This window comes from Cynocephalus volans, chromosome 5 (assembly GCF_027409185.1).
Source record: "Cynocephalus volans isolate mCynVol1 chromosome 5, mCynVol1.pri, whole genome shotgun sequence".
Classification (NCBI taxonomy): Eukaryota; Metazoa; Chordata; class Mammalia; order Dermoptera; family Cynocephalidae; genus Cynocephalus; species Cynocephalus volans.
This window is the reverse complement of record NC_084464.1, coordinates 31,124,580-31,196,668: the sequence shown is the minus strand read 5'-3', so window position 1 is coordinate 31,196,668 and position 72,089 is coordinate 31,124,580. Positions and strand designations below refer to the sequence as shown.

At 36.4% G+C, this 72,089-nt stretch overlaps 1 non-coding gene across 1 annotated transcript; it reads right to left on the bottom strand.

Annotated features, from left to right (window-relative positions):
* Positions 1-41,844: 41,844 nt before the first annotated feature.
* Positions 41,845-41,951, bottom strand: LOC134379329 (U6 spliceosomal RNA). The gene has a single exon (XR_010023733.1). It is a non-coding gene; the product is annotated as a U6 spliceosomal RNA (small nuclear RNA).
* Between the last annotated feature and the right edge of the window lie 30,138 nt (positions 41,952-72,089).

Below are 72,089 nucleotides of genomic sequence, written 5' to 3'. Positions count from 1 at the left end.
AGACATAAAGATTAGGGAGAAAAAAATCAAGTGAGAACATCCTTTTGTTTCTATGAACCTGAGGTGGTGAACTGGGGTGGGCAGCTTTGGTTTAACACATTTTAGATTCTGGATACAGGTGGTAGAGTCAGCGCTCAACTGTTCCCAGTGGGCAAAGCTAAGCTAAAGGAGTAGACTCCTGCATGACAAGAGCCTGGAGTCTGTAGAGGATTATCAGGATAATGACTGGCCATCTCCTCCTATCATTTCAATTCTACTTGGGCTTTGTACTAAAAAAATGACCCATGCAAATAACATCTCACAGTGGTGCTTCAATCCGATGTGAGTTAAGAGAGACTATACTAAGGCATAAAAAGGACCTTATGTTTAGGGTTTTATTTTCATTTGCTATTGGTGTTGTTGTATATTTGCTGTTCCTTTGACTCTCAACCCCTTATGCATTATATCAGCATCACCTCAAATCTCAATTGAGATCTTCCCCACTGTCTGTGAGGCTAGGGCTATGTCTACTGATGGTCTTGTAAGTTCCAGTAAGGCTGTTATCCTTTCAAAGGAAAAAAGTTAAAGCAAAAGTATGAAACAAATTTTTTATTTTTCACCTACTAACTTTCCCCCTAATTTTACTACTGGAACACTATGGTTTTTTTTTTTTTTTTTAAGTTTAAAGGAATGTTCTGTATAGAAATATAAAATCCCAGTGAAGGATATGCTGAAAATGCTTTAACACTTTTAATTTGTCTTGCTTTGCTTTCTAAATGCTGAAGAGTAGGCTTTGATCAATTGGAAAAGAGAAGAGAAATAAGATATTCAGGTCTACTGAGAAAGAACTAGAAGAGGGCAGTCAGAGTGGGGAATAGCAATGAAAATCTATCTTTTATGACCCAATCAGAATGAAAATATAGATATCTAAGAGGAACGCTACACCCCAATCTCTAATATATGAGATAGGATATTACCCCCAGGAAAACAGATCTGCCTGGGATTATTCTCAAAGTCAAGTCATCAATACCATTATAAATTCTGTTTTATTTTGTTTTAAATCATTGTACATAATCTTTCAGATCTATTAAAACATAGAATAATATCCCTAATAATGAATGCAGTAAGCTAGTTTCTTCTAGTAAGTTACCTCCTCAGAATAGGTCCATATACCCTGTGAATTCTCATGAATTATTTTAGACCATGAGGGTCTCATTAAATGGATTACTAACTCAATGCACAGATGACTTTACAAAATACTCAACTACTCACACCAGGCAGTTCATGTCCTAGAAGAATCTGTCATTGATAATTTAGCTTGTGTCATATGTTATCTCAAAACTGGCATTACGTAATTTTACATGCCTGTATCATGTTAAACTCTCATAACCTAATTAAAATATAAAATACACACATGTACTCACATGTGCACTTGTGCACATGCGTGCACACACACACCACAGTACTCACATTCCAGTCACTTTTATCATATTCCTTTAAACATCATCTCCATATATAAACAAAGCATGAACCTGCATTTAAAGCTGTTCATAATTCTAAACCATATGAAGATCCAAACAATTCTCATTTCTTCATCCTCACATTCTTCCATTCCAGCACATTTTTGAACCAAATCATTTAAGCCTTGCACCTTAACTGGAAATCACTTTTTTGTGGAAGCACCTACACAGCCTGCACTCTCCTTTTCTTTGAGGCTCACACAATAACCCTAGCATCATTTTCTGTTGGTATTTTTTGCTCAGCTATTCCAGTATGTAGCACATGCACAGTAACAGAAGAATACAGTAGAGAAAATTCCTGCCCAGAAAACCTCACTTCTTTGTGAGTGTCGGACCTACTACACATGCTCCTTGCACTGCACAACCCTGCATAGCATTCACTGCTGTCATTTACTCCAAAATCTACCCTTTAAATCTTTTCTGTAATGCATTTTTCTCTCCATTTTCTCGTTCTCTTTCATTTTTCTCATTCTCATTTTCCACTCTCAGGTGAGTTTGCTTTTATGTAATCTTTTTTCCATCTTTCCACTCTCTCTCTCTTGCAAATGTGGTTCTTTTTTTTTCTTTTTCTTTCTCTTTCTTTCTTTTTTTTTGTTTTTTTGGCTGTGAAATATAATTACCAAATAGCATACAAATATATGGTCATGTATATTCTAAAGGAACAGCTGCAAAATTGCTAATATTAGGTCTAATTTGGCTACAATAAATTAGCAAATGTGTGGAAGCACAATGATGACAGCATAATTATAACAAAAGTCGATGTGTTGAAGTATATGGATGACAATACATACTAATTTTAGAGAGAAAAAAAGAACCCATACAGAATGAAATGCATGCGATGAACAGACGGGACTAATAGCTCAGACACATACACTTAATGTGCCCAGTCACTGTAAAAACAAAAAGATAGATGAAGCTGTTCAAAACTCCAGCACTAACAAGCAATGTAGTCTGAAACCATTAACTGTCAGGGGTAATAACACTCAAAGTGCTGAAGTGCAGTAAAACAGCAGCACTTTCCTGGGCTGGTGGCTGTTGGACGAGTGCACACCTGTGAAGAGGGCGCTAAATCTATCCTTGCATTCATTATAACAGAGAGAGGAAAAACAACACTAATAATGTAAAGTATAAACGGAAATAGCAGACAGCAGAGAGTGACATTTGCATGGTCCCAGTCAGCTTGTTAGCTGAAGTGGGTTTTAATTAGCTATTTTCCAGCAAGCAAATGAGCAAATTAGTGGCAGCTATAAACAAGAAGAGACAATCAGACCCAAGGAAAAGGAGACATGATCAGGGTGCCTTTACAGGGGATGAGAAGGGGAGGGCGAGGAAATATAAAGCTTTTAGATAAAACTTTTCTCAATCATAGAATTAAAGAACATTTTATCTTGAGAGCACCTTAGAGATGATCCGGTCCTCCCTTCTCTCACACATGAGAATACTAAAGTCCACAGAGGTTAGCTGATTTGTCCCTGGTTATACCTCTGAACACAGCTATTACCACCCCTCCAAAAAAGAGCTGGGGGAGCATCTCCAAGTCTTGGTTTTCCAAAACAATTTATTTTTGAGATATTATGAATGTAGCCACCCCTTAAGAATACAAAGATAAACAAAATTTGCATGGTAATTTAGAGATCAACTGGTTATAATTTTGAGTTCAACTATGCTGAGAAATAAAATAAAATGAGAAAGCACAGTAAACAGACTTTACACAACAATGGGATGCATGTCTCCTGATGCAGCCGGACAGAGTGCTGAGGAGCCCACTGGAGATTCTGCTAAGCCCAAGGTGGGGAGTCACGCTAAGCATTTGAAAGAAAGGGTTATCAGATCAGGACCTGAAGGATGCCCGAGAGAAGCCAACTTCCTCATAACTCCACAGCAAGCAAGCACCTACGTATTTAAGGCAGTCATCACTGTAAAAAGAAAATTCAAGAAACTGTTTCTCCCCCTGGACTAGATAAGGACCCCAAAAATGCATAAAAAACAAAGAAATGCATTACATAGTTTTTATTTAATCTGATTTACAGCCTAAAATGTGCTATTAAAAAACAATAAAATGGTTGGAAAATAGGGAAAATAAGTCAATTGACATATTCCCTTATGTCATAAATGTGACCACATATATTAAGAAAATATGAACATGTCGAATGAAGCATGAGAAAAACCCAAATAGGGAAAGCGTGACAGCCTGGACAAAAGACTGAAGCAATTGTCACCACAAACGTTTGCCGCTGCTGTAGATAATAAACTCAAGGACAGTTCATCTGAAAGGGATTAAGAAACTGGGGACTGTGTTTACCAAGAGGCATCAACCTCACAATCATTACAGTTTGCATGAATAAAATCACAATGATATAGGATATATTGCATAGGACAGAAAATTGGTCCTGCACCAGGACTTCACCATCAAATGAATAGCTTCAAGTATGAGACAGATGAAAAGATGGATAGACACAAGAAAATGAAAAGAGTATGTGTCGTGTCTCAGTTGCACAATTGAGATAAATATGCAACATCATTAATTCTTCATTCATTCAACAAACATTTATTGAGCTCCTACAACATGCAAGGCATGGATTAGACACTGGGAATACAGACATGAAGGACTCTAAAGATCATTCAGGAAAGTCTAATTTCTTTCCCACAGGTCAGATATTTAAACAGAAAACAGTTATTATCTTCTCTGATCCCTCTTTTCTTGATGCTAAGCAGCCATATTTTCTTTATCCTTTTCCATCTCATATTTCCAAGTGCCTTCAAACTCCATTCTCTAATATTAAAGAGATTGCTTCTAGCCTCTTAAAAGCATGATGTTCAGACAGCATTGTCTGTTTATTGCAAAATTAAACATAGTTATCACTTCCTTTGATCTGAATATTACTTCATTAATCTAACCCAAAATCACATTTGCTTTTCCAGCAGCCGCACACAATGTTAACTAACTTTAAGTTTACTGTTAACGAATACCTCTAAAATTTTATCACATAATAATAATATTCCACGTTCAAGGAGATTCAATTGCAGTGTCTTAACCCACTGATGTAATTTTGTTAGATTTATTCATTTTCTAGTGCATTAAAAACTTGTGTGGATTCTGATTCTGTCATCTAATATATTCATTACATCTCCTCCTACACCAATACTATTTCATCTCCAAATTCATTAAGAAACTCTTTACATCTTTATTCAAATATTGATAAAATTGAGAAAAATAAGGGAAAAGTATCCTCACAGGGTATCATTAGAAAGATCCTTTGTGACTGACATAAACCAATTAGCTATCATTGGTTTATGAAACAATTTACTTATCTTAGAATCTAGTCCATAATTCCCCAGGTGTTTGGTTGCGTTTATCCAAGAAGCAGACCCTAAGACTAGGATTTGAGGAAAGGTAGTTGATTTGAGATGTTTTTCTCAGAAAGTGCTGATGGAGTAGGATGGGAAATGAGGCAGGCAGGAAGGGAAAGAAACCAGCGCAGAATTCTCTGTGGAGGAATAAGGAAGCCGGGGTATAGACTCCCTGACTTTCTTCTCCCACTGATTGAGTACTATTCAAAGGGACATTGGCCCCCTGGCCTGTACATGGGCCAAGCACACTGCTGGGGACAGAGAAGTCTTCAGGCAGAAAGTGGCAGGTGCTTGCAGTAATGAGCTATGCTGAGGGGATATGGACAGGACACCATCATCTGCTACATACACTGCAGCTCATCCAGTAAGATTGCACGAGACTTTTTTGCAAAAGCCTTGCTCAAATTGCGACACATAATACCAATCCCATCACCCATATTCATTCATTGCTTTAAATTTTTTGAACTCTCTCTTCCTTGCTAAATACTATAGATACAGTGTTTATTGTCAGGTGCTCTATCAAATGAATGACCTTGCCTAAAAATGAAATCATCTTATAACTTGTTTTAATCAGTTAATTCTGAACCTTAAAGACTTCTGCTTAAGTATTATCTATGAATCTTTAATAGTTACAATACTCTGTAGAACTAGCACAGGTTAATGTATTGGAAATCTTTGGAATACCTTTTTCTTTGTTTCTTTATTATTTTTTATAAATCAGGCATCCCTATTATTAAATATTTCTTTGATCTCTAAACTTTTCAAGACCCCCAGCAGCATTTTTATTTTCCGACTTTTGACAGACTAGATATTTCCCCATGCCAAACAAAGAAATTAGAATTTCTGGGGGAATGAGCATAACAAATATTTTTATAAATATGCAGCTGAACTTTTAGGAACCAGGATGCTAAAAACCTGTAAAACTGTAAAGCTTTGAATTCCTTGGGGGTATTTGTTAATCTCAGTAGTCAGTAGACTTGTATTTTAATGGCCTGTGGTAGTAAGATTTGGGCTCATGCAACTTGACAATTTGAAACCACCCCCTACCAGAATAAAGCCAAATCTCCAGGAGGCTACATCCTTAGCCAAAATTTGGCTGGAGATAAAGCCTCCTGTTAGCAAAAAAAAAAAAAAAAAATGTGAAAAGAACTGTTCCGTCTCATTATAGAATCTATGCAAGATAAAACATTCTTCTCTGATTATTTGAATGATGCATGTTTGGGGCTAAAGGATACACTATCAGCAGGATCCCCAAAACCCTTAAGCGGGGGACTAATTTAATTGTCTTAGATTGGTAGCACCCCAGGGTCTGGCAGAAGCAAATATACATCCTTTCTGAAGAAATGTACCATTTGACCAAAGCTCATAGGATTCCCACAGATAATCTGTGGGATATATTGCATAGGACAGAAAATTGGTCCTGCCCCACATTCAAAACATACAAACCACCATGTACAAAGGAGAGTAGAAACAAGAAAAGTATTAGATCCCCTAAAGCCTCCATTAATATGGAATTATTAACTTTGAGACTTACGATTAATATTATTAAAATTAAAATGTGAATTTTAAAAGGAAGTGGCAAGTAAGTACTTCAAAAGAGATTTGAAAATGTATCAAATTTAACTAGAATTAAGTTAATTACATATTTGAAATAATTTAATAGACGAATTAGCACATTAGATCCAGCTGAAGAAATCATTTGTGAACTGGAAGGCACAGATGGAGAAATTGCTCAGGTGGTAGTTTAGAGAGATAAAGAGATGGACAATATAAAAGTTAATAAACATGGTGCATAGAACAAGATGGTCCAACATAAATTAAACAAATGTAATAGAAAGAGGATATACAGAGAATGAGGGAGAGGAAATACAGAGACAATCAGTGAAATTTTTGAAGAACTGACAAAAGGCAGAAATTCTCATATTTAGAAGCATGACAGATCTTAAACAAGGTATGTAAGAACAAATTCATACCTACAAACATCGTAGAGAATATACAAAACATAAAACAAAGGGAGTCTTAATAGCAATAAGAAAGAGTTTACTGTCAAAGAAATAGCAAAAACACACACTAGTTTTAAGTGTGTTAGTAACATACTTTTTAAAAAATTTTTATTGGTTATATATGTTCATGGGGAACAAGCTGACTATCACCACTCATGCCCAAGATGTGATGACCATATCAATACTACCAGCATGCCCATTACCACAAAATGAGATTATACCTGTGTCCCCCACCCAATTAATCTCATGCCTCTCTCCCCCTCCTCCCTCCCACCTCTCCATTCCACAACTCAAGGTATGTTCTCTCCCTCTGCAAGTCCAACACATCACTGTGGTCTTTCTTTCCTTCCTTCTTCTTCTCTTAGCTCCCACTTATAAGTGAGGACATTTGGTATATTTCCCTCTGTGCCTGTCTTATTTCACTCAACATAATTTTCTCCAAGCTCAACCATGTTGCTGCAAATGGCAGAATTTCATTCTTTTTTATGGCACAGTATTATTCCATGGTATGTATATACCACCTTGTCTTTAATGGATATTTAGGCTGGTTCCATAACTTGGCTGTAGTAAATAGAGCTGTGATGAACATGGAAGTGCAGGTATCCCTTCAGCTTGATGATTTCCATTCCTTTGGGTGTATACCTAGCAGCGGGATTGCTGGATCATATGGTCGATCTATCGTACTTGTTTGAGAAATCTCCATACTTTTTTCCATAGTGGTTGTACTACTAATATACAGTCCCACCAACAGGGCAGGAACATTCCCTTTTCTCCACATCCCTGTCAGCATTTGTTAGTCTCCATCTTTTTTATTATAGCCAGTCTAACTGGGGTGGGGTGATATCTCAATGTGGTTTTAATTTGCATTTCCCTGATCATTAGTAATATTGAGCATTTTTTAAGGGCCTGTTGGCTATTTGTATGGCTTCCTTAGAAAAATGTCTGTTGAGCTCCTTTGCCTATTTTTTAATTGGGTTATTCCTTTTTTTATACTGTGTAATTGCTTGAATTCCTTGTATATTATGGATATTAATCCTTTGTCAGATGTACAGTTTGCAAATATTTTCTCCCACCCTATATGTTGGCATCTCACTCTGTTGATTGTTTCCTTTGCTGTGCAGAAGCTTTTTAGTTTGATATAGTCCCATTTGTTTATTTTTTTCTTTTGTTGCTTATGCTTTGGGGCACTTATTCATAAAGTCTGTGTCCAGTCCTAGTTCCTGAAGTATTTCCCCTATATTTTGCCTTAGTAGTTTTAGTTTCAGGTCTCATACTTAAGTTTGCATATGCATGTCCAATTTTCCCAGCACCATTTATTGAAGAGGTAGTATTCCCCAATGTATGTTTTTATTGCCTTTGTCAAATATTAATTGGCTGTAAGTCTGTGGATTGATTTCTGTTTTCTCTATTCTGCTCCATTGGTCTGTCTATCTTTATGCCAGTGCCATGCTGTTTTTGTTACTATAGCTTTTAGTATAACTTGAAGTCAAGTAGTGTTGTCCATCCAGTTTCCCCACCCCCCTCAGGATTGTCTTGGCAATTCAGGGTGTTTTGTTGTTCTAAATAAATGTTAGGATTTTTTTTCTATTTCTATGAATGATGTCATTGGCATTTTGATGGAGATTGCATTGAATCTGTAGATCACTTTGGTCAGTGGAGACATTTTCGCAATGTTAATTCTTCCAATCCAAGAACATGGAATGTCGTTCCATCTATTTGTGTCTTTAATTTCTTCCAGGAGTGGTTTATACTTTTCATTGTAGAGATCTTTCACCTCCTTGATTAAATTGATTCCTGGGTTTGTTTTTTTATGTTTATTTGTTTGTTTGTTTGTTTGTTTGGTGTCTATTGTAAATGGGCTAGCTTTCTTGATTTCTCTTTCTGTTAGCTCATTATGGAGAATATAAACGCAACTGATTTGGGGGCATCAATCTGTATCCTGCAACATTACTGAAACTATTAATAAGCTCTAAGAGTTTTTTTGACAGTCTTCAGGTTTTTCTATATATAGGATCATGTCATCTGCAAATAGGGACAGCTTGACTCTGTCTTTTCCAATCTGGATGCCCTTTATTTCTTTCTCTTGCTTGAGTGCTCTGGCTAGTACTTCCAATGCTGTGTTAAATAGGAATGGTGAGAGTGGGAATCCTTGTCTTTTTCTGTTCTTGAGGGAAAAGCCTTCAATTTTTCCCCATTCTGGATGATATTGGCAGTGGGCTTGTCATAGATGGCTTTCAGTGGGCTGAGATATTTTCCTTCTATACCTAATTTGTTAAGTCTTTATCATGAAGGGATGTTAAATTTGGTCACATGCTTTTTCTGTATCTATTGAGATAATCATATGGCTTTTGTGCTTGATTTTGTTGATGTGATGTATCACATTTATTGACTTCCATATGTTAAACCACCCTTGCATTTCTGAGATGAATCCCTCTTGATCGTGGTGTATCATTTTTTGATGTGTTGCTGTATTCTGATTGCTAGTATTTTATTGAAGATTTTCACATCTATGTTCATCAGAGATATTGGCCTGTAGTTTCCTCTTTTTGTTGTATCTTTGCCTGGTTTTGGTATCAAGGTGATGCTACCCTCATAGAATGAATTTGAGTGAGTGGCCTCTGTTTCAATTTTTTGGAATAGTTTGAGGAGAATTGGTATCGACTCTTCTTTAAAGGTTTGGTAGAATTCAGTAGTAAAGGCATCCGGTCCTGGGCTTTTTGTTGTTGTGAGATTGATGATTTCTTTTTCAATCTCAATGCTTGTTATTGGTCTGTTCAGGTTTTCTATGTCTTCTTGATTCAGACTTGGTAGTTTGTACGTGTTCAAAAATTTATGCATTTTCTCCAGGTTTTCAAATTTGTTCAATATAGTTGTTTATAATAGTCTCTAATGACTTTTTGTATTTCTGTGGAATCAGTTGTAGTGTCTACTTTTTAATTTCTGGTTTCTATTATTCAGATCTTTTCTCTTCTTTTTTTTTTTTTTTTTGTTAACCTAGCTAATGGTGTGTCTATTTTGTTTATCTTCTCAATAAACCAACTTTTTGTTTCATTGATCTTTTATATTGTTTTGGGGGTCTCTATATTATTTATTTCTGCTCTAATCTTAATTATTTCTTTCCATCTACTAGCTTTGGGATTGGATTGTTCTTGTTTTTCTAGTTCTTTTAGTTGTAGAGTTAGATTTTTACTTGAAATCTTTCCCTTTTTTAAATATAAGCATTCACTGCTATGTACTTCCCGACTATTACTGCCTTTTTCAGTATCTCACTAATTTTGATATGATGTGTCTTTATTTTCATCGTTTTCTAGAAATTTTTTGATTTCCAGTTTAATTTCTTCTTGAGCACATAGGTTATTCAGGAGCCTGTTGTTTAATCTCCATGTATTTGTATAGAGTCCTGAGTTTCACTTGTTATTAATTTCTAGTTTTAATCCACTGTGGTCTGAAAAGATAGTCGAAATGATTTCAATTTTTTTAAGTTCTTGAGAATTAACTTGTAACCTAACATGTGGTCTATCTTGGAGTAGGTTCTGTGTGCTGATGAGAAGAATGTATATTCTATAGTCGTTGGATGAAATGTTCTGTAGATATCTGCCAGGTCCAACTGTTCTAACATGTCGCTTAAATCCTGTGTTTCTCTGTTGATTTGTTGCTTGGATGATCTGTTCAGTGATGAGAGAGGGGTACTCAAATCCTCCACTATTATTGTATTGGGGTCTCTCTCTTTCTTTAGGTCTAATAGTGTTTGCTTTATATATCTGGGTGCTCCTGTGTTGGGTTCAAATATATTAATGACTGTCATGCCTTCTTGCTGGATTGATCCCTTTATCAATATATAGTGGCCTTCTTTGTCTCTTTTTATGGTTTATGGTTTAAAGTCTATTTTATCTGATTAAAGAATAGCTACTCCTGCTCATTTTTGGTTGCCATTTGTGTGGTTCATCTTTTTCCACACAGACTGCGCAAAGCCTGTGTGCATCTCTACTGATGAGATGAGTCTCTTGAAGACAGCATATAGTTGCATCTTGCTTTTTTATGCAATCCATCAGTCTGTGTCTTTTGAGTGGGCAGTTTAATCCATTTATGTTTAAGGTTGTTATGAGAGGTGTTGTCTTGTTCCTGGCATTTTATGGTTTTTTTAGATATTTTGAGAATTATTTGTTCCTTTCTTCTCCCTTGATTATTGGTCTTCCATGTTTGTGGGATTTTTTGGGGGTGGTGGATTCAGTTTCTTTTTTCTTCCTCACTTGCATTTGTGTTTTACGGGTGGGTTTTGTTCTTACTTGTGTATTCATGGTAGTGATTATTGTTTTACAGATTGCAGTGCAGAACTCCCTTGAGAATTTCTTGCAGGACTGGTCATGTGGGGATGAGCTTCCACAGTTTTTGTTTGTCCAGGAAATATACTATTTCTCCTTCATTTCTGAATGATAGCCTTACTGGGTGTAGTATTTTTGGCTGGCAGGGTTTTTTTTTTTTAGTGTTTTGAATATGTCATCCCATTTTCTTCTTGCCTTTAGAATTTCAGTTGAGAAGTCTACTATTAGTCTGATGGCAGCTCCATTACTAGTGACTTGACACATTTATTTCTCTTGCTGCTTTTAGGATTCTCTTTGTCTTTGAGCTTTGCCACTTTGACTATAATATGTCTCAGAGAGGATCTTTTTGGACAGAAACTGTCTGGGTAGCTTTGAGCTTCCTGGATCTAATGGTCTGTGTCTCTCCCTCTATCCAGGGAGTTTTCCATTATTATTTCATTGAATACATTATCTATGCCTTTAGTTTTCTCTTCCCCTTCAGGACCACCCATGATTCAGATGTTTGTGTGCTTAAGGTTGTCTGCTAGATCTCTTAGAGATTCTTCATTTGTTTTTAATTTTTTTTTCCTTTTTCTTTTCTGTCTGCCTGAGTTGTTTCCTAAAGACCATATTTGAGTTCAGATATTCTTTGTTCAGCTTGTTCTTGCCTGTTGCTTAAGCTCTCAGTTGTGTTTTTTATTTTATTGAACACATCCTTCAGTTCCAGGAGTTCTGCTACATTCTTTTTTAAGGACTTAATCTTTTTGTAAATTTCATCCTTCATATACTGGATATTTTTTCTCATTTCATTGTGTCATCTTATAGAGTCATCTTTTATTTCATTGAGTTTCCTTAAGATAGATACTCAGAATTCCTTTTCAGTCATTTCAAGGGCTTCTTGTTCTATAGGGTCTAGTACTTGAGAGTTATTGAATTCCTTTGGTGGTGTCATATTTTCTGACTTTTTCATATTTCAAGTATCCCTACATTGATTTGTAGTCATCTAGTAGATCAGTTTCTTCTTCTACTACTCTGTAGTGGACTTTGAGGAGAAAGACTTTCTTCTCTTTTTCCAGGCTTGTTTAGTAACTCTCTTTGTGTCAATGAAGTCATATGTGTAGTGGACCACCTGCACAGTGGTCACGGATGTTGTTAAGGCAGCAAGTCATTCTTGCAACAGTATTGGCTGTGGTGGGGTCTGTTGTGGCCCACCTCCATGGAAGCCTCATGGTAGTGGCACAGTCTGTGGCAGGGTCCTGCCTTCTGCATGAGTAGGGCAGGCTTAGGCAGGTGGCTGGCCTGTTCTCCAGCCTGCCTGGGTGCCTCTTCCATTGGTGGCAATGCAGTGCAGTATCCTGCCTTCTACATGGGCAGGGTAGGGATCTGAGTAACTCTTTTTTCTAGAGCAACAATAAAAGCTAGAAAACAGTGGGATAGCTTTCAGCGTGTCAATTGCTCTCAACCTAAAATTTCATACAAAGCTAAACGCTTATATTAAGAAAGACAACAAAATAAAGACAAAATTACATAAGATGTACCAACACACATCCTCTCTTCGAAACTTCTAAGATCTCCACATCTGAAAGAAGGAACTTTAATCTACAAGGGAATGTTGATATCTGTGCTGCCACATGGCACAACTCCTGGTGCCACAGTCCACAAAGAAGGCATTGTGAATGCTGCCACCTAGAGTTTTGCAACCCTCTGGTATGTTCATAGATGAAAGTACAATGTGGCAAAAGATACCAGTAAACATGTACCTAAATCTAAACACACATCTACTATATAACAAAAACAGGCAATACCAATGACTCCACTTGGCATAAAAGGGTAATCAGATCTAAAACGATGGAAAGTGAAAATACATACCACAGGAGAAAATTATCAAGGTCCTATTTAAGACAAATACATGAGTTAAAATTTAAGATAAGCATTGACCGTTAGATAAAGAATGTACTTTTACATCTAAACCAGTAGGTGTCAATCGAGAGGGAGTATTCACTAGTCCAAACTAAAGTAGAAAAAAATTCAAGGTAAATTAAAATACAAAATAAGAATAATAGTCATAGTTCAAATATATCGTTAATCACAATAAACATAGACTAAACCTACTAAATTTGTTTTTTAAAAAGAACAAGAATTGTTAGAATAGATTTAAAACACAACATCCTGCTTTCTGTTATTAGAGGAGACACACCTAAAGCATAAAGACACAGAAAAGATGAAAATAAAATAATAAAAAATAAGCAAGACAAATACTATTTAAAATAGAAGTTAGTGATGTTAAAAAAGTTCAAAACTTTATTACAAATATAATATTAGGGACAAAGAGAATCACTGTATAATAATGAAAGACATATTTTACCAGGAAGATAGTAAGTAATTTGACTGTGGGTTCACCACTTATAACAAATATACCGTTTCTGGTGAGGATGTTGATAATGGAAGAGGCTATACATCTTTGAAGGCAGTAGGCATATGGGAAATCTCTGTAACTTTCACTCAGTTTTGCTGTGAACCTAAAACTTCTCTAAAAAGTCAGAACAAACAAACAAAAACCTGTGAGAAGAATCAGGACAAAACTGACTGGACACTGAAATTTCACGTGCATTATTTTAAAGCATGCATGTATTAAGTTTAAAGAAATGAACTATCAAGCCATGAAAAGACATGAAGAAACCTTAATGTATATTACTAAGTGAAAGAAGCCATCCTGAAAGGGTTACATACTGCATGAATGAACCAAACAACATTCTGGAAAAGGCAAAACTATGGAGACAGGAAAAGGATCAGTAGTTGCCAGAAGTTAGCAGGGACGGCAGCATGGATAGCAGAGCACAGAGGGTATTTGCGGCAGTGAAATTACTCCGTATGATACTATAATGACGGATACATTATATGTCTCTCTAAACCCAAATAATGTACAACACTGAGTCAACCCTAATGTAAACTATGGGCTTTGCTGTAATAATGATTGTAACAAATGTACCACTCTGGTGTGGGAGTTTAAAAATGGGGGAGGCTGTGCCTATTTGGGGGTAGGGGATATATGGAAACTCTCTGTAACTTCTGCTCAATTTTGTTGTAAACCTAAAACTGCTCTAGTTAATAACATCTATTTTAAAAAATAAAATAGAAAAGAAAGACATAATCACTAAGCATATCGATAAGAATTAAAAAACCTACGTATACCAAAAATAATTAACAATTGAAGTCTGGTTAATTATTGTGTGACTTCAATAAATCAAGGAAAGATAAAATTTCAATTTTACATAAACTGTTCCTGAAAATAAGAAAATTTAAATATAAATCCATCTTAACTCATTTTATGAGATTAGTACTACCTTCATACCAATACTGGACAAGAATCACATAAGTAAAGAAAATTACAAATATAGGCTAATCTCACTTTGAATATAAATGAAAAATCTTAAATAAACTGAACCTAACAATGTATCCAAAACAACCACAACATCATGGCCCAGCTGGGTTTATGCCAAGAATGCAAAGACTCATTAAAATTAGAATGTGTATTAAATTGTTAACTGTTGAAATAAAAGATAAAAACTCAGTAGATATAGAAAAAAAAAAAGTCTACCATTCAAAGTGTGTTTGTGATTAAAAGTAAAGTCTTAGCAAACTGGAAATAGAAGAAACATCCATACTCTCATAAAATGTATCTGTCAAAAAAATTACAATACACTATATATTTAAACGTTAAAATTTAACCTTGTACCGGCCAGCCGCACACACATGCAAAAAAGGTTAATACTTAGAAACTTTTAATCAAGAACAAATGTCCTACCGAGCTCAAATTGTTAAAAAACAAATTATAGTGATTGCAAAAAAAGCAACAAAGATGTCATTTTTGCTGACAAAATGTTGCTTAGCTCAAAAACTCCCAAAGCACTTTAAAGTATTTAAATTGGTAAGAGCTCAGCAAGGTCGTGGGATCAATACATAAAAAGTCAATCACGTTTCTACACACCAGCAAGGAACAGAAAATGCAATCAAAGATCATCAGCCGCCATTCAGCAATGCCAGGGGTACAGTCTCTCAGAGCCCTGGGATGAAGTGTTTTTGATCCACAGACTTGCTCCCATTTTGCACAGTGAGGTGCTCTTGTACCCTCTGCCTATCGTAGGCTTTCTTTCTCCTTCACAGACGTTTTCTCTGGACTTTTCAGTCTAGAGTTAAGAACTGGTCTCTCCTGTGCTTTTCTTAATATTCCACTAACATCAAGCACAAAAATAATTATTTTCTTATTTCTCTTCTTGCTAAGCAAGTCTTTTTGTTTCCTTCAGCTATTTTTCAAGTTTTATGTGATGTTTTAGCTTCTCTGAAGCTTTTCAGAGTGGTTCCATCTTTTTATACTTAGTCTATTTCTTTCTTTTTACTATTTCTTTTTCTTTCTTTTTTTTTTTTTTTGAAATTTAGACTAGTAAGAGAGTTCTTTACTAGCTGCTTCAGTTTCTTTAAGTACCAATTCCTTTTCTTCTACATTAAGAATATTTGCATAGCTGGCATTGTGTTATTTGAGAGCTTTGCAAAATGTGCAAGTATTTTCTTTTTTTTTTTTCTTTTTTTAAATTTTATTTTGTCAATATACATTGTGGCTGATTATTGCTCCCCATCACCAAAACCTCCCTCCCTTCTCCCTCCCCCCTCCCCCCCAACAATGTCCTTTCTGTTTGCTTGTCGTATCAACTTCAAGTAATTGTGGTTGTTATATCTTCTTCCCCCCCCCCCGGTTTTGTGTGTGTGTGTGTGTGTGTGTGTGTGTGTGTGTGTGTGTGTGTGTGTGTGTGTGTGTGTGTGAATTTATATATTAATTTTTAGCTCCCACCAATAAGTGAGAACATGTGGTATTTCTCTTTCTGTGCCTGACTTGTTTCACTTAATATAATTCTCTCGAGGTCCATCCATGTTGTTGCAAATGGCAGTATTTCATTCGTTTTTATAGCTGAGTAGTATTCCATTGTGTAGATGTACCACATTTTCCGTATCCACTCATCTGATGATGGGCATTTGGGTTGGTTCCAACTCTTGTCTATTGTAAAGAGTGCTGCGATGAACATTGGGGAACAGGTATACCTTCGACTTGATGATTTCCATTTCCTCTGGGTATATTCCCAACAGTGGGATAGCTGGATCGTATGGTAGATCTATCTGCAATTGTTTGAGGAACCTCCATACCATTTTCCATAGAGGCTGCACCATTTTGCAGTCCCACCAACAATGTATGCGAGTTCCTTTTTCTCCGCAACCTCGCCAGCATTTATTGTTCAGAGTCTTTTGGATTTTAGCCATCCTAACTGGGGTTAGATGGTATCTCAATGTGGTTTTGATTTACATTTCCCGGATGCTGAGTGATGTTGAGCATTTTTTCATATGTCTGTTGGCCATTTGTATATCTTCCTTAGAGAAATGCCTACTTAGCTCTTTTGCCCATTTTTTAATTGGGTTGCTTGTTTTCTTCTTGTAAAGTTGTTTGAGTTCCTTGTATATTCTGGATATTAATCCCTTGTCAGATGTATATTTTGCAAATATTTTCTCCCACTCTGTTGGTTGTCTTTTAGGGCCGACCCCACGGCGCACTCGGGAGAGTGCGGCGCTGGGAGCGCTGCAGCACTCCCGCTGCGGTTCGGATCCTATATGGGGATGGCCAGTGCGCTCGGTGCAGCCGGTCACAAAAAAAAAAAAAAAAAAAAGTATTTTCTTTTAAAGTCTCATGCCAAGAAGCTGCCCCAGTGTGCCCTGATCTCACCAGAAGATGAAGCCTGAAGTTACTCTTGCTTCCTGTATCAGTTAGATAATCAGGATGAGGGTGTAGTAACAATTCCAAAGTCACAGTGGCTTACAACCACTGTTACATCTCTTGCTCCTGTTACATCTCATTTGAGGGTCAGTTGTGGCTCTGGTTCATGTCATGTTATTCTGGATCCCGGGCTGATGGGCCAGCTTCTATCTGGAACATTGCCTGTCTCATGGGAAAAAAAGAAAAGAAAAGAGATACGTTATTCTTACAGTTTCTGTTCTAAATTGACATATGTCACTTCTATCACATTTCTTTGGTCAAAACATTTGTTCATATTTATTCACCCCTAATTTCAACAGGATAGAGTTGTATAATGTCCTGGCAAGAAGGATAATTAGTCATAAAATCTACCACAGTCTGTGCTCCAGATCACATAATACTGAGTCCAGCACTGCTAGATTGGTAAATTCTTCCTTTTGGTACTTTGAAAATATTACTCCATTTTCTTTTGCCTTTTGTAACCACTGGCGATAAGTTGACTGTCTTTTTTATCTTTGTTCCTTTTTGCCCTTTTCTGTGGTTACTTTTAAGATTTTCTTTTCGCTGATACTTTTAAGCAATTTGATTATTATGTTTTCCTTTATTTCTTCTATTTTGAGTGCAATGAGTTTCTTCAGTCTGTGGGTTTCTAATTTTTATCAAATTTGGAACTATTTTGCCTATAATTCTTCAATGTTGGGGGGTTTCTCTTTTTTCTTTTTTACTGCTAGAATATCAATTACACATTAGACTGTCTGATATTTTTTCAAAGATCTTGATGCTCTATTATTTTATTATTGTTAATTATGATTTTTCCTCTTTGCTTAATTTTGAAAATTTTTTACTGCTATATTTTCAAAGTCACTGATTTTTTTTTTCCTGCAAGACCTAATATGCTGTTAATCCAAGCCACTGTATTTTCATTCCCAGTGTTTTGGTTTTAATTTTTAGAAGTTTTATTTGAGTCATTTTATGTTTTCTATATCTCTCCTCTTGTGTTCATGCTTTCCTTGAACATATTTATAACAGTTATTTTAACATCCTTGTCTGCTATAGCATAATTTCTCTTATTTCTGGGTTTGAGTCCATTAATTGATTTTTCTCTAGATTAGGGGTCATAATTTTCTACTTCTTTGTATGCCTGCTAAATTTTTTGGATACTAGATGTTGTAAATTGTATGTTGTTGGGTGTGGGATTTTGTTGCTTTCCTTTAAATGGTGTTGATCTTTTTGTCTGTGATGCAGTTAGAATAATTGGGATCACTTTGTTTCTGAATAGGATTGCTTTTAAGCTTTTAGGCTAAATATCCTAGGGATAATTTAGCCCCACTGTTAAGATAATTTCCTTCTGGGTATTCTACTAATGCTTCATTTATTATGAAATCTCTCTACTCTGACTGACAGGAACAAAAAATATTCCCAGCCCATGGTTAGTTTCAGGAATTTTTCAGCCTACTTATTTCCAGTGGTTCTTTCTCATATCTTGCATAGTTTACTCTCATGCATGAGCAGATAAGTACTCTGCCATTGACTCCAGGGAGCACCTTTAAAGATCCTCCAAGCTCAGTCTTTGTGGAACTCCCTTTGCTTTACAACAGCCTCCCTAAATTCCAATGTCTCTAAACCTCAGTGAAAATCTGTGACTTTAATTTCTTTCCTCTCTCCCTGTGCTCTAAAGAGAATACAGCCTCTAGGTGATAAACTGAGGTAATTATAGAGTTTACCTTGTAATCAGAAATAATAATCCTCTGCTGTTTGTCATGTAATGTCTGAGAACAGTTGCATTAAATCTTTTGTCTAGTTTCCTAATTGGTTAAGGTGAGAAAGTAAATCTGGTCTTTGTTACTCCTTCATGGCCATATTCAGTAGTCTCTTACCTTGCATTTTGAAAAAGAATGATTTTTAACAGTATACAGGATATTTTCTTGTGCTTGTAGTTGCTGTATTTGGGGAGCTTGATGGAGAAGAGGGGCATTAAGTATTATTTCATAATGTAGGGCTAACAAATATAAAATATAGCTCATATCTAATGTCCATATTGAAAAATGGAGTAACATTTAATTAAGGAAATATTTCCAGGCCTCAAAAAAAAAAAGAAATCATATTTGCTGAGATGTGAAGATTATGAATATGAATATTGCCAAGTGAAGAATTCATCACAACATTGTGGGTTACGAATGCCACTCAACCTTTGTTGGGGAAGAAAAGATATTTAAGAATAGGCAATTTACACATCCCAAGCAAAATTAACTTATTTTATGAGATACAATACAAAAGCATGTAAACACTTTGACCATATTGTGATAATTGTTCCAAAGTGAATAAAAAAATGTTTTGTTTAAATGTGGATTGTTTAAATATTTGTCATGACTAAAACTTGCATAGTTTTACCATAAAATTGCCCTGAAAAAAATTTCCCCAAATTGTTGGCTGTTACTCAGTGAACCTTTGAAATGTTCATTTACAGATGCCAACTATTTCTCTACATACCAGTGGTCTTAGAGAATACAAGCCTGGGCCTATGGCAGATACTGTTAGAATTTTGCTCACATACACAAGTTTTCATGCAAACTAAACAAAAGTAATATAAACCAAAGGGAAAATAGATTAAATATGTACCAGGACCCCTTACCAAGCATATCCTGATTTTGTCTGTTTGGTTTGTCATCAAACATGAATTTTGGTATAAAGTTTTTAATGGATAATGAATACTCAACCATGTAATACTTTTACAGACTCTGGGATTTTTTGTAAAATGTATCCTTTAAAACACAAAACAAAAAAGTCTCTTTCTCATAAAATCAAGACAAATTTTTATGAGTGCTGTAAAATACAGCCAAAATGTTAGTGTTTGCTTATGTATTTCTCAATAGATGTTAAAGAACAATATTTCCAATACTAAAATGTTTGAACACAAACCTACATTAAAATTTACTCTTCTCTTCTGTTGAAGTGTCCAGGTTTTGACAGAGCCTTTGTCACCCAGAATATGGCTAAAGAAATTATAGTATCTTAAGGCTCCATCATATTTTCACTTTATTATTAATTTTTTAAATTATCACCTACAAAACGCAGTATGCCAGATTAAAACATATGAAACTAATATTTTTAATTTTTTGTCTTTGACATCTTGAATGCATTTTTGTGGAGTTGACATTAATACGCAAGATTTTATAATTAACTTGATGTTTTATTATCTTTTTAAAAATTTTTTTCAAAAGTCTCAGCCATCCTGTATCTAAAATATCTTTGTTTTTTTTTCTGTCTCAGGGGATAAAGGTATTTCCAATTGCTTCTACATATGTTTTTTGAAAATTAAAGGAAGTCATTTATGGCAAAAAAGCAAAATGCATATAATATTTATTATATCCAATATTAACATCTCCTTGGCCATTATGTGCTGTTACATAATGACATAATGGTGTAGTTATTTTCATAACTGATATCTTATACCCTAAAGGCCACAAGTCTTCTCTTATAGCTCCAAAGATTTTTCTGCTACCTGTTATTCTGGTCTATTAGGCATTGTAATTATGTAATTAGATGTTCTTTAAAGACTATCTTAGGTACCTCATAGATTAGAATGGTTCCTCTGAAGCAGTTACCAGATCTGTTATGTAATTACATAATTAAGTCCATGTAGTAAAAATCTTAACAAAACTCTTTAAAAAAATAAACAGCCTGCACTGGGGAAACAGATTACTTTGACTGCAAATTAGAAGGGAAAGAAAGTGATAATATATCCAATGCCAAGAGTAAGGGTCTCTCAGCACTAATTTTTATATTGGGATTACATCTGTCTAAGGAAAGCTCAAGGCAGCTGGATCTGGCCCTTTAATAGTACACAACATTGACCTATACATGGTTTTATTAGTGATGCTTCGAGAGAATTTCCTCTTCATAAACTTCCTATTCTACCTTCCTCAGAGACACTCGTAAAATCAATATGGTTTGGGATCCACCAAGAAAGATAAAGAGTGACTAAAATCCTGAATAAAATAAAAGCTCTTCATGCTGTCATTTTGTATATATTTAAATCAATTCAATTCTGCCACATCCTATGTGGCCCAAATATATCATCGTAATACCAATTACATATATTGCATTTACAAAGTAGAAATCAAGCAAATTAAACAATAAAATAAAATTTGTAGTACACATACAAAAACTCATGAAGTTAGTACTTTTTAAAAATCCATTGGCACTAAAATACAGAGGCATCGTGTTACTAATTACCCAAATATAAAGTTGATAAGGTGAAAGGTGGCCCTTCTGATACTTTGTACAGACACAGTAATCTATCAATCTGTAGAGAGATGGACGTGTCAAGGCAAAAAGTCTTTAGCTATTAGTTCATTCTTGGTCAGCACATCTTATTTCTTAGATCCCACAAATTTCCAAGTCACCGCAACCCCTGACTTGCATATTGTACTCCACATATTCTTCGTAGTCATTCCAGGCTTCTTCCAATTCTCTTTACTACCCATGTGAAACTTCACATCTGCTCATTTCTTAATCGCCTCTCACTTCTCCACTCTCATCGTCGATTAATTTGGAATGCTCTTCCATGAGTATATCTCTATTTTGACAGAAGCTATCACGGCTAGCTCCAATGTTTACTTCCTGCTAATTTTCAAAGAAGGAATATTTCACACCAAAGAGCTGTGTTTCCTCTGTATTAATTCATTCTATCATTTACCTCTCAGTACATAACAAACTATCGTAAAACTTAGTGGCTTGGGCCGAGCCTGTGGCGCACTCGGGAGAGTGCGGTGCTGGGAGCGCAGCGACGCTCCCGCCGCGGGTTCGGATCCTATATAGGAATGGCCGGTGCACTCACTGGCTGAGTACCAGTCACGAAAAAGACAAAAAAAAAAAAAAACCTTAGTGGCTTAACACAGCAATTTATTATTATCTCTCACTGGCTCACCTGGGCAGTTATCACCCCTGGTTTTTCACCTGGTCATGGCTAGATAGTGGCTGGGCAGGAGTGATCTGAAGATCTGAATGCACTGGGATGTCCAACATGGCTTCTACATTCATATTTCTGGGGCCTCAGCTGGAAGAATTGGAAAAGCTAAAAATTGGACCTTTCTCTCCACATGACCTCCATACATGGCTAGATTGGGATTCCTCAGAACATGGTAGTTTCAGAGTGATGCTGGCTTCTCCTCAGAGTGCAGGTACATTTTGAGAGACCAAAGTGGAAGCTGCCAGTCTTCCTATGCCTGGCCTCAAAAGGCATGCAATGCAGGATCACTTCCAACATATTCCATGGGCTATACAGGGAGAGGCTACAAAAGGGTGTTAATATCAGGGCAGTTCCTTGGGGAATTGTGTTTGGAAAAACAGATGGTCCACATTCACCTAATATATTATATCACTTGTCAAATACAAAACAAAACTGGGTATAGGAGGTAGAGTATAAAATAAAGCAGGGTATAAGATAGAGGCAACATCACAGAAGTTACCAAGATAGTTATAAAAATTTGTAGTGTGGGGCCGAACCCGTGGCTCACTCGGGAGAGTGCAGCACTGGGAGCACCGAGGCCGCAGGTTCGGATCCTATATAGGGATTGCTGGTGCGCTCACTGGCTGAGTGCGGTGCAGACGACACCAAGCCAAGTGTTCTGATCCCTTTACGGTCACAAAAACAAAAACAAAAACAAAAAAATTTGTAGTGTGGCTGAACAGCTTCCACTTTGGTTGAGCCTAGAAATTACTCCAGCCCTCTTGATGGTGAAGCAAATCAATTTAGACTCTTACTTACTCCACAGTTCTCAAATTCCAGATGGGTTCAATTTCCTTAAAAAAATATCTATACCACCACAACTGACCCAGTCCTATCATACAATGCTGATGGAAACGTAGATAGCTACAACCTCTTTGGGAAGAAATTGACCATATGCTCATTCTTCTTGACCTAGTCAATCCACTTTTTGGAATTGAGATAATTTAGAAAATAAGCTGAATTACAGAAAAATCTTTCCACACAAAGATGTTTATCTAAAGATTATTTACAAAGGTAAAGGAAAAAAACTACAAGCAACTTAAATGTCTAAGCATGAGAACAGATAATCAAACTATAGTATGTACCAAGGATAAAATTTTATGTAGTTATGTAAAATTATGTACCTGAATATTATATAATAATAGGAGAAATGTAATAGTTCACATCTATTGAGTAGCTGTTGCATGTCAGGTACATATAGTATATGAATGCTTAACATACACTATGTTGTTTGATTTCTCCAACAGCTCCTTAAAGTGAATATGATTATTATATTTATTTTATGGGTAAGAAAATGGATGTTTAAAGAAGCTGAATCACTTTCCCAAGTTTGCACAAATGGGGAATCAAAATTTGAACTCACCCAATCTGCCTTCAGAGTCCACATTTATAACCATATTGCTATATATCACTTCTAATGAATAGCACTAAGTAAAAACAGACAACCAATGCGCGCACACACGCGTGCGTGCACACACACACATATATGACATTTCAAAGACAATACAAATGCAAGTAGTATACAAAATAAAATATGCAAGAAACAGTAAGATTGGAAGAATTAAAGTACTGGTAATGGTTGCCTTTAAGTGGTGGTACTTTGGGTTGTTTGTTTTCCCTTCTCTTTTATATGTTTTTAAGATGTTCTAGAGTAAACAGTTTTTTTAGTACTGGAGGGAGAAAACAGTTTTTTTGCTTTTTTTCAGTCCTGAGCAGCTATTCCTTTTCGTGCAGATAAAGAGGCCATTTATGTGCATATCTATCACAGATAACCTGGGGGTGTAGAATTTTAGCCTTGGGAAATCCTTAAAAGTTAGAAAGACAAATGTCCATTTTGTTTGATAAGTGGTTAACAGGGAAAATATTCTTTCTAGAAAGAAGATGGCTTTCTGACAGAAGGAAGGCTACAGGAGCTATGTCAATGGTGACAGTGCAACGAGAGTCCCAGAGCTCCGGAGGTTCTGACTGCATCAGGTTTACCAAGCCCTGGAAAGAACCGAGACAGCAGAAGCTTTTCTGAAATCAGTTGCAGATTATAAACAATATAGGCTTCTTTTCATGATTGATTAGTTCTTGCACTAAGCTATACATAAATTTCAACAATATCACAATTGATTAAAATATTAATGCTCACCATTTTAATAAAACTTTATTTTTTAAGGAAAGGTATAATGAACACTTTCCCACGGCCAAGGAAAGGTATAATGAATGGAAAGCAGGCAAGTCTTTATTTTCTCATTGAGTGAATCTGACCTTGTTTATCTCCAAGACCCCAGCCTTGTGGCAGTTTATCTGAATCTCAAGTAACTAGGAGGAAATAATTAAGTCTATGGACATCAGCCTGATGAACCCAAATCTCTGTTGCCAACAAATGTCACAGAACTGTAAGTAAACTAAAAAAATGAGAGCTTCCCACCAGTATCATTCTGTGTATTTGTATCCCCTTGTTTGGTGACTACGAGGGGCAACAGTGGTGAAAAGGGGTAAATTGATGACAAATCAGCAAGAGCCCATCCCAACTGTTATAATTTCCCTCTCTTTTCAATGGTTTTTTTGAAACATCAACTAGAAGAAAACTCTAGCCTTGTAACTGTTCAGTGATTTACTCAGTTCTAAGATAAGTTGACATAAAATGAGATTTGCATGAAATTGATTTAATTGACTGATTACAGGGGGGAAATGTGAGAAATTATATGCATATTCAGAGGAGGCCACACCAGGGGAATGAAAGGAGACTGAACAGCCCACTGCCTGCATTTCCTGTGGCTGTACCTTTAATTTGGGTCTTTTTCTTCTGTGAATTGCTCTTTAAATTGAATTTCATTTGGTTCTTTTAAGAAGTTGGAAAGCCAGGTCTAAAATAGTTAATCCATATATACCCAAAATATGGCACATTCGATAGTGTACCATAGTGTAGAGCTAGGGCTGGGTCTGGAGCTCACAGACCCCTCGAGTTCATTCACAAACCCTTCACACACAGGTCTATGAGCTAGGTAACCGGCAAAAAGGTCCTTGGAGCCTTGGCTGAAGTAGGAATAGTCTTTATTCAGCACACACACATCTAATACCTAGGCAGTCCAAAGAGAAACTCAGAAATTCAACTGCTGCTGGCAAAATCCAAAGAAAAACTGAGCAGCTGCCAGCAGAGTAAACATATTCTATTTTTAGACATGAGCTCTGCAGGCCAGCTCCGCTTCACAAGCTGAATAACACACAATAGCAAAAACTAAAAAGATACATGGGTGCACATGCACACTAACCCCATCCACACACAACTTGTTTACAAGGAAGGTGCTGCATGACACCCCACCGGACCTAAGGCAGGGCGGGGCCTGACTAAATTATTCTATTTTCCCCACACATAGTAAGATACACACTTAGGAAATTATAGACCCAGCTGAGAATGCCTTCTACACTGGCTTCTCACACAATAAACAAAGTTTAGAACTTTCTTCTGATCTTTGTTTCATCCAAACTAACTTTGCTAAATGAATGCATACAAAAAAGTCAGAAAATTTTATCATCTCTAATGAGTAAATGACATCCTAACTGCTTGCAATTTTACACTTTATTTTACAAAATGTTTGATTTTAAAAATAACACCCAAGTTGGGTTCTAATATAATGGGCTTAGTGCATCAGGGATATAGAGGTGCCCTAGTCATTTCCCAGCCTTGACCCTCTAAAATCTCTGGGGCTGGGGCCAAAACCAAATTAACACTGAGCAACTTGAATTTTAGAAATGAAAAGAAACTCGGGCACCAATAAAATCTACCTCAGAATGACACTTGTTTTTCTGAGCTGAGGAAGTTTAATTACTTTTGCTCTTCTCAGAGTTTGCAACATGATTGTTATTGTCTTTAGCAGATTACAGCAAGTATCTTTATTCCTGAAAGATGAGTTTCTTCCTCTATTTTCTTGTTCATTATCTACTTCAAGCCCTTCTCTTCCTCTCCTATGATGTCTCCCCACCCTTCAAAGTTAATCCTTTACATGGCTATGGGCTTTTTCCATCATTCTTTCCCACAACGAATTGCCCCTTCTCTGAACTCTGTCATTCAGTACTCATACCATCTATTATAGGTTGAACTGGGTCCTCCAGAAAGATACGTTGAAGTGCTAACCCCTGGTACCTTTGAACATGACCTAATTTGGAGACAGGATTTTGCAGACGTTATCAAGTTAAGATGAAGTCATGAAGTGAACACCAATCCATTATGACTGGTGTCCTTATAAGAAAAGGAAAAGAGATACACAGGAAGAACACCATGTGAAGACAGGCAGAAATTGGAGTGGTGCATCTATAAGCCAATTCCATTACCAGAAGCTACAGAGAGGCATGGTACAGATTCTCTCTTAGAGCCCTCAGAAGGAACCAACTCTGCGCATACCTGGCTTCAGACTTCTAACCTCCAGAACTGTGGGAGAATAAATTAATGTTGTATTAGGCCACCCAATGTGTGATATTTTGTTACAGCAACCCTGGGAAACTAATATACCACCCACTTAATAACCCTTTATCTCCATGCATTGCCCCATTACTTATCTCTAAGTCTACCCTTACATCCTTAACTTGCATAAAAACTCCCTTGGGGATAAAAAAACACATCTTAATTTTTTTTTTCTTATAAGGAATTTGCCCCTATCTGTGTTAGGGTTTCCAAACCCAGCACTTGCTAAATCTGGCATCCCTAATTTATGTATAAAATAGATGATTGTATTAGTCCATTTTCTGTTTCTTATAAAAGAAAACCTGAAATTGGATAATTTACAAGAAATGACATATATTTCATACAGTTTTGGAAGCTGGGAAGTCTATGGTCCTGGGGCGCATCTAGTGAGTGCCTTCTTCTTGGTGGTGACTCTTTACAGCAACATACAGGGTGTCTTGGCAACCTGCATATCACACAGTGAGAACTGCAAGAGTGAGAGCTAAATCCTTATAAAGCCTTATAAAACCATCAGTACCACACCAGTACTCCATGAACAGATCAATCCATTCGTGAGGGCACAGTCCTCACAATCTAATTACCTCTTAAAAGGCCCCACCTTTCAAATAACATACTCGGACTTCCCAACCTGTCTTAGCACTGTTGCAATGGGGGTAAAGCTTCAGTGACTTTTTGGAGGAACATTCAATCCACAGCAGTGATCAGTAAATACCTAAGAAATAAATGGATGACCTAGTTGACCAATTTAATGAAAGTTTCCTTCTTGCTATTTATACCAATTAATTGTCCACGAAAACACTGAAAATCTTTAATCTACCTCCTATTAAACTTTGGTGACCCACACCTGGAATATGGAGTAAGATATTACAAGGATACATCAGTAGTAGAGAAGTCCAAAAAAGAACAATTATAATGGTCAGAAATATAAAGGCAGATGCTATTGTCAAGACAGAAACTAAAGAGATCGAGACCTGCCATTTGAAAAGCTTGAGTTGAAAGATTCATGATCAAAATCTGGAATCATAACAGACACATTTGTTCCCAAATCTAGAATACTAGGCTGGAGATGGAACTAATCTCAATTGATTATGCTTCTATGTGTAAGGCCTTTTCCACATATTAATTCATTTCACCTTACAACAATTATGTTAGGAGGTAGCTATTAATACCCCTGCAATTTAGAGATAAAAAGAACTGAAGTTTGGAGGTGGAGTCAGTATTCAAACACAGGACCCAAGACCTGTGTTCATTCCACACTCAGACTGCCTTTCTAAGCCTTTGTTTCCTGAGCAGTGCACATTAGGAGCAATTAAAGGAACACATACTCACTAAACAGATAATATGTATTTAAAAATCCATTGATGAAAAGAGCAGACTGGCAGCAAATATAAAGTGATGCAAAATTTATGGACAAATTTATGAGTACGAAAGCCATTAGTGAAAGAGGATTCATGTAGAACTCACCTTTGAAATTACATCAGAAACTACTAGAGTTTTCAGAACACCTGGCCAAATTGACATGGGGTATATTTCAGAATGACCCTCTCCATATTTCTGTAGAAATGAAGGACTTAATAAAAATCTAGTTACTTCATCATTTAATATTCTTGGGAAATACAAAAGCTGAGTTGTGCATTGTAAAGAGCACAGGGCTCATAATTATGGTGTCTGTGGCTGTCTATTATTCTGTTACCTATTAGCTGTGTGACAGCAGAATAAGTCACAAGTGATCTGGGCTCAATTTCCTCCTTTGAAAATGATGAGCTGATTTCTAAATTCCTAACCAGCATACATTTAAGGGACTGTTACATGTCGCTTTTATATGTTTCCCCCACATATTTCTTATTTTAATTTTTTTTTCATTGTGCATGTTTATGGGGTACAATTTGTTGTTTCTATATATGCATATATTATATAATGATCTATTCAGAATAGTTAGCATATCTATCACCTAAACATTGATCATTTGTTTGTGATTATAACAGTCAAGATCCTCTTCTCTGGCTATCTTGAAATATATAATACAATGGTATCAGCTATTGTCACCCTAGGGCACCAGAACTTATTCTTCCTATCTAATAACTTTGCAACTTTGTACCAGTCAACCAACCTTTCCCTGGATCCCCTTCCCTTTTTCTGCCTCTGGTAATCACTAGTCTACTCTATTTCGCTCTTTTTAATTAATTTTTCTTAATTGACCCATGATAATTATATATATTTATAGAATACAGTATGATTTTATTCTATAATTTGGGTACATTCACATTGTGTGCAGTGATCATATCAGGGTGCTGACTATATCCATCACTTTAAATATTTGTCACTTCTTTGGGTTAGGATCATTTAACATCATGTTGACTAGCTATTCAAAGATATGCAGCACTTTGTTAGTGACTGTAGTCTCCCCATATTACTATGGAACCCTAGATCCCATTCTTCCTCTCTCTCTAATATTTTGTATTCACTGGCCACCCTCTGCCTATCCACCACCTCCCATCCCCTCCACCAATCTCTAGTAACCGCTATTCTACTTTCCACTTCTGTAAGATCAACTTTTTTAGGTTCTAAATACGAATGGGAACATGTGGTATTCCTCTCTCTGTGCCTGGCTTATTTCGCATAAAATAATTTTTTCTAAGCTCATTCATGTGGCTACAAATGGCAGAATTTCATTCCTTTTTATGGCTGAATAGTAGTATTCCATTGTGTGCGTGTGTGTGTGTGTGTGTGTCACACTTTATTTATCCAATCATCCACTGAAGGACATTTAGGTTGGTTCCAACTCTTGACTATTGTCAGCAGAGCTACAATAAACCTGGGAGTGCAGGTATCCCTTCAACATTTTGATTTCCATTCCTTTGCATATGTATCTATGGGATTTCTGGATCATATGTTAGTTCTATTTGTAGTTGTTTGAGAAACCTCCACTCTGTTTCCCATAGTAGCTCTACTAATTTACATTCCCACCAGCAATGCTTTAGACTTCCCCTTTCTCTGCATCCTCGCCAGCATTGTTATTTTCTGTCTTTTTGATAATAACCATTGTAACTGGGCTAAGATGCTATCTCATTGTGGTTTTGATTTGCATTTCTCTGATGATTAGTGATGTTGAGTATTTTTTCATGGACCTGTTGGCCATTTGTATGTCTTCTTTTTTAAAACGTCTATTTGGTTTCTCTGCCCATTTTTTAATCAGAGTATTTAGTTTTTTACCGTTGAGTTGTTTGAGTTCTTTGTATATTCTGGATATTAATCCCCTGTTGGATGTATAGTTTGCAAATATTTTTTCCCATTCTCAAGTTGTCTTTTTTTTCTGTTGTTTCATTTGCTGTGCTGAAGTTTTTTAGTTTGATATAATCCCATCTGTTAATTTTTGTGTTTGTTCCCGCTGGTTCTGAAGTATTTTTCATAAAGTCTTTGCCCAGACCTATGAGCTGAAATGTTTCTCCTATGTCTTCTTTTAGAAGTTTTATAGTTTGGGGTCTTACATTTAAGTCTTTAATCCATTTTGAGTTGAGTTTGGTATACAGTGAGAGATAGGTTTCTAGTTTCATTCTTCTGCATTTGGATCTCCAATTTTCCCAGCACCATTTATTGAAGAGACTGTCCTTTTCTTAATGTATGTTCTTGGCTCCTTTTTCAAAAATCAGTAGGCATGTGGATTTATTTCTGATTTCTCTATTCTGTTCCACTGGTATATGTGTCTGTTTTTGTGACAATACCATGCTGTTTTGATTACTATAACTTTGTAGTATATTTTGAAGTCAAGGAGTCTGATACCCCCCACTTTATTCTTTTTTCTCAGGATTGCTTTGGCTATTTGGCATTTTTTGTTGCTCCATATAAATTTTTGATTTTTTTTTCTATTTCTGTGAAGTATGTCATTGGTACTTTTATGTGGATTGCATTAAATCTGTAGATCACTTTGGGTAGTATGGTCATTTTGAGGATATTTATTTTCCCAGTCCATGAGCATAGGATGTCTTCCCATTTTTTGTGTATTCTTTAATTTCATTAATCAGTGCTTTACAGTTTTCATTGTGGAGATCTTTCACCTCCTTGGTTAAATTTATTCTTGGGAATTTTTGTGTTGCTATTGTAAATGGAATAGCTTCCTTGATTTCTTTTTCTGCTAGCTCATTGTAGGTGTGTAGAAATGCTACTGATTTTTGTATACTGATTTTATATCCTGCAGCTTTACTGAATTTATCAGGTCTAGGAGTTTGGGAGTAGAGTCTTTAGGTTTCTCTCTGTATAAAATCATGGCATCTGTTAACAGTGACAACTTGACTTCCTTCTTTCCAATTTATATGCCCTTTATTTCTTTCTGTTGCCTAATTTCTCTGGCTGGGCCTTCCAGTACTATACTGAATAGAAGTGGTGAGAGTGGACATCCTTGTCTTGTTCCAGTTCTTAGGGGTAAAGCTTTCCACTTTTCCCCATTCAGTATAATGTTAGCTGTGGGTTTGTCATATACAGTCTTTATTGTATTAAGATACTTTCCTTCTACACTTAATTTGTCAAGAGCCATTATCATGAAGGAATATTACATTTTATCAAATCCTTTTTCTGCATCTATTGAGATGATCATATTCTTTTTTTCTTTCATTCAGTTGATGTGATGTACTAAGTTTATTGATTTGCATATGTTGAACCATGCTTGCATCCCTGGGATAAATCCCACTTGATCATGGTATATAAACTTTTTGATGTGCTGTTCGATTTGGTTTGCTAGTATTTTTGAGGATTTTTGCATCTGTGTTCATTAGAGATACTGGCCTATAGTTTTCCTTTTTTATTGTGTCCTTGCCTGGTTTTGGTATTAGGGTAATGCTGACCTCACTGTATAAGTTTGGAAGAATTCCATCCACTTCAATTTTTTGAAATAGTTTTATAAGTGTTGGTATTAGTTCTTCTTTAAATGTTTGTTAACATTCAACAGTAAAGCCATCCAGTCCTGGGCTTTTCTTTGTTGGGAGATATTTTTTAGTGATTAAATCTCATTACTTGTGATTGGTATACTTAGATTTCCTGTTTCTACTTGGTTCAGTCACATTATGGCATATTTGTCTAGGAAATTATCCATTTCCTGTAAGTTTTCATATTTATTAGCATATAGTTGTTCATAATAGTCTATGATGATCCTATATGTTTTGGTGCTATCTGTTGTAATGTCTCCATTTGTATTTCTTATTTTATTTATTTGGGTATTTTTGGGTTTCTTCCTGGTTAGTCTGGCTAATGGTTTGTCAATTTTGTTTATTTTTTCAAAGAACCAGTTTTTCATTTGATTGATTTTTTGTTTTGTATTTTTAGTTTCAATTTCATTTACTTTTGCTCTGATTTTTATTTCTTTTTTTCTGCTTATTGTGGGTTTAGTTTGTTCTTGCTTTTCTAGTTTCTTGAGGTGCATTGTTAGGTTATTTATTTGAAGCCTATTTTTTTGATGTAGTGTTTATTGCTATAAACTTTCCTCTTAATACTGCTTTGGCTGCATCCCATAGGTTTCAGTGTGTTGTGTTTCTTTATTTATTAGTTTCAATAATTTTTTTTATTTCCTTCTTAATCTCTCCTTGACTTATTGGTTATTCAAGAGCATGTTGTTTAATTTCCATGTAGTTGTGTAGTTTCACAACCTCTTGTCATTAATATCTAGTTTTGTTCCATTATGGTCAGAAAAAATACTTGATATGATTTTGAGTTTTTTGAATTGTTGAGTCTTATTTTGTGGCCTAACATATGGTCAATCCTAGAGAATGTTCCATGTGCTGATGAAAATAATGTGTATCCTGCAGCTATTGGATGAAATGCTCTGTATATGTTTGTTAGGTCCATCGGGTCTGTGGTACAATTTAAATCCACTGTTTCCTTCTTGATTTTCTGTCTCAATGATACATCCAATGCTGACAGTGAGGTGTTAAAGTTCCCAACTATTATTGTGTTGGTGTCTCTCTCTCCCACTTGATCTGATTATATTTGCTTTACAAATCTAAGTACTCCATTGTTGAGTGAATATATATTTACAATTGTTAAATCCTCTTGCTGTGTTGATCCCTTTATCATTATACAGTGCCCTTCTTTATCTCTTAGCACAGATTTTGATTTAAAGTCTCTTTTATCTGATATAGACATAGTGACTCCTGCTCATTTTTGTTTTCCATTTGCATGGAGTATCTTTTCCTTTCCCTTCACTTTTAGTGTATGTGTGTCTTTGTAGGTAAGGTGTTTCTTATGGGCAGCATATGGATGGGTTTTTTTTTTTTTTCGTTTGTTGTTTGTTTGTTTGTCTGTTTGTTTATTTTATCCACTTGGCCAGTCTATGTCTTTCAATTGGAACATTTAATCCATTTACATTCAAGGTTATTACTGATATGTGAGGTCTTCCTCCTGTCATTTTGTTGGTTTTTTCCTAATTGTTTTGTGTATCCTTTGTTTTTTTCTTCCTCTCTTAATGCTTATCCTTGTGATTTGGTGGTTTTCTGTACTGATATGGTTTGATTCCTTTCACTTTCTAATTTGTTTTTTTTGTTGTTGTTGTTTTTGTTTTTTTTAAATTTTATTATGTCGATATACATTGTGGCTGATTATTGTTGCCCATCACCAAAACCTCCCTCCCTCCTCCCTCCTCCCCTCCCCCCCAACAATGTCCTTTCTGTTTGATTGTCATATCAACTTCAAGTAATTGTGGTTGTTATATCTTCTCCCCCCCCCGGTTTTGTGTGTGTGTGTGTGTGTGTGTGTGTGTGAATTTATATATTAATTTTTAGCTCCCACCAATAAGTGAGAACATGTGGTATTTCTCTTTCTGTGCCTGACTTGTTTCACTTAATATAATTCTCTCAAGGTCCATCCATGTTGTTGCAAATGGCAGTATTTCATTTGTTTTTATAGCTGAGTAGTATTCCATTGTGTAGATGAACCACATTTTCCGTATCCACTCATCTGATGATGGAAATTTGTAATTTGTGTATCTACTCTACCAGTAAGTTTTATATTTCCAGGTATTTTCATGGTGGTTGTTATTGTTCTTTCTCTTCTAGATGTAGGACTTCCCTAAGCATTTCTTGTAAGGTCAGTCTGCTGGTGATAAATTCCCTTAATTTTTGCTTGTCTGAGAAAGACTTTATTACTCCTTCATTTCTGAAAGATAACTTTGCTGGGTATAATATTCTTGGCTGGCAGTTTTTTTCTTTCAATAGTTTTAATATATCATCTCATTCTCCCCTCACCTTTAGAGTTTCTGCCAAGGGAAGTCTGCTGTTAGTCTAATGGGGATTCCCTTATAAGTGACTTGATGTTTTTCTCTTCCAGTTTTTATAATTCTCTCTTTGTCTTTAATTTTGGATAGTTTGGCTACAATATGTCTTGGAGATGCCCTATTGAGTTGAATCTATTTGTGGCCTTTTAGCTTCCTGGATTTGGATATTCTCCTCTTTTCCAAGACTAGCTATTATTTCTTTAAGTAGGTTCTCAATGTCTTTTATGTTTTCTTCTCCTTCTGGAATGCCTATAATTCTAATATTTGTTCACTTAATAGTATCCCATAGATCTCATAAGCTTCATTCATTCTTTTCTCTTTTTGTTTTTTTTTTCTTTTTTTGTCTTCCAATATTATTTCAAAACTGCTATCTTCAAGATCAGAAATTCTTTCTTCTGCTGTTGAGACTCTCATAGGTATCTTTTATTTCATTCAATAAATTCTTCAACTCCAAGATTTCTGCTTCATTTTTTAAAATGACTTCTATCTCTTTACTGAATTTCTCATTCAGATCATGAATTGCTTTTCTGATTTCCTTGAACTATTTGCCTGTATTGTCTAGTATCTCAGTGAGTTTCTTTAATATCATTAATTTGAATTCCTTTTTCAGCAAGTTGGCAATTTCCAATTCTTAGGGATCAGTTACTGGATTGCTATTTTATCTTTTTTGGTACTATCATGTTCCCTTGTTTTTTCATGTTTCTTATTTCCCTGCATTGATATCTGTGCATTTGGTGGAACAGTCACCTTTTTGAGATTTTTAGAGTGGCTTGCATGGGAAAAGACACTCACCTGCAAATGCATCTTAGGATGTTGATTGGGTACAGTGCAATTGGCTTTGTTCTGGATAGATGCAGTAGCATAGACTCTGACTAATTTTTTCAGCTGTAATCCACTTTTCTATGTCTGCAAGTGACTCAGAGACCTATGCTTTGCAGATTTGTGGTGGTGGTGGCACAGCTTTGCTGGAAGAGGTATTGCTTAGTTTGTTCACACCCTGAGGGTGTGCACTTGCACCCTGTTGGATCAGCCATCTCAAGTGCTGGCTCACTGGTGATGCAGTTGCTGGCTTGATTTTCAGGTGGGATGTGGGCATATGGCATGTCAGGGTCTCTGGACTGGTTTTCCAGTGGCCAGGTCACTGTTTTGCTTCTCTGACCAGGGGTGGGACTTCCAAGGGCATACCAACCCAACTGTTTCTCCTCAAATGTGTATGCACATGATGGCCCAAAGACTTGGTGGCCAATCTTCCAGGGGTGTGACAGTTGAGCTGTTTCTCTGAGCAAAGGTTGTAGGTACAGTTTGGCTCAGCTAGCTGAGTGCAAACCTGCCTGTGGCCCTTCTGCTGTGCCAGTTCTTGGGGCCCAATGTGAAAACATTCTTTCCTCTGCCAAGGGCAGAGCTGCTGAGCCACTTCTTGGGAAGTGGGTGAGGCCACTAGGCTGGGCAGCAGTGAGAGAATCCTTCTAGCCACTTCTTGGGTGGTGGGCAGGGCCACTAGGCAAGCCTGTAGTGAAGCGGCAAGTCCAGCCACTTCTGGGCAGTGGGCATGTCTTCTAGGCAGGCCTGCAGTGAAGTGGCCAGTGCAGCCTATTCTGGGACTGTTGGCAAGGCTTCTCAGGATGGAACGGCCTGGCTGCTTCTTTGAGAGGGGCAAATGTACTTTATTTCCACCAGCCGGAGGGTGTCTTTGTTAGGATAGAGACCCATGAGCTGTTTTTCCGGGTTGGAGTCTCAGGCACACACAACTCCTCAGGGAGGAGTGGGGGGTGTCCCCCTGAGGAGAGTGTGCCTATCTGATCTCTGACTAGGAATGTGGGGATGGACTAGGGTTGGCTTCTCAGACTGCAGAGTCAGAGTCACAAACTTTGTGAGCCCATGCTTCAGCCTTCTGGAATCAGGGTGTTATAGCCCCTCCCATGAGAGTGCTGGGTGAAGAGCAGAACCTTAAGGCTGGGGAAGCACAGTGGCTATTGGCCCCAGGGCAGGATGCACTCCATACGGCTTTTGTTTGAAGATGGCACTGTCCTGCATCAGCTTGAGTCATGAGGGTGGGAGGTGGGGAGTGCACAGTTTGTGCCAGTGTTCTATAGAAATGCAGTTGTATATTCCAGGGTGCTCCCCACACTTGGCTCTAGGCTTGTCCTGCCAAAAGGTCTGCAGGCCTTTGTGGTAAGGATGCAGGTTGGTATGGGTCCCCTGCCCACCTTTTCACCACAAGGGAAAATTCTTCTTGCATCAATCTTGGTGTTGGAGACATGTTGGCTGAGGCCACGTATCTCTCTTTCTTCTCTATGCCACCATCCTGGGCTTTTATGCCCAACAGGGATCTCACTAATCTCCTGTTGCACTCCTACATTCTTCCACCAATGCTCCCTTCAATATTTAGCTGTCTATTAGTTGTTCTGGTCCTTTTTTAGGGGAGGAATCCACCCTGGGCATCTCTAGTTTGCCACCTTGCCCCACTTCTCTTCTCAATCTCTGTTTCCCCTACATATTAAATAGAATGTTTCTTCTCTTTTTGTCTTTGTACTTCACTCATTTATTTAATTAATTGATCTCCTACTCTGTGCCAAGCACCATGAAAGGCACAGGGATACAGGTGATCGATAAGAGAAACAGGTCCTTACTTTTATTAGGACTACAGAACAAAAATTAGAATGCTCAGAAATATAAAGTTAGATGCCATTATCAAAAGACCTTAAAATAATATAAATATAATTACAATTTTAATACATGTTCTGAATTCTAGAGTCCTGAGAAACTAGTTTACAGTTTAACTTTTCTCTTGGGTCAAGGAAAACCTCTCCAAAAAAAATACCATATAAATTTAAACTTGAAGGGAGAGGAGCATTTGGCAGATGAAGAGGTTAGAGAAAAGCATTTCTATTAGAGAGAACATCAACTGTGAAGGCTGATTCAGGAAGGAGCTTGGCACTAAGAAGAAATAAAAGAATGTCAGCAGGGATGAAGCTAGTAAGTGAGACCACAATGGCTTGAGATGTGGGTGCACAGTCACAGAGGGAGAACTTGGAATGCAACAAGCAGAGTTTAAAAGTATAGCATGGACAAAACTTAATGCTTCTTATAATGTACTCGTTGCTGCTTGAAATAGATCACAGAAGAACATGAAGGAATAACAGAAAAACAATTAGGAAGCTCAGCTGACAGTTCAGGAGGGAGATAACTATGGCTTGAGTTAAGAGGATGACCATAGAGATGGAGAGATTGGACACAGTAAGTCCAGATTTATTTGGGAGCTAAGACGTGAGTAGCCAGTGAAAGTAGGAGGGAGAGGAAAAAGAGGATCAAGAAAGGCTCAGATTTCTTGCATGAACACCTGGGACAGAAGTGAAGACATTCATTGAGCTGTGGGCTGCTAAAGGAGGAGTAGGTATCAACAGGAGAATCATGAGATGTTTTCACAAATTCAGTGTGAGGTTCCCATAATTCATCTTGTTGCGGAGCCGAACAACACGTACATGATTCAGAGGCTCTAGAATACCACAGGCGTTCTTCCAGCTCCCTGTACATGGTCACAGCACATCAAATCAATATTCACTTGATCTGTGACTGATGATAAATGAGCAGGAAAAACAAAGGGCACAGCAGAAGTTAATAGGAATTGAACTATTCTTTACGTGGATTTGATCAGTGTACAAAGCAGTTCTGTGTTGCAAGAATGAGAATGACTGGGAAGTACTTTTGCGATATGCTGAAAGTTTCCTTCAAACCCAACCTTCTTCCCTACCTGTCCAGCATGGTGCTGCCTCTTTATGACTTTTACCAGTGCTGAAAATCTAATCAGCAAAGTCTCTCGGAGGCTTTTGTATCCAGAAAGTCTCCATTAAAAGGTCACAAATTATCTGAAAGACCTCTAACCTTTTGTATTTTTAGCACAATAGTATAAATTAATGTGCTCAGCCAAGTAGAAGGAGCAAGTGGGGAAGGAGAGATGCTAAAGACAAGTGAGTGTCCATATTGAGGAAGCCTTAGCAGTTCCTACCAATGGATACCAAGCTAGCACAGACAATAAAACAATAGCTTTAAAGCTGAAAAATTAAGACAGAGGAGCCGAAAAGGCAGGAGTGTTGTGTTTAACAACCAGTTCCCTGAAGATTTATAGTATTTCCTGATTTCCATGGTGTAAATACTCCCACCATCTCCAAACTTAAGCTGTCTTTAATAATTGGCTTGCAAAAATTCCTGAAAATTTAACAATCAGCTTCCTAAGCAAGTACAGGCAGGCTCCAGCACACCCCTGTGTGTGGGTGAAATTGGAGCAAATAGAATGCTGAGAAATCTGCTGCATTTCTCAAGTCTGCCCAGGGCTTTTTCTGAATAGAGGTACAGACTTTAAATGAAAAACTGAATCTGAGGGAGAAAAAAAATCACACCACCACCAACTTCTGCTTTGCCTCAACATAAAATGTAATGTGGGGCTTACGTTTTATTAATTACATCAATTATCAACATATTCACTTGACTGAACCCCAACTCTGGCTAAGTACAGCTCTTTGCCTATTCTATACCTATACCCGTAGCTGGAGGAAAACATCCAACCATGGTGATAGTGTTGCTGTAAATTCATGATGAACTTCAATGTGGTCCTCAACACTCCTGGTGAGTCTACTCTATTTTCTTAGTTATTTATTCCTCACTCTCCTGGACAATTATTTCATAGTTTTTCCTGTCTCTTCAGACCTCCAACACTTCTCTATATCATCAGTCAAAGCTGATGTGCTTACTTCCTACTTCACTGAGAAAATCAAAGCGGTTCCAGGAAAATACTGAAAAGCTCCTAACTCCACATCCACTGCAGGCCTGTACCCCTGCCCTTATTCTCTCTGTCCATCCACTGCCTTCTCTCTGGTTATACGAGGTAAACTATCCCTAGCAAGGCCCTAGAGGCCAACCCTTCTACTTGTTCACTAGCTCCCAGCTCTCCTAATCTGTTGCAGGACATTGCACATTTCCCCTCTTCCTCTTGCTACATAAGTTTTCCCCTCTCTACCACTTCTTATCCTCAACATACCACCTTAATATTATTTCTTCCACCTAAAAATATCCCTCTTGGTCCTAATTCCCTTTTTTTCCATCTTTTTGTAAAAGCATAATTTATATATGATACTCATATAAGTTGCCTGTTTTTATTGTACAGTTCTGCAAGATTCAACAAACACATATCAATGTAAAAACACCAGCACGATCAAGATATAGAACAGTTCTATCATCGCAAAAATATTTTCCTTTGTCCTGTTGTAGTCAAAATCTCCCTCCCTCCCCCTCCACTGCACCCATCCCTGGCAAACACTGAACTATTTTCTGTCTCTACAGTCTTGCCTTTTTCAGAGTGCCATATAAATGGAATCGTATTGTACGCAGCCTTTTGAATCTGGCTTCTTTCGCTGAGAATCCGTGTTTTTACGTTAATCAGTAATTTGTTCCTTTTTAATGCTTAGCAATATTTCAGTGTATTGATGTAACACAGTTTGTTAATTCATCCCCCAGGGGAGAGACTTTGGGGTTGTTCCCAAGTTTTTGTGATTAAATATAATGCTGCTGTAAATGTTAATGTGCAGGTTATTGAGTGAACATAAGTTTTCATTTCACTTTGGTAAATATTTGGGAGTGGAATGACTGGTTGTATAGTAAGTGTATGTTTTATATATACATAAGAAATTGCTAAATTGTTTTCCACAGTGGTGGTGCCATTTTACATTACCACCAGCAGTGTGTGAGGGTTCCAGTTTCTCCACATTCTTACCAGCACTTTGTATGACCAGTAAATAGCAAAATCTATCCTCCCAGTAGCTTGGCCCCAAAATCTGTTATCACCAATTCCTCTACTTCGTTCGCACCCTATAGCCAGTGAATCAATAAAACCAATCATATCTGTCTTTTGGTTGTATCCAGAGTCTGGTCACTTGTCACGTTTGCCAGTATCAGCACCCTGATACAAGCCACTATAATTTCTTTTTTATTTCAAAAGCTTCCAGACTAGTTCCCTTGTTTAAGTATTGTAAATTCAGATCCTGGTAAAGCATAAGTGAATCATCTTATTTCTGTGCTCAAAGTCCTACCGTCTTCCCATTTCACTCAGAAAGCAAAAGTCTTTGTGATGACCTAGAAGACTCTACACAACCCAGCCCCACAATACAGCTCTGACTTCCCCTTCTCCTACTGCCCCCTGGCTTCTCTTGCTTTAGCCTCACTGGCTTTTCTGCTGTTCTTCAAACATGCCAGGCAAGCTCCTGCTTCAAGGTCCTTGTAATTGCCATTCTCTTTCTGGAAATGTTTTTCTATGAAATAATGTAAGTATTTTATTCCCTCATGTCCCTCAGGTCGTTTTTTTTTTTAAAGATGACCGGTAAGGGGATCTTAACCCTTGACTTGGTGTTGTCAGCACCACAGTCACCCAACTGGGCTAACCGGCCATCCCTATATGGGGATCCGAACCCTTGGCCTTGGTGTTGTCAGCACCACACTCTCCCAAGTGAGCCATGGGCTGGCCCATTCTTTGAAAAAATTTTTTTTCTTAACTGATCCATGATATTTGTCTATATGGAGTACAATGTGGTATTTGGGTACATTCATACAGTGTGCATGATCATAGCAGGGTATTTAGCATATTCATCACCTCAAACATTTGTCACCTCTTTGCGTTGGGAACATTCAGCATCCTCTCCACTACCTACTTGAAGATGTACAGTAATTTGTGGTTGACGGTAGTCTCCCTGTATTGCTATAGTACACTAGATCTTATTCTTTCTATCTCTCTACAATTTTGTACTCACTGACCATCCTCTCTTCATCTTCCTACCCACCCTCCTTATCAGACTCTAGCAATCACTATTCTATTTTCTATCTCCATGAGGTAAACTTTTTTAGCTTCCACATATGAATAAGAACATGTGCCATTTCTCTTTCTGTGCCTGGCTTATTTCACTTAACATAATTTTCTCCAATCTTATCCACATTGCTGCAAATGGCAGAATTTCATTCATTTTTATGGATGAGTAGTATTCCATTGTGGGTATGTAGCACATTTTCTTTACCTAATCATCCATTGATGGACTTTTAGGTTGTTTCCATATCTTGACTATTATTAATAAAGCTGTAATAAACACGGGAGTGGAGATACCCCTTTGACTTGTTGATTTCCATTCCTTTGGATATATACCCAGTAGAAGGATCAATGGATTATATGGTAGTTCTATATGTAGTATTTTGAGAACTCTCCATACTGCTTTCCATAATGGCTGTACTGATTTACATTCCCACCAACAATGCATAAGTGTTCCCCTTTTTCTTCATCCTTGCCAGCATTTGTTATTTTTTGTCTTTTGATAATAGCCATTCTAACTGGAATGAGATGATATCTCACTGTGGTTTTGATTTGCAATTCTCTGATGATTAGTGACATTGAGCATTTTTTCCTGTGCCCTTTGGACGTTCATATATCTTTTGAGAATGTCTGTTCAGCTCATTTGCCCATTTTTAAGTCAGATTATTTGATTTTTACTATTAAGTTGTTTGAGTTCTTTGCATATTCTGGTATTAATCCTTTGTTGGATGCATGGTTTGCAAATTTTTTCTCCCATTCTGCGGGTTATCTCTCAACTCTGTTGATTGTTTCCTTTGCTGTGCAAAAACTTTTTAGCTTGATATAATCCCATTTGTTTATTTTTGTTTTAGTTTCCTGTGCTTTAGAAGTATTATTCATAACATCTTTATCCAATCTTATGTTCTGAAGTGTTTCCACTGTGTTGTCTTCTAGAAATTTAATAGTTTTGGGTCTTTCATTTAAATCTTTTATCCATTTGGAGTTGTTTTGGTAAGTGGTGAGAGAAAGGGGTCCAGTTTCATTCTTCTGCATATGGATCTCCAATTTTCCAATCACTGTTTATTAAAGAGACTGTCCTTTTCCAAATGTATGTTCTTGGCTCCATTCTTGAAAATCAGTTGTCTGTAGGTTTGTGGATTTATTTCTGAATTCTCTGTTCTGTTCCATTGGTCTATGTGTCTGTTCTTGTGTCAATACCATGCTGTTTCAATTACTATAGGTTTGTAGTATATTTTGAAGTGGGGGAGTGTGATGCCTCCTGCGTTTTTATTTTTTCTCAGAATTGCTTTGGGTATTTGGGGTCTTTTCTAGTTCCATATAAATTTTTAAAAACGTGGAGTGCTTCATGAGTTTGCATGTCATCCTTGTTCAGGGAGCATGCTAATATTCTCTGTATCATTCCAGTTTTCATATATGTGCTGCCGAAGCAAGCACTTCTTTAGGTCTTTCTTTACTCAAATTTCATCTCCTCAGAGGCCTTCCCTGCCACTTCGTCTAAAATTGCAGACTACTCTCCCACAACTGTCTCTTGTCCTCACTTCTGGCTTTGTTTTTCCATTTAGTACTTCTAGCCATCTTACATGCTATACATTCATTTGTATATTTGTTTATTGCTTTGATTTATTTTGCAAAAAGGCAAATACTGCAAAGGCATGGAATTTTATAAGAGTTGCTTACTCTTGCATCTTCCACCTTGAAAATCAGACCTAGCACAATATAGGGGCTCAACAAATATCTGTTGAATCAATAAAATTTGTCATAGCCTAAACATTTTTTAATGGTTGGAGACTTCACTTGGCCTTCATTGAGAGCCACTTTGCTTTTCTAGACAAAGTTTTTGTCTTTTTGATTTGTTTTGTTTTTCCAAATACCATGAACTGGAGCTTCCATTCTCTTTAATGCAACAGGATGTTAGAAGGAAAAAGTTTTATCTGCTCCTCACACTGGCAGCTTGCATGCTCAGATTTGCTGATCTCTGAGGGCACATTGGCACCCACTGTTTGTTTATTTTGGAATTATTTTATTATCAGCTTTACTTGGTTATATACTATTGCTGAGATGGAAAGCCTCAGAGGACTGTTCATCACCAGGATGCTCTCTGACCTGACCTTGAGGAAAAAACTGCAACTCCTTGCAGAAGGTGGAGAATATAAAATCTTCATTATTTGCTCTGAGCCAAAGAGATTTCTGCTCAGCACCAAAAGCAGGCTGCCATTAGCCGTGGATTGCTACAACACTCAAGAATTGTCCCTCCAGGCCCCATGAGACATACAACCTCTCCATATTATAAAGACCACTGGAGCAGCCACAGCCAGGTGTTTTTGATGGTTTTGTTCATGTGTGTTCTTCTGTCCCATTCAAAAAACAAACAAACAAGCAAACAAAAACTCATAATTCCTGCCTTCATTTCTCTTTTTAAAAAAGAAAACAACATCTTTAAATTATGGGAAGAAAATTATTTTACTGAAAGTTTCAATTTTGGGACAGAGTTGCCCATAATCACACCTTATCCAAACATTTCATATCTTCAGTTTTGTGTATACCTTCCTGTCTTCTTTATATGAAAATTTTATATATTTTACATTGGTGTAAACCTGATGTACATGCAACCCAATGACTTTTAAAAGAAATGTTATAATCGTTGACAAAAATTTGATGAGCACACAACTGTGAGCTGTGGATTCTTACGGACATTTGGTTCACATGATAACCAAGAATCAAACCCTGTTCAACGGTGTTATAGTCTAGACCAGCACTGATAGCCAAGAATCAAAACCCTGTTCAAGGGGCTTATAGTCTAGACCGGCACTTTCCGATAGAAATATAATGCAAGCCAAATTTGTAAGTTCAAAATTTTAAAGAAAATGGGTAAAATTAATTTTGTGAATATATTTTATTTAACCCAACAGGTCCAAAATATTATCATTTCAACATGTACTCAATATAACAGTTATCAATAAAATATTTTACTTGTGTTTTTACCAAGTCTTTGAAATCTGCATCTATTTTAATTTTGCAGCAAATCTTAATGGACAGGCCTCATTTCCAGTGATCCAAGGCCACATGGGACTAGTGGCCACCATCCTGGACAGTGCAGTTTGAGAGGGCACTTTTCCACATTTCTAAAGGTTTTCATCTTTACAATTATCATATTTCATGCCTTAATAATATGCTATTAGGTTGATTTAGTCATTTTCCTTTTATTGAACCTTTAAGTGAACTCTAATTTTTACAATTACAAATCAGAAAGCAACGGTTTCATTTTTGCATATTTTGAATTAGGATTTAATTAGACTTCTTTCACAGATGTGGAAGGGTTGAGTTGAAAGGATCAAACACGGTAATGGGTTTTGGTGCATATTTTCAAGTTGCTTTCCAAAAAAGCTGAGTGATTTTACCCTGCCTCCAGCGATTCCCGTGAGCCAGTTTCTCTGAGCGCGACCCAGTCCCAGGGATGCAATTCTTCATCCTTCCCAACTTCCTTCCAGGCTTGCTGGGTGTTAACTCTCCAGAGTTGTCTTTGTAATGTTGTTTCTTTGTATTTTGGGTTCTGTTTGTTTTCCTTGATTCAAGGCATACATTGATTTTCGTTTTGGGTTTTTTTTTTGTTTTAGTTTTTGTATTTGTTTTATGTTAGAATATAAAATTCTAATTCTAATTCCTCTCACCCTTATTCACAGATTTTCCACTCAATTCTGGGCCAATCCCTACCCAGCAAGGAAATTCACATTGGTGACAGGATGATGTCTATCACCTCCTTTAATTCTCCTGTTCTCACTCCTAGGAGAAGATCTTCCATAATGTAAATATGCCTCAAAATTATGCTTTCAGAAACAAAAAAAAAATTAATTAGCCAAAGATATATTTAGGTGGCCTCTTAGTTTTTCGAGTTTAAACAATGTGAGCACCCAAGGTAATGAGCCTGCCGGTTTGAGCACAAGGGGAAGCTGCAGGATGACACAGAGATCCAATGGGAAAAGGGTAGGAAACAATGGAAGGAGGGACAGAATTCCATACAAAATAGTTGGGCTCAGCCCTAAAAGAAAGGCTGAGAGGAAGGTAAAAAATATTTATACTATCTTCTGGACTCCAGAAAAATAATACAAACCTAAGTTTGTGTTATTTCTGGTAATGCACTGAGTCTGTATGTCTTTCTTTTCATTATAGGTCAAAATAGTAGAGCCTCATATATGTTTGGCTAATAAATTATAAATATATTCTATTAGTATTTTCTATTTGCATTTTTGAAAGGAAAACGATTAAATCTTTTCTAGAAGTTTGTTTTTTTCTATGCATATATACTTTTGTGCCTTTTTGTTTTGAAATAATGTTAGATTTCCAGAAGAGTTCCAAAGAAAGTACAGAATTTCTTTCTGTAGAAAGAATTTCTACATACACTTCACCCAACTTCCCTGACATTCAGATTTCACATAACCATGTTAAATTTATCAAAACTAAGTACATAGCATCAGTACAATACTATTAACAAAACTACAGACTTTATTCAGATCATACCAGTCCTACTAATGTCCTTTTTCCGTTCCAGGATATAATCTGGGATGCCATTCACATCTAGCGATCTTTCTTATCAGGATCCTCTAATCTGTGATGGCTTCTCAGTCTGTCTTTCATGTCCTTGACACTTCCAAAGAGCATTTTGGAGAATGTTCCTCAATGTGTGTTTTCTCATGTGTCCTCATGATTAGACTGGAGTCACAGGTTTGGGGGAAAGGACACCACAGAGATGAAGCCCCATTCTCATCACATCAAATCAGACGGTCCTTGATAGCAACATGACTTATTACTAATGTTCTCAGTTGTATTTTTATTTAGTCTGTTCTTGGTTCATTTTATTCATGGTTTTTCTTCTTAGCTATTGATCTTTCAGAAATCATAAAAAAGAGAAGAGTGACATTTGAATACAAATAACGTTTTTAAGGACATCCGAGCAGATACATTCTAAATGTTATTGACTTCAACCTAGCCTACGTTAGAGACTTTATTTTTCAATGAAGCTACCACACTTTCATTTTTATATTTCACATTTCTACTTTTTAATTTTTAAAAAATTGCAAGAATTCTATAAATACTTTTTTATTGAACTATTTAAGAACAAGTTACCGATATAAGGTTCACCTCCCTGAATACATTAATATATAATCTCTACCAATAAGAACATTCTGCTACATAACCACAATACAACCATCCCAATCAGGAAGCTGACATTGTTACGTTACTACCTTCTAATCCACACACTCCAAAAAAGTTTGCCATTGAGGCTCTTTTTAGACAAAAGACACACCTGAGTAAACAAAGCACAAGTCATTGCTCAGTCTGCTCAGTCCCCTAATCTAAAATAGCCTCTCAGTATTTCCTTGACTTTCAAGTCCTTGACACTTTTGAAGATTACAGACCGGTTAATTTGTAGAATGTCTCTTGGTTTAAGTTTACTAGACCTTTCCTCATGATTCGAATCAAGTTATGCATTTCTTGGCAAGAACAGCACGGAAGTCATGCTGGATTTTTTTGATGGCTTCTTAACATGTGGCACATGAAATTACTATATTACTGGTGATGTTAACTTTGATCACTTGGTTCCAATTTTGTCTGCCAGTTTTCTCCATTGTAAAATTTCCATTTTTTTTTTTTTTCTCCTGCAAGTAAAAAGTATGTGATGGGAGCTACTCTGGGTCTGTGAATATCCAGTTCCTCACCAAACTTCCACCCATTACTTTTAGCAATGGGTGTTTCTTGGTTGAATTAACTATCACTGTGACAGTTGCCAAGTGGTTATTTTCTAACACCATCATTTTTTCCTACTAATTGGCATTCTACCACAAAAAAAACACAAAAACAAACAAAAAACATTTTTTCTCTTTCCATTTATTATGTGTTTATTTATATCAGTGCGGACTTGTAGATTTTTATTTTATCCAGTTGGTTATAATCTGTCACAATCATTTTTTATCTTGTTGCTCAAATTGTCCCAGTCTTGGCCAGTGGAGCCCTTTTCAGTTGGTTTCTGTGACCTTTTTGATATGTCTCTGTCATGCTTTGAACACTACTTTACTTCCTGGTGCAACAAAATATTTCAGGCTCATCTTATACTTTCCCTGTTCGCACTCTGGGATGAGTCACTTCTCCAGACAGCTCTGTTTCCTGGCAGTGGAGAAAGGGACTACAAGCCAAGATGTGGGCACTGGGCGTGATCATTCCTATTAGGGTGTCGCTGTTCTCAGGCCCGCACAGGGCACAAAGCCTCACATGCACATTCTCACCTGTATTTCTTTCCATCACTAGTTATACACATTAAAAACTGTGAGTTCACACTGACACTGCCAATTACAATCCAACCTTACATCATTCATGTCTGCCTTCCCCCATTCCAAATTTGTACCTCCTTTCTCTGACAGTGCACAGCTGGCTTCCATTATCTTCAACTATTTACTTATTGGATCAATCCCTTTTAAATGTAGCCAGTCTTCCACCATTGCCACCACCTCTAACTCACATAGACATCCACTCTCCTTACCTGCTTGGCCCTGAACACTCCGTTCCATGCAGACACCTTCCCCACCCTGCTTGGAAGAATCGCCCTGTACTGGGCCTCCCCCTCTGCCACACCCATAACATGGTTCCTTGTTGTCATACTCAGACTCTGACAATCATGCTTGAGTGCCACTGCTCACTGCCCCCAGACCTGGATGCCTGCCTTGCTCAGCCCCACCTAATAGCTTTCAAACTGAATTAATCAGGCTGAAAAGCAGGAAAGGAGGCAGGAAGGGAGACAGAAGGGAAGCAGGGTTTGAAATAGTTCTGATTCTTGTCAAAGAGTACATAAGTTGTATCTCAGTTCATTAGGGATGCTATAACAAAATATCATAGACTAGGTAGCGTATAAACAGTAGAAATTTATTTCTCACAGTGCTGGAGGCTGGGAAGTCTAAGATCAAGGTGTCAGCAGATTCAATGTCTTCTGGTTCATCCACACATGGTAGAAGAGAAAAGGCAGCTTTCTAAGACCTCTTTTATAAGGGCACCAATCCATTCACAAGGATGAAGCCCTCATAACCTAATCACTTTCCAAAAGCCTAATACCATCTCCTAATACCATCACTTGGGGGTTAGGATTACAACATATGAATTTGGGGGTGAAGGTGGGTGGGACACAAACATTCAGATCATAGCAAGTTATATTTTCTAAGGGTGTCATTACTTTAGTCATATTTTATTATTATATTATTCAGTAAATTGGCTACAAATGATTATCGGTTTGTTCAAATAATCAAATCTACTCAGAAGATAAAGATCACTGAAGATAATCAAAAGAATCATATACAAGCTCTGTCACATCCACTCTCAAAAGAAAAACAAAAACAGGAAATAACTGTGGAGTGTACTAATGTTTATAAAGCAAATGTATTTCACAGGTCCTAGCTTCCAAAGCCCTGTAGTTTCAACTATAACCTAACTTTTTAAAATTACACATAGAAATGTTAAGCTTGCAAAAGACAGGAAACTTTCCCCAAACTAAGGTCTCTGTTGTAGATAAAGAGTTGTAACACAGCAAAATTGCTGCCTCCAAAGGCAGATATCCTTGGTGCAATTAAACCTAATGACTGTTGCCATGACAATTATCTTACTGTTCTTTTTGTAACCACCTATGTTCCTTTTCTGTAATTTTCTGGCCTGGAGAATAAATACTACTGAGAGAAGACCCCAGTTCATTGTTAATTTTCCAAGAAATGCCTCTCTCTTGAGGGTTCATGGAAATTAACCCCTTCGGGGTTTCTCACTGCTCAGAAGAAATGGGCTTTGAGTAATCCTTTTTGCGTCTCCATCACCCTGGGGAAGAGGTGACAAATAACAAGTGTGAGCAAGGATATGGAGAAATTGGAACCCTTGCACACTGTTGGTAGAAATGCAACATGGCCAACCACAATGGAAAACAGTAGGAAGATTGTTCAAAATTAAAAATAGAGTTACCATACAATCTAGCAATTCCAATTCTGGATATATACCCAAAAGAAGTGAAAGCAGGAACACAAAGAGATATTTGTACACTCATGTTTATAGCAGCACTATTCACAATAGCTAAAATGTTGGAAGCATCCCAAGTGTCCCTTCATGGATAAATGCATACACAACATGTGGTATATACATACAACAGAATATTATTATTCAGCCTTAAAAAGGAAGGAATGCTACAGTGTGCATGAGCATGTGGAAGACATGCTTAAAAACCTTGACGACATTATGCTAAGTAATATAAGCTAGTCATAAAGGGATAAATACTATATGATCCCACTTACAGGAGGTACCTAGAGTAGTCAAATTCATAGACATAAAGTGGATTAGAGGTTACCAGAGGCTGTGGGGAGGAGGAAGTGTGGAGCTATTGTTTAATGGACATGGAGGTTTAGTTTTGGAAAAAGAAAAGAATTCTGGAAATGGGGGGTAGTGATGGTTGCAAAACAATGTGAATGTACTTAATGCCACTGAACTGTATGCCTAAAAATGGTGAAAATGGTCAAGTTCATGTTATGTGTATTTACCACAATAAAAAAAATTTTGTATAAGAATATTATACAAGCTCTGAATATTGCTGCACAAGAGATGTTTTAGAAATTTGCCAAGTGTGCAGACATCAATGGAAACAACGCGTAGCTCCCATTTGATAGAACCTACTACATATTTCTATACAGTCTCATATATTTACCCAGACTACATTGATAGAACCTACTCATATTTCTATACAGTCTCATATATTTACCCATACCCTTGTGTTTACATGAAACATGACAGTTAGCTATCTTTAAGTATGAGAATAGAAATGTTGGAGTAAGTATTTTATTCTGTCACCAGATAAGTTAATACAAATTCAATTTACCCATATTTTTTTGAAGAAATATTTGTTTTCAGGATAATTTTGGTTAAACGCAAGTCAGAAGTGCTCAAAAAACTCCCCCAATCATACATATAGCAAAAGAAAGGTAAAAGGAAACATGGACAATGTAGAGAATAAACTCTTCCAAATCCATGTAATAAATTGGAGTCAATTTGAATGTTGCAATCAGTACACGTGAGTATTTTAGGTAATTTGGTTTAATTCAGCAAACTTTCATTGAACACCTGTTTGTGACAGATACAGTGTTAATGAGGCCAAAGGGATGAGTAAGACACAGTTTTTATCCTCTAGGATTCTAAATATTCCAGTTTGGATGAGATAGAGGGCGAAATAGAATTGGCATTTCCTGAGAACCCGAATACATTATCTTATGTAATCCTCACAACCTTCCTATGAGTTACGTGTTATTAGCTCCATTTTTCAGATGAGGGAACTGAGGCTTAGCAGGATTAAGTAAATCACCCTAGGACAAACAATTCTGGAAAGGTAGAGATCTAATTTCCATCCCAATCCATCTGATTCCAAAGTCTGTGCTCTGTCTCCACCCTTACCATGATATATTGAAGGATACCATGCTGTATTACACAGTTGCAATAGGCAGGGAAATAAATAATTACAACCCACTACAATACAGGAGATATTAAAAGTGCCCACAGCATAGAGAAGAAGCAGTGATCAACTTCATTCCTTGGAGTAGACTCAGAGAAATTTGAACAGGGTGGTTAATTCTGCAGAGGAATATGAGATTAGATAGGAATTTTACAAGTGGGCAAGGGAGGAAAGACTACTCAATGACAGCGAGAAACATTCAAAATGCTCTTTTTCTCCCTCAGTATCAGAATTTTGCCTCTGATAAAATTTATTCCCCTTTTCCTTCTCTATCTGTGTCCTTCCTCTTTTTGAAAAATTGGATCAAAACTCATCAGTGCACAATTCGTTCTCTAATTAAGATGCCTTTTCTTATTCATTCACCTTTCCAATTCACTCCTCTGGTCTACAACTCACCTGCCAGAAAGCAATCCATTTGAGTGTTTCTTAGAAATGTTCTCAGATCTTTGCCAAGTAAGGATGCTCTGACTCACCATTCCTTTTACATAAATAGATGCTTGGACATATGTTTCTTTGAATATCTTTATTTTTGTAATACATTTGAACTTGACATTATCTTGGAGTATCTCATATGTATTCTGCAGTGGACCACCTTCTATCTCTTTTACATCCCCACACAGTGTCTGTAATCACTTTCAGCACATGGGGGATGCTCAGGAGATATTACTAATTGATTTTAAGTTTTCTCAAAAATATTCATCATCGTTATCATTACCCCACACTGGAAAAGTGTCAGATGTCAATGTCTACTAGGTAGAAAAAAATTGACTCTTGAATGTTAATACCTTGGTGAAATATATTTCCATTGAAAACAATTTTCTAGGAAAATGCTCTTTTGATGTCATGACCACATACAGACTTATTCTTTCTCTGCAGAGGACAAAAAAGGCACTCCTACAATATACACTTTCCAGGCTGTGTTAGCGATGAGGCTGATACAAATGCCCAGAGCTACTTCCCCTACCCACAGCTGACAGATTCTTTTTATCCATCATACCTCAAACATCAGATCACTAATTCACATACAGGATAAGACAACTGCCAAATTATTACACTACAGAGAGAAGCTCCTCAGACACCTGTCATGTTGATGGAAGAAGCACCATCCTCTGACCTTTGCCAGTTCAAGGTCGATAATGAGACAAGTCAGGCAGGAGGAGCAGCGTGTGCTGACTCCATTAACGTGTGCTGTGTGTGCTCTGGAGCACTGCCTCTCTCCTGTCAATTAGTGTGGGGAAACTGGGGACTGCTGATTACTGGAGACACAGAATCACTAGCCGCAGTTACCTCTACTCCTGTACCCTGCTGCATTTTAATTAGCCCCAGTCCCTTGACTATTTCTTCAGAGCTTCATTATTGCCATCTTCAAGAAACCCAAGTAAGGCTTTTTACACTTCACATCATTAATTGCAGGAAATGTTGACCATTCTAGTAATGGAGTTCGATGACACCAGGCTCTGGGTAAAGGCTTTGTGGGGTTTCTTAGAACAATATATTCCTGACTTGCTGAGAGCTGTGTGTAGCGGACCCAGTCAGAGAACCACAAGAGGAGATGGACAGCCCATTAGAGGAGAAGCAAAATGAGCATGTGTGGTGGCTACACAGCCCTGCACGTCTGTGTAGGAGTCTGTGCATACTTGTACAAAGAGAAAAGCAATAAGCAAGCCATCTTTGAATCCACAAATAAAGGAACAAAAGGAAGAAATTTAAAAATCTGAAAAGGAAACACTCTTCATATTTTTCATACTTCTCTCTTACAGAGAGAAATGGCTTAAGCACTTGCAAAATCATTCTATCCCAACATATTTAGCAGAAAAGAGTTTAAGATAGGAAAGTCAGCAGACTTTTATTCTCATAAACCAACACCATGATATCCCAGAACAGTGGTTTTCAAACTTGAGTGAGCATCACAATCACATGGAGGACTGTTAAAACACAGGTCTCTGGGCTCACACCCATCTTCTCCAAGTTTCTGATTCATTAGGTCTGAGGGGGTCTAGAGATTTCGTGTTTCTAACAAGTTCCCAGGTGATGCGTATGATGCTAATGGGTGAGAAAGGGCCAGACTTTGGCAACCACCTTCCTAGAGGCAGCTGCCCAAATTGCAGGTGGAGTGGCTAAAAGAAATAACTAAGCCTTGCTATTTAAAACAAAGAAAATGTGGCACATGACCACAAAGTAAGTAATTGAAAGGTTGGTGTGAAACTTTATCGGTATGAACATGTCCTTTATTTAAGCCCACGGACTGAAATCGTATTTTGTTTTAGTGAACTTCTTTAGTGCAAGAAGATTTAAAGAGTTCATTGCAAAGTAAAACAGGCATCTCTTTGCTTAGGACATCCTTAATACTATCCTCTTCCCCTAAGAAATTTCCTTTTTATTTATATAGTATTAAGGATAACTAACCATAGACTGAACCGTAAAACACTGACCTGATAAATGTTTGAAGTAGCCTAGTATATGTGTGTGGTTATGTTGCAGATTAGTTGGGTCTCCTAGCTCTTGATTTGTCAAAAACGTTTAAGGGACTAAGTATTATACATGATCACTATGATTATTGAACAACTTCCTTTAATCTCTATAGACTTCAGATACTCATCTGTGAGATATGGAAATGCACTTAAAAATCTTGGTTCCTTTTGGCTTTAAAATTTCATGACGTGGATCCTTATTTTCTACTTGAGACAACATGTTCAGTATCTGGTGTGACACTCAGATTAAAAGTGAACGTTTAAAATTCTGAGCTCAGTCCCTTGAGCATGTTTTTAAATCTGGATCAGCACCAAATTGAAAATACCTCTATACTTGCATCTATTCAATAGTGTTTCTGCAGGCGGAAGTTCAGAACCACACTTCACATTCCAAAATGTCTACCAACCGAGATACTTCTAGGATAAGTCATGCATAAACAAAGATCACATTCTGTCCCACAGAATGACCAAGTCTACTGAAAAGTTATTCCTATAGCAGAAAGTGTCTGTCCATTGAAATCCTTGGAAAGAGTACTAGAAGATCATACACTCAAATTCAACTGAAAATTACTTTCACTGATACTTTCTCCATTTACTTTATTTAGACATAATATTAGAATGGCCAAGTTAATTGACTTATTAGCCCAGTATTCTGAAACTCGTGAATTTTATTTTTTTTATTTTTTTTTTATTTTTTTTAAAATTTTTTATTTTTTTAAGATTCTTTTTTTTTTAAATTTTATTTTGTCGATATACATTGTGACTGATTATTGCTCCCCATCACCAAAACCTCCCTCCCTTCTCCCTCCCCCCTCCCCCCCAACAATGTCCTTTCTGTTTGCTTGTTGTATCAACTTCAAATAATTGTGGTTGTTATATCTTCTCCCCCCCCCCCGGTTTGTGTCTGTGTGTGTGTGTGTCTGTGTGTGTGTGTGTGTGTGTGTGAATTTATATATTAATTTTTAGCTCCCACCAATAAGTGAGAACATGTGGTATTTCTCTTTCTGTGCCTGACTTGTTTCACTTAATATAATTCTCTCAAGGTCCATCCATGTTGTTGCAAATGGCAGTATTTCATTCGTTTTTATAGCTGAGTAGTATTCCATTGTGTAGATGTACCACATTTTCCGTATCCACTCATCCGATGATGGGCATTTGGGCTGGTTCCAACTCTTGGCTATTGTAAAGAGTGCTGCGATAAACATTGGGAAACAGGTATACCTTCGACTTGATGATTTCCATTCCTCTGGGTATATTCCCAACAGTGGGATAGCTGGGTCGTATGGTAGATCTATCTGCAATTGTTTGAGGAACCTCCATACCATTTTCCATAGAGGCTGCACCATTTTGCAGTCCCACCAACAATGTATGAGAGTTCCTTTTTCTCCGCAGCCTCGCCAGCATTTATCGTTCATAGTCTTTTGGATTTTAGCCATCCTAACTGGGGTTAGATGGTATCTCAATGTGGTTTTGATTTGCATTTCCCGGATGCTGAGTGATGTTGAGCATTTTTTCATATGTCTGTTGGCCATTTGTATATCTTCCTTAGAGAAATGCCTACTTAGCTCTTTTGCCCATTTTTTAATTGGGTTGCTTGTTTTCTTCTTGTACAGTTGTTTGAGTTCCTTATATATTCTGGATATTAATCCTTTGTCAGATATATATTTTGCAAATATTTTCTCCCACTCTGTTGGTTGTCTTTTAACTCTTTTAATTGTTTCTTTTGCTGTGCAGAAGCTTTTTAGTTTGATATAATCCCATTTGTTTATTTTTCCTTTGGTTGCCCATGCTTTTGGGGTCGTATTCATGAAGTCTGTGCCCAGTCCTATTTCCTGAAGTAAACTCATGAATTTTAAATCCCCTCTATAGCATCAAATATATTGAGAACTTTCAATCAGTTTCAAGTTCATGAGATTACATAAAAAGACTGCTAGTCAAGCCCTGACTCTACTGAGTCCAATCCAATTTTTAGAAGCATGGAGGCATGATGTGCCTACAGTAGATATCTTGACTCAAGAGTGGCAAAAAATACAGATCAATCCACTTGGTTTGGATCGAATACTAATTCTAGAAATGTTTATTTGAAGGCAACAGGGGTTTCTCCAATCACATTTTTCTCCTTTAGACTCAGCTAACCCATGTGAAATCACACAATGATAAGGAAAAGCTTTAGGAAAACTTGAGGCTCTCATTCAAAGTTATACTTTCAGGCTTCTTCTGACACCACAAAACTGTAGTTCCAGGTTGCTTATGATGCTGGAAAATGGGAAACTTGAGAACTTGAGTTTGTAAACAAAACGTTCATAGTCCCATAAATGTTTAAGTCTGTTCGTCAGACAACTTCATGCGTGTCCTTGTGAACAAAAGTACAGCTCAAGTGTTTGGAAACTGAAAGTCTCACCATGAAACTTCTTCTTTCTGCCCCCAGTGTTTCAGCATTTGAGTTGGTCTTCCAGACACCCTTCCCTTTTCAGTGAATTCATGTAGCCTTTCATTTTGCTAAAACAGACTTTCTCTCACACCTAAGATCAAAAATCACCAAACTTCTATGCAGAAAATTTCCTTTGTTAACCCAAACTTCTGAGGGGTCCAGAGAGGTACTTTTAGGGGACAAAGACATGTGCTGTCAGTGAGGTGAGGAGAAGGAAAGACTGAAGCCCTTTCTTGTTGACATTGACTTACCACTGCATACAGAACATACAGAGAGCTTACACACTCCTTAGTCAAAAGTATTTTCATTTATAGAGGAGTAAACTGAGGCTCAGGGGATGGCAGCAACTTACTTAAGAGCAGAGGCAGGACCAGACTCAAGGGGCAGAGCATCCCAGGAAGATGTTGAAAATCACTTCATATTAATCCAGTCTGCAACTACTTAGAAATCAAGTTTTCAAGAAGTGTTTTATGAACCAGAATTCAACCTTATCTTTGCTCTTCACTATTTAAAAGAATCATCACAAATTGTTTGTTCAAAGTTGTATTAATTTCTATTATATATTATTATAGCTAAATATAGGCAAAGTCTTGTGAAGACTTGGTTTATAAATTTAAAAAAAAAAGAATGCGAAACTCTTGAACTCTAGAGTAATGGATATTTAAAGGGACAATGGAAATTAGTCTACTGACTTTTCATGTCTTTTACATCCAAAATCTCACAGCCCAGGTTTTCATTTTTACCGTGTATTTTGGTGGCTTCTAAGACAACCCCCAATAATTTCATTGTTTCCTGCAGGCTGTTAAAGTAAGGGTCTATATTCTTTTTCTACAAGCCTAGAGAAGACATTCCAAGTCTTCACAAATCAAATCATTAAGACTATATCCCCAGCTCTAATGAAGATAGTTTATAAACGAAAGTTTTCTTTTTCTATTTATTTATTTATTTATTTATTTATTTATTTACCACCTGATCTCTGAAGCATCATATTCCTCCAGGAAGAGGTTGTAAAGGAAGGAGAAAAGAGAAGAAAAGGATGTGTGTGTGTGTGTGTGTGTGTGTGCATATATGTGTGTGTGTGCATGTGCGTGTGTGTGCGTGTGTGTGCGCATGTGTGTCTGTGTGTAGGATCAGATTGCCCTCTGGTGGACACAGTTTATTTCTTCATTCTTTTAAGACACAACAAAGGAGAAAGAAAACTAACTATAAAGAGTAAAGGAAAAGAGAAATTAGAAAATGAAAAGTGGGAGGAGGAATTGGAAAAGGAAAGAATAGAGAAAAGAACAAAGTCAAAAGAAGGAATGAAACTAGGCAATACTAGAGAAAGAAAATCAAGAAAAAGAAATGAACAGTGAGGATTAGGAGGGGGAAAAAAAGACCCCAAAAATGGCTAGTCTCATCTTACCATTTGATCAATCCTGGAATTATTTATGGAGAAATGAAATAATTATAAATGCTAACTATATATGGCATGTTAACTTTTTCTTTTTCAATGTATCTGCTAACTATATGCATCTAAATTATGTTTAATAGCAGCTGTTAGATTTATAAGAATTAGGGAAGAATTTTATAGAATTTAACTGAGAAGAAAGTTTAGGAATGAAAGATTGCTTTTCCTTGCACTTTTATAAGTTGCACATAAATCCCAATAGAACATGCAAGTCACTGACACAGAATGCTGGACACAGAATGCTTTATATATTTACCACAGAGGGGGGGGGGAAGTATGTTTTTTTTGTTTTTTGCTTTTTGGAGTTTTTTACTGAATGTATGATTTGCTCACAGATTTTCTAATCATTTAGATGTCTTGGAAAAGAAAGCAACAAAGGTTAATCTATTATAAAATTTAGGATAAATAGGCTTTCAAAAATATGATTTATTGCATAAGGGCTACAGTAGAATCCGAACTCTTATTGACAATTGCCAATGCCCCCCACTTATTCCATTACATAATTTTGGAATGTGTGTCATTAATGTCAGGAAAGAGGAAAGAGAAATTCAAAGGGAGCTCAAAGCACCATCTTCATGCTCCCAAGTCTGCATTTACCAGAAATACCACCAGCCGGAGCCATGGTATCTCTATCCAAGAGCAGACATGACACTTTTCCTGCCCTCCATGAGCAAGTGTCTCAAGGGCCCAGAAGAGCAACCCTGAAGCCCAGCCCCTAACCTTTTCTCCTCAACCTGCCCCAGAGAAGAGCTGGGTCCCTTCATGGTGCTGATTATCAGTCACCCCTCATTACTGAGACGAACACAGTGGTCTGCTTCCTTGTTGAATTCACAAACAATGGTTTTCTGCTGCAAGACTGTAAGCTCCTTTAAATATTCATTTCAGGGGATACTTTAGAAGCGGGTAAAATTAACTAGGCTCATTGAAAGCCTTTAAGACATCTTGGAGCATGCAACCAAACGTAAGCTAAGCAATGGAGAAAGGAAACGCATGCAGAAATCTCAGGCACAGATATAACAGAAGAAAAAGAAAAGCAAATATTGAAGTTCTTTTTTTCATGGACAGATCCCTCCCTCCTACCCTAAAAGGGACAGCTACAGAGGCCACACGAACATCCCTCCCTGTCTGCAGGTAAGACAAGGCTGTGAGCAGCTGTGCCTCCTCTTCGCAGGCACACCTAGGCACAGTGAAATCTGGTGAGTTCATTCTTGGTTTCTCTTCCTTCTCTGCATTTATTTACTACTATCATGTCTTTCTATACTGAAAAATAAATTACTTATCTCCACTAAGAACTTCATTTTGCTCAAGCATGAGAAAATGAGCTTCCAGCTCTGCATGCAGGGATTTGACACTAGGAAAGAAAGCTCTATATTGGTAGGGTAGAAATTCTAGACATCATCTGTGAAAAAAGCCTCCAGACTTTAGCATGATAAAGGTGTCATGTCCAGGATGAAATCCTTTTCCCACATTAAAAAATATTTAACTTGGAAGATGATTGTTGTAAAAGTTAGCTTCGCTGGGGGAGCATTGTGGGCTCCAGTGTGTTTGATAATGCTAGAAGGTAAGTCGCTCACTTCAGATCCAGATACTAACAAAAATATTTCAGATGTTTTCCGTTGAGAATTTACAAACTTATCAGAACCAAAAATGTGGGGTTTTTCTTTTTCATTTTCAGATGTTTTCCTTTGGGAATTTACAAACATCAGAACCAAAAATGTGGGGTTTATCTTTTTCACTAATCTAACGGGGTCAGTTTTCACAAATGTCTAAATAGATCCATGATTGTAAATTGGGCAATAGCAAAAACATTAATTAGTTTAGATTATAAAGGTGATTCATTTAAGCTTTATTTCTGCTTTGCAGCAACTTTGGGTGTTCACAGATAATAATGCTAACTGTTGATATTTATTATTAAGTGTGATGGGTAGCATACCTCCATAGGCATAATCCAGGTTGTAATGCCAGAATGGTCATCTATGTTTCAAACTATTTGTAATATAAATTTTGTGCTTTCAGCAATTTGAGAAAATCAAAAATTATCTCAATTTCAGAAAATTACATTCCATCTAACATAACTCTAGAAAAATGAACCTTTAATCAATCAAGTTAGTTAAAAGAACATTTCAGTAACTAGATTAACTCATGCAATTATCATTTATAAGATTAATTTTACTTGAGGATCATAATTATTTCCTTAGTAATTACTAGATTAGGCCCATAGCTATTGACTCTAAATTTCCTTATTCATTCAGAAAACATTTATTGACTACTAGGTGCTAGGAATACAATGTTGCTTTACTTTTAATCCATGTTTTCAGGTGTCTACATTACAGAAGAGTCAGACAAGTATATGATAGAGTTTGATAAATGTCTTGACAATCTGTTACAGCAATACAATAAAGGGCTACCTAATCAAGAAGAATTAAGAAGTCTTCCTGGAGGAGGTGATATCTGAGTGCAGTTTTAATAATAAAACCGATAATAACTACAATGCTACTCTGTGTTTCACATTTACTTTTTTCATTTAACATTCATGGCAGCCCCATGATTGATGTACTCATTTCATTTTACTGATAAAGAGGTGGGGGCAAAAAGGAGTTAAGTGACTTGCCCAGTGCAGTACACAAATCTAGACGAGCCTGAATCCATAGCCCACTTTTAACCACCCACTAAGATAAACTCTTTCCTATTTCAAGCAGAAGGAAAATGGGGTTCAAGATGCTGAGGTCTACAAAAAAATCAAGCATTTAGGGACCTGCAAACAGATCAGTATGGTTAATGCATACTGTTTAAGATGGCTAATGAGGGCCTAAAATCCATCTAAGAATTGTGGACACTGTTGGTTATAACTTTAGTTCAAGTGTACTGGTCACAAAGACTAGGTCGTGCTGCAATAACAATACAATTTCAAAATCTCAGCAGTCTAAGAACAACAAATGTTTATTTCTTGCTCATATGACATGTCCAATATGGAAAGCTCTTCTCATCACAGCTACTCAGGAAGACAGCTAATGTGGCGTCCATCCTAGTCTTGGCCTCCAGGATTTTTCTGGCAGGAAAAGAGAGAACTGCAGAATCAAGCACCAGCAATTAAATGCTTTGGCCCAGAAGTGATGTATGTCACTTTCACTCACATGTCATTGTCCAACACTAGTTATATGATCACACCTAACTCAAGAGGGCAGGGAAGTACAATCCCCCTTGTACTTTGAAGTTGAGCAGTAATGGATATTGGCAATTATGAGTAATGCATACCATAGTGATTTTTTTTTCAGTATTGAGAGGTAATAGTGTGTAACACACAAAAACATGATTTAAAGTTAGCACATGAGGTTAGTATCCCAGCTCCATAACTCCTTAGTTTGTGTGATTCTGATTAAGGTACTTAACCTGAAATTTGCAGTTTCTTTTTCTTAAATGTGGGGACATTACCCTTTCAAGGCTGTTGTGAGGTTTAACTGAGATCAAGTATAAAAAACATATCAGTGTTAATGACATAGTAGAAGCCCAATAAATGGTAGCTTCATTTTGAATTAATCAAGAATTGACAGAATTGTGAGTACTAGATGTGGAAATGGGGGAGGAGGAGGAAGTTAATGGACACATAACATCCAGATAGAAAAACCAAGTTTTATGGATGTACAGTTGAGCTAGGCATCTGTAATTAACAGTAATTTACTACATGTTACCAAATGGCCAGAAGAGAGGAGATTGAATGTCCTTATTTCAAAGAAATGACTAGGTTTTGTAATCATCAGTATGTTAATTACCCTGATTTGATAATCACACATTGTATACATGCATTGATATTCAACTACGTACCCCACAAATAGGTATAATCAATACGTTTCAATAAAAAAGAAAAAGAAAGAAAAAAACAGAATTTGCAATTTAGGAAAAGTCAAGAGCAGACTTTACAAAAAGGGTTATGGTATGATAGATGATTAGAGTGGTTATCTTAGGATATATAATGAAATATTCAGTGAAGCAGCAGAAAATTGGAATTAATATGCCATAAACCAGAGACTTGATTTTCTTCCTTGTTTCTTGCTTGTATTAGTTTTCTGTTTGTTAGTTTGTTTTATTGCTGCACAACAAATAACCACAAAATTAATGACTTAAGCAATTCCTGTGCATTTAGCTCATAGTTCTGTAGGTCAGAAGTCCAAGCAGGGCTCAATTCTCTAATCAGTTTCTCACGAGGCTGAGATCAAGGCGTTGACCTGGCTGCATTTTTATCTGGAACTTAGGGTCTTCTTCCACCTTACATGATCATTGTAGAATTCAGGTCCTTCCAGCTACGAGATTGAGGTCCCTGTTCCTTGCTGGCTGTCAGTAAGGCTGTTCACAGTACAGTCCCTTGCTGCATGGCCCCCAATGGCAGTCACAAGGTGGATGTCTGCTTTCTTCCAGGCCAGCAGGAACACTTCTCTCTGACTTCACCCTCTGTAAAGAGCCCAAGAAAACTTTAAGCTTTTAAAGAGATCTGTGTATTAGTAAGTTTTCTGTTTCTTATAACAGAATATCTGAAAACGGGTAATTTATAAACAGAATTTATTTCTTGCAGTTTGGAGGCTGAGAAGTCAAAGGTAAAAGAGAAGCATCTGGTGAGGGCTTTCTTCTTGGTGGAGACTCTCTACAGAGTCCCACGGAGATGCAGGATATCACATGGCAAGAGCTGAGCAAGAGCAGGTTAAATGTTCTTTTTCCTTTCCTTATAAATCTACTAGTGCCACTCCCATTCATTCATTAACCCATTAATCCATGAATGGGATTAACCCATTCATTAGGGCATAGCCTTCATGGTCCAATCACCTTTTAAAGGCCCCACCTTCCAAATATCATATTGGGGATTAAGCCCCAGCATGAGCTTGGAGGGATATTCAAGCCATAGTACACAGTTTCTCCCTTTTGCAATATAAGGTTACATAAGCATGTAGTGATATCTCATAGTATTCAGAGGTCCCACCCACACTCAACTGGAGAGGATTATACAAAGATGAGAGTCATCAGCAATCACCTTAGAAGTCTGCCTACCACATTTACCCCATTTCTTCACAATTCTTTCATGCTTAGGGTAACAACATCTCTGATTAAAAACAGTGATTCACAGAGATAGAGAATAGGAGGCATCTGTGGTATTTAACCCATAATCCTTCGTGCCAACTAGCCAAGGATTCCTAAAGCAAACAATCTGTTTCTTTCATTGGGAAACACACTCACTCCTAAGGGAAATCTTCACATTTGTTGGGAGACAATTGCCCTTGCATCTCTCATTTCTTCACATCTTGCAAGCAGAAGTACCTACTGCCCTTTGTTCTAGACTATCTTTTCAAGGATAATTGTAGAGAAAATTACCTTGGAAGATAGAGATAGTGTCTTCCTCCAGAGCAAAGAGCAGATTTGCTTGCTAGCCTATATAATAAAGATAATATCTCCTTCCAAAGCAAAGGCGTGTTAGTCTGTTTTGTGTTGCTATAACAAAAATATCTGAGACTGGGTAATTTATAAAGAACAGAGGTTTATTTGGCTTACAATTCTGTGACAGCTGCATCTGGCATGGTCCTCAAGCTGCTTCTATTCATGGCAGAAAGTGGCAGGCAGCCAGCAGGTACAAACAGATTGCATGGCAAGGGGAAGCAAGCGAGAGAGAGGGAAAGTGCCAGGGTATTTTAAACAACCAGCTCTCGTGGGAACGAATAGGGTGAGATCTCACTCCCTACCCCTCCTCCCCAAGGGAGAGCATTAATCCATTCGTGAGGGATCCACCTCCATGACTCAATCAGTTTCCAACACTGTCACACTGGGGAACAGATTTCTGAATGAATTTTGGGGGAACAACACATCCAAATTCTAACAAAAGTGTAGGCATGTTACTGCTCATTATAAAAGATTCAAATTCCACAAGTCAGGAGTCCTCTTGTAGAATATAGTTCACTGTGTCTGAGACATCTATCTGGACCATCCACTTCATCCCTATGAAACACGGAGAAAAGGGAAACCAGCCAAACATGATAGTCTGGCTATGGTTATTCCTGTGATTAATGCACCATCCTTTGTCTCTGTCCTAGGAGTCTCATGTCTTCTGTCAGCATCCATAAAACTGTGACTAACAGATTAGCTTGAAAGTATAATAAATTCTTAGACCTTTCATAGTTTGTGACAATACTAAATGTATTAAAAGGGAGAACATAAAAAAATGGACAATGAGGAGAAATTTTGTACTCAGAAGAAAAAAGGTAACTGCATTCTTGTAAAAAGTTATATACACATAATTTTTCTTAAGTTATAAATATTCTGGCAGGATGCACTTTTAAATATTTTGATTCATAGACAACTGAGTGGTGTAGATTATCTGATTTTGGTTATTGAGACAGAAAAATCATATGAATCTTACATGAATATTTTCAATATGTTCTTTTTCTTTTTTCCAATATTATTAGTACAGACCATATCTATATTTATATAAAATAATTTTAAACTGGCTTTTCTTAAATTTCTACAAATAATTGTCTTGTAATACTGTAAATATTACAATTCCAAATTATTCCAAATTTTTCATAAATTCAGAACACATAATCACAGATCTTGCTTTTAAGAGAATGTGTACTTTTATGTATAGAAGAAACCATTCCACTATGACCAAAGTTTGCACGTTTCCTGAGGTAGATAAACATTATTTTTTCTACAGGGGTCTTTTTTTTTTTCTTTCTTTTTTTTTTTTTTTTTTTTGTCTTTTTGGTGACCGGCCACACCGCGCTCAGCCAGGGAGTGCATCGGCCATCCCTATATAGGATCCGAACCCGCAGTGGGAGCGCTGCTACGCTCCCAGCGCCGCACTCTCCCGAGTGTGCCATGGGGCCACCCTATAGGGGTTTTTAAAAGCAAATAAAATGAAAAAAAATTGTAAAAGTTTGATTCATCAAAGTTTTTTTTCCCACTTCTACTCATTAGTTCTACGACTGGATATTTCAATATGCACACACACACACCCCTCTACCTAGATTCTTGTATAGAAAAGCAAGTTAATTAAGAAGCATGGATATCTTTGGGGGATTCATTAAAACAGAATATCACATCTAGACTGATATTGAGACGTATTTAATATTTCTTGCATACATTTATTTCTCATTGACTAGCATTAGATTAATATTTAGATGGTACAAGAAATGTCCTGACCTCCAATTTTAAAGAAAGTCAGTCCTACACTCATGGAGACTATAAGGACATCCTCTGTACACCCTGCCCCAGATTCCTGAGTTTTGTACAATTTGTTAATGCATCACTTTTTAAAAATTTCCTCTTCAGTTATGAATGTAGCATCATCTTTGATTATGTTAATTTTGGGTTTGAGACATCAAACAGTTTGAGAGTCAAAGTTTCTATTTCAATTGGTTGCAGTTAAAAATGATAAACACCTTTTCCACAGCAGGCATCCACTAGACATTGGACTTTACCTCATCACAAACTGAAAAATTACTAAGCTTGAGTCTAAATTAATTCAAAAGTCATATGAAAACATTTCCTGAGTCCTCGAACATTCATGGGTCATAGTTTACAAAGAGTTCATTTTGCAGGGAAAGCAAAGACTGAGTCATAATCTCTTAGTTAAGAGTTTTTAATGTTTTCTCCTGTTACTCGGTTTTTCTTTTGGAAAGTAACCGAGTGCATCAGACATCAATCATATTCACAGCAGTATGTTTTCTACATCAGAGAGGCCCACAGATATATGTCATTCTTTGCCTTTTTATTTATTTAAGAATCCAGAGTCATGGTGTAGGAAAAAATCAGAAATCAGATTTACAAGGAATAAAAGAATGGCATGGTATAAAAGCCATTCTAAAAGACTTACCTTTGAAAATTTGTTATATGAATTAGGTTCTAGAATTTAGAAAGCTGGTTTTTATTGAGTTTTATGAATGTGAAATAATAGATGTAGATAGAGACATATACATGGATATATTTACATTTATTATAAAACTTGCAAAAACTTTGAAAAATATTCAAAATACTTAAATCATGTAGTATCACACCATCCACGATAATCCCTATTAACATTTTGGGTAATTCCTTCTATTACTTTTTTCTAAGTGTGCAAACATACACACACACACACACACAAACACACACGCACACACACACACATGTATGTGTTAGAAACCAGAGCGTTGCTTTCTATATACTTTGTATCATTTTCCTGTGACATAAATACTGTTGAAAGGTGTTCTAAGAATGTAAGTGTTGGCTATCATATGGTAAAGTTTGTGTGTCCACTGGAGCAAACAAGAACAAGGCTTGGAAGGAAGAAGTATATTATACTCAGAGGTTCCAGAGAGGGGGTCACTGCATGCCATGGAAGGCCACAGAAGAAAACCCAGGGTGATCAGGCAGCAGAAGACAGGGGTGAGAGGAAACAGCCTTTATTGGGGTTCCCCAGGGAAAGGCAGGGCTGCATAAACAACTTAGGAGTGGCTAGTTCAGATAATTCTGTTGGGCTTTGGGGCATAGAGGTCATCTCTAGTAGCCCTAGGATGATTTAGGGCAGGGTTGCGGCTTTTTGAGTAAGAGTTTGGTAAGGAGGTTGTTGGGGAAAGGACTAGGGATTGGCTGGCTGAGCCCCTTGTTATCAGGGTTAGCCCTGGAGGGGCATTCTCTGCCAGTGAGCCACAAATGCCAGAGCATCAAGAGTACAGAAAATAAGAAAATATACTTAATATAATAGGCTCTGTGATGAATGAATGCCAAATAGACAAATACAGAATTTAAGAAAACAGACAGCAAAAGGCATGACTTTTTCATGGCTGCCTAGTAATCCATCTCAAGGATATTCCACAAATTATACAGTAGTTCCGCTATTATTAGATCGTTATTTTTTTGCAGATGTTTGATACTCTAAATCCACAATGAATGGAGAGAGGAAAAAGATAAGAAAAAAGAAAAGAATTCACTTATTTAAAATGTTATTATATATAAATATGTATCATTATATATAATTATATATTATAAAATACACAGTATGTATTTAAAATATAATAGTCATGATTATAATATAATAAAATATAAATTGTGATTATTTATCATTATGATCATACCATAATATATATATTTATGTATTTGTGTCTACATCAAGAAATCAGAAAAAGCAAGCTTAGATCTGTATTTACTGACTTGTAAATGCCCACAATATATTAAGTGAAAGAAGCATACAACAGAATAATGCCTTTATTAAAATATCATTCCAGCACTAACCAGAATCCCTTTGTATAATATGCTATATATATATATATTATATATATAATATATATATTATATATATAATATATATAATATATATATATATTATATATATAATATATATATTATATATATTATATATAATATATATATATATTATATATATAATATATATATATTACTTTGAGCAAGGAGATAGGTATGACGAGTACATATCAGGCCACTAAAATTAATTTCCACAGAGACATGGGAAGCCTAGGCAGGGGAACATAATTAACTTTGCTTTTATACTTTTTTTATTGTATCATTTTGTGTATTACAACAAGAAAGTATCAGTATAATCGGAATGCATCCAATAAAAATATTTTAAAAAGAAAGACAAAAACATTTTTGCACAGTTCTTATTTTTCCTTTCAACAAATTCCTAGAGAAGATTTACCAAGTAAAAAAAAAGCATAAATATTTAAGAATATATATATATCTTATATACCTATCATATGTGCTTCCACCAGCAATATACAAAGAAAAGTATCTATTTCCCCATAACTTTGCCAACACTGAATATTAACCTTTCAAATTATGAAAAGAAATTATAAACATGTATATTATATTTTATTTTATTTTATTTGTAAAAACAAACCTTTTTATTACCTGTTATTTTTGTGGGAATGAAATAGCATTCTCTTCTTTAAAGGAAGTTCTTATTGATTTTTGTGTAATCTTTGCATATTAATTGTACATATAAGCACAAATATAAATCAATGATAATAACTATTTGTCATATGTTACAAATGCATTTCTTTTTTTGTCATTTGTCTTTCATGATCTTTAGATACATAAAATGTTGGAGACATTCCTAGTGATCAGTACCCAGGTTTTGCTGTTGCTTACTGTGAACAGAATCATTCCAGAAGATAACTAACCATGCTTTACATAGATAGCTACAATAACTCCTGAAAAAGCATTCTTTCCTTCTGAAGTCCAGGAAGACAACCCAAAATTCTTTTAACTTATAGTAAACTTGATGTTTATTTTATTACAATGTCACAAAAGCTCACGTTTTTAATATTTCAGCTTTATAGAAAATGTCAATATCTGATAGGGAATTTCCATCCTTATTATGCTTTTTCCCAGAAATTTCTTAAATATTTTTGCCAATTTATTATTCAAAGTATACTTTGAAAGCATTTTGTTTATAAAATCACGCTTATATTTTTTAACAGCTTTATTGAGGTATAATTGATGTACAAAAACTGTATATAGTTAACGTATACAATTTGATGACTTTGGACATAAGCATATGCCTGTGAAACTTTCATCTCCATCAAGGTAATCAACATATCCACATATCCATCACCTGCAAAAGTTTCATTGTGGCCCTTTGTTTTTGTGGTAAGAACACACAACATGAGATCTACTTTCTTCAGTTTTTAAGTGTGCAATATAATATTGTTAACTACAATCACTACACAGAAGATTTCTAGAACTTATTCATCTTGCACAACTGAAACTTTATACCCATTGAACAACTCCCTGTTACACCTCTCCTATTCCCTAATACCACTATTCTATTCTCCGCTTCCATGAGTTTAATTATTTTAGATACCTCGCATAGGTTTAATCACTCAGAATTTATCCTCACATAGGTGGAATCACTCAGTATCTGTCCTTAATTAGCTTTCTTCACTTAGCATAATGTTCTCCAGAATCATCTGTGTTGTCCCATGTGGCAGGAATTCCCTTTTAATGCTGAGTAATTTTCCTTTGTATGTACTCGTATATATCACATTTTCTTTATCCATTCATCCACTTTTGGACATTTAGGTTGTTTCCATATCTTGGCTATTGTAAATAATGTTGCAATGAACATGGAAATGCAGGTATCTCTTCAAGATACAGATTCTATTTTCTTTAGGGTTGTGTTCATTCAGTTCTGAGAAGTAGGGTCACTGGATCATATGGTAATTCTGTTTTTAGTTTTTTTGAGGAACCTCCATTATATTTTCCACAGTAGCTGCACCATTTTACATTTCCACCAATGGTGTACAAGGATTCCAGTTTCTCCATATCTTCACCGATTCTTCTCATCTTTTGGGTTTTTTTGTTTTGTTTTCTCATTGTGGTTTTGATCTGCACTTCCTTGATGATGAGTTATGTTCAGCATGTCTTCATATCCCCAATGGCCATTTATATGTCTTCTTTGGAGGAATGTCTACTCAAGTCTTTTGCCCATTTAAAAAATCATGCTTAGATTTTTACTGGAATTGTATTCCCTTAATAAATGAATTTGGAAAAGCCTACTTCTTGATAAATTCTTACCACAGCATTTTACTCCATTTAATAAAGTTTCCTTTTGTGTCATTCAGCAAACTTTTGTTTTAGCTACATTTTTAGAAATTCATTCCTGTATATGTTTTATATACTTGCTACTCTTCAGAATAAGATTTTTTATTAGATATTCTAAGTTATTTCACATTTATAGGAAGCTTACTAACTTCTGTGTGGTTTTTAATCTGGCCACATACCTGAGCTGTTTTTCAATTTGATCAGCATTTTTATTTTCATGGAATTCCTTTATTTTCATGGAATTCCTAGCTTTGCCCCCTATTATTGTGAGAATTCTGTATTTTTCTTTCCCATAAATATTTTAATTATTATGGTTTCTATTTCAGTGCACTATTGAGAAATTCCAGAATTTTGTAAAATAATGATAATAACAGTAGGCATCCTTGTCTCAGTTATTGAACTCTCTGGGAACACATCATTTTTATGTATTATATTGACTTCCTGTATAAAATAGACAACTTTTTAATGTTGAGATATCTGGTTTTCTATGATATTTTTAAGATGAGAAATGTATATTGACTTAGTAAATACCTTTTCAAAACCTATTGATATGCTCATTAATCTTTTTTGTTTCACCATTTTGATCAATTAATTTGATATGTTAATAGTTTAAAAATTACAAATCATTCTTGCATCATTTAAATACAACTTAACTATTATCAATTTTAGTGATATCACTAAAGGTATGCTTAATTTCTTTTTGTTTGTGTCTGATATATTTTTTTTACCAGTTTTCAATTAAAATACTTTTCGTTATTTGGTTTTAGGTATCTCTTATAAATGAAACTTGTTTGTATCCTGAAAATTTCATTCCTTCAGTCTGAAATTTTAATATTTAACATTTAATCGATTTGAGTAGCTTTCAAGTTTTTTTTCTCCCATCTTTTTTCCTTTCCCTGGGTACCATATGTTATCTCCCACCTTAAAGCTATCATAGACTCAAAAAGCTCATCAACTGTCTAGCCCAGCCTAAACCTGCTTCTAAAAATATTTTCTATAAATAATCCAAAAAAAGGGAAAATGGCTGTTCAGGCTCTGCTCTCTCTTTTCAAATTTTCAAATTTTCAAGACATCAGAGTCACTATTTGGAGATTTATATTTTCATTTTGGTTTTCAAAGATGCTTTGGATGAAATGGATAAAAAATATACCTCTTGGGAATTTATGACCACTGGTCTCATCTCAACTTCAACTGGCTACCTGGGTAAACTTGAATACTCCAGCGAATGCACGATGGCACAGAATAAATAAAAATTCTCTCCCAGAAGTTATGAAGCTAGTAAGGAAAAACCACGGCTTTACATTATACCAATACAAACACATTACAGAGTAGAATGCAACATTTGGATAATATTTTTAAATAAAAGAGATTTGAGAAGTATCATTAAGGATGCTTTTGTGAAAGATCTGAGGACTTCTTGTCTAGAGAAACAGAAAAAAAAGTTGTCTGTGCCTTCTATTTAAAGATTGTCCGCATGACCTCCAAAGTTTTCATGTCCCCTATAAGTTTTTTATTCTTCATAATCACCATATTCTTATTTTCCAGAACTATTCCCTATGTGATGTAGTTTTCACAGTCTTAACTATGTCAGACTTACTTTCCTATTTACTTTCTATTTTGCAATACAATAAAAGCTGTAGAGTGGTTATAACATTCCAGTTATCCCCAGATATTCTTACATGATCTAAATTTTATGTATGCTTTTATGTGTGCAGTGTAACGCTTAACTAGAATTGATTTTTAACTCCTGAATCCCATGTTTGGTTCTTATCACTTTTGAGAAGCTAAAACTCCCAGGTATTTCTGATATGCATTGCTCTGTGTTTAAGTGTTTGTATATGTAAGTGTATCTATCTAATTCTCTATATAGATATGTATCCCTATACATTTTCTAAAAATATTTATAAAGCTAGCTTTCTAAATATTAAACTTTTTTTTACTTAAGTTTTACCTGGCCAATGTCAATTCTTTTTTCTAACTATTGCCATAATTTTGAATCTTGAACTCAAAAAACAAGGGTGCCAATGGGAGTGAGGATGGGGTGGTTAGAAAAAAAGTACTTGCATTTTTTTGAGAATCAGGCCTAATGCTACCCAAGATACTTATAAAACAAATTATTTCTTTAAGCCAGCATTATGTCTTTCCCCTGAAATACAGGTAGATTTCCCAAAGACTAAAAAAATATGGCTTTTCAGTATTGATTTAATTTTTTGATTTAAAATATATTGAATCCGACATACCTAGATAGAAGCCCAATGACATTCAGCTAGAGGCCTCTGTACAGGTAGACATCAATCTCTATATCAATACTTTGTATGCAGTTGCTGAGTTACCTGAGAAACCACCTCACTTTATTACTATCCATCTCACATTTCTCCATCTGGCCCACAAGAATATTATAAAACACTTTTAAAATCCTTTTTGTTTTGGGTAGAGTTCAATGGATGTCCATTAGCTAAAGACATGGCCTCTCCACACTACCTTCCTCTGGGAAAGAAAAAAAAGAAAGAGAAGACAGGAAAGGAAGAAAGAAGGTAAGAAGGAAAAGAAAGGAAAGGAAAGAAAGAAAGAAAGGAAGGGAGGGAGGGAGGGAGGGAGGGAGGGAAGAAGGGAGGAAAGAGAAAAAAGAAAAGAAAGAAAGAAAGGAGGGAAGGAGGGAAAGAAGGGAGAGAGAGAAAGAAAAGGTAGATGCTGTAGAAACCCTCGGAGAAAAATTAAAATTGGGATCTCAGAAGAGAGCAGTTGTCTTTAAATGGACATGGGGAGGAACAGGAGAATTTTTCTCTAGTCAACAACTGTGAAAGATTTGTTCAATGAAAAATCAGTAATAACTTTCTTTTTCTTAAGAAATAATAGTGCTTGAAAATAAGTGCTTCATAGAACGATGTTAAAAAGCAAATGTAATATCACTGAGAAAATTCAAAGTTTTTTAAAAGACTCAAAATACTCATAACAGTGCCAAAAATCTAATTATGCCAAATAGAAAGTCATGAAGGACAATTGCTCTTGCCAAAGAAATCAAATGAAAGACAAAAAGGAGAAAGAAAGCACCAAAGAATAGATGGGACAAATAGTAAAACGGTAGACTTAAACTCAACAATATTTGCATTATACATAAACGTACCAAAACCATCCACATAAAGACAGAGAATGTCAGACTAGATTACAGAAAGTGGCCCCCAAAATATATAAGCTTTTTACAAGAGACACATTATTAAATATGTATCATAGATATGAAATACATAGGTTGACAGTAAGAGAATAGAAAAAGATATACAAAGCAATCAATAATTATAAAGTATGTCTATATTATTATCAGGAAAAGTAGAGAGCAAGATAAGAGTATTGTTAAAAATAAAGTCAGGGGAACGTAACAATCCAAATCATAAATGCACCTAGTAACATAACTTCAAAACACTACTGAAGAAGCCAGCTCAGAAGCCATCTTTGTGACACCCAATTTTCTGTTGGGAAGTACAGAATACTTAGTGTAGGAGTCTTTCTCTCCATCAGATTTTATTAGTATGTACATATTTCTTTGCATGAAATATCCCTAGGAAGATGCCTCACCCATCTTTAATAATGACAGTGATAATAACAGTAACAGCAACAACTGCTACTAGTGTTCTCATGATTCCTATCTTCCAGGCATGGTGCCTTTTCCGTGAAGATTTTTCCGATTTGGAAGATAAGGAAATTTAATTATTAATTAAGGAAATTCAAATGGTCATATTACTAGCAGATGACTAGACTACAATTTGAAGTTCTTAACTGCTCACATTGACGTTTTTTAAGTGAATTATTCTAATAAGCCAACAGGCTTTTTCTTTCAAATAACTACCTAAATAATTCAGGCATTTGATTTAAGGTAGGAAAGAAGAGGGGAAGAAATGAAGAGAACTTTGGAAAAGAGCAGACCAAATGAAGGGACTACAGGGGATGTGATATAAAGTCCATGGATGTCTAGGAGTAAAGAGGAATTGAATCATGATGTCAATACAAAGAGAGGTGGCAGTCATAAAAAATAAATTCACTTGCTTAGTAATTTTGCCTTAGGCCAGGGCTCCCAACGTTTCAACAGAAAACAATATTGGCAAAGTGGCAGCACATCTGGTTGCTGATA